The 72,089-nt window shown below is 37.2% G+C and overlaps 4 protein-coding genes and 2 pseudogenes across 4 annotated transcripts; 2 read left to right on the top strand and 4 right to left on the bottom strand.

Moving 5' to 3' along the window:
* Window positions 1-4,424: 4,424 nt before the first annotated feature.
* On the top strand, window positions 4,425-7,947 carry LOC126064086 (olfactory receptor 5L1-like; the record flags this gene model as incomplete). The annotated part of the gene is made up of 2 exons (XM_049862715.1): window positions 4,425-5,343; window positions 7,928-7,947. Coding segments are annotated over exons 1-2 (939 nt in total), but the record flags the coding sequence as incomplete, so codon positions are not given.
* Window positions 7,948-12,323: 4,376 nt separating this feature from the next.
* Window positions 12,324-13,241, top strand: LOC126063718 (olfactory receptor 5I1-like). The gene has a single exon (XM_049862116.1). The coding sequence runs from the start codon at window positions 12,324-12,326 to the stop codon at window positions 13,239-13,241; it is 918 nt and encodes a 305-aa protein (XP_049718073.1).
* A 6,051-nt stretch (window positions 13,242-19,292) lies between these two features.
* LOC126063719 (olfactory receptor 1019-like) lies at window positions 19,293-20,231 on the bottom strand. The gene has a single exon (XM_049862117.1). The coding sequence runs from the start codon at window positions 20,229-20,231 to the stop codon at window positions 19,293-19,295; it is 939 nt and encodes a 312-aa protein (XP_049718074.1).
* A 13,501-nt stretch (window positions 20,232-33,732) lies between these two features.
* Window positions 33,733-34,668, bottom strand: LOC126064091 (olfactory receptor 5W2-like). The gene has a single exon (XM_049862720.1). The coding sequence runs from the start codon at window positions 34,663-34,665 to the stop codon at window positions 33,733-33,735; it is 933 nt and encodes a 310-aa protein (XP_049718677.1). The 5' UTR covers window positions 34,666-34,668.
* A 16,135-nt stretch (window positions 34,669-50,803) lies between these two features.
* LOC126064092 (olfactory receptor 5W2-like) lies at window positions 50,804-51,741 on the bottom strand (annotated as a pseudogene).
* A 16,507-nt stretch (window positions 51,742-68,248) lies between these two features.
* LOC126064084 (olfactory receptor 5W2-like) overlaps window positions 68,249-72,089 on the bottom strand; it is a 7,003-nt pseudogene continuing 3,162 nt past the window's right edge.

The raw sequence follows: 72,089 nt of genomic DNA on the forward strand, positions 1-72,089 counted from the left end.
ATTTGGGACTTCAAACACATGGGCAGTAACAGTTTTCAATAAACCCTGATGTTAAATCTCATATTCTTCCAGTTATCTAACATTAGATTCTAAGGTTATCTTTGGTAGCTTTCATAGCTGCTATGTTGAGGATAATTTATATTGGTGTTATCCATCATAAGTTTGAATTGAAAAAGGTAGACCAGTAATTTCCAGTGCATTCTGTAGCTATCCGGAATCCATTATGATTCATTCAAGACCCATGAATCATCAGATTTTGTACAATTTCTTTTTACTTCTGAACTATTTAAATTTCCCTTACTCTTCAGAACTGTATCCTACTAGCAGACTACTTTGCAACATAAAAGACACTGTATATAAATTGACCTATCGTTTTCTGTGGTAATAAAACTCTATGCGATTTTTGTCTACAATGAATTAGCATAACTGTCATCACTATATTATTATTTGAAAACTTAAGTGTATTTATAAATTTGATAAAATTTTCAAGGAGAAACTATATAATGTCATTGGAAACACATCCCAACGATATTAATGAGGTTGATTTTATTTTTCTTTACTTCAATTAGTAAAACTATCCATGGATGAATATTTATCATCGTTAGAATAATACAGATTCAGCATCTCTAATCTGATAGTAAAACAAAGATAGAAAAGAATTGTTTTATTAAAACAGCAGTGGCACTGAATTTTCTATCATCGACCTCATATGTGAAAGCTTTCATAGTCACTTATTATCAATGATTATTTTAATAATTTATTAAATATTATCAGATTTTTTTTCATTTTTGTTGAAGGAAAATCTGTTAATCTCCTTATCTTCAAATGGAATTGTTATCTAGTCATTAGAGGCATTCTCCATTTCATTATCTGAGAAAATTATTTGAAAAAGCCTTCAGTATGTTATATACTAAATAACAATTTTAAAAGCTTGTTGCAATTTAACTTAGTCAAATATTCTTTAAAACAGTATAATCAGACTCTGGATTCAGTTCAGGAGGTAGAAAACTGAAAACGGATTTGTTTCCATTATTAAAGGACAAACATAGTCTGCAAAATCACAGCCTTTCTGGAACACATTAGATAACTGAGGTCACTGGAAGATCAGCTAACGCAACCATTGAGTAACCTGTACCAGCATTTCACTGCCAGGGGAGGGAGAGTGATCTGGAAAGAGATCCTCTCTGATGCGGAGGTGAAAGGGAAGACCTAACACCTGGGTTGTATTGAACATCATGTCAATGACAAACCAGCAGCCCTCACGCTAAGTGTGAGCTAATACTACAGAAATTTGAAGCTTGTGTTGCACTGAGGTAACCATAAAGAGGTAATCATAGGATCAGCAAAACTGAAGCTCAGCTCTACTACTGACTAGATTGGTTTTAGTTGTGGCTGTGGAAACCCTGGAGGAGTACTGGTTAAGTGCTATGGTTGCTAACCAAAAGGTCAGCAGTTCAAATCCACCAGGTGCTCCTTGAAAACTCTATGGGGAAGTTTTACTCTGTCCTATAGGGTTTCTATGAGTTGGAATCAACTCGAGGGCAACAGGTTTTTTTTTTTTTTGGTAGACACTACGCCATGCAGAATGTTAGCATACTTTGTATTACTGCGACAAAGGAATACTATGTAAAGTATGGGTTAGCGAATGGAATACTATGGTAAAATAGAGGGTCAGTGAAAAAGAGGAAGACCCTTAACGAGGTGGATTGATACAGTGGCTGAAACAATGAGCTCAAACACAGCAGTGATTGTGAGGATGGTACAGTACCAGGCAGTGTCTCATTCTGTTTAACATGGAGTCACGATGAGTTGGAATCAACTGGCCTGCACCCAGTAACAAAAACAGATGGGAAAAGGAAAATTCAGAAAGAACATTTGTGTTATTTCAGAATGTCAGTACTAGCTGCAGCTCATATATACAGTACTGGGTCTTTAGTTTCCCCAAACACACCATGAAATTTCGGAGGAGGTTTGTTTGGTTTTCCAGAATTGGTTCCCAAGTTAGGATATGCAGCATGTTTTATTAATTTTCAATTGGCATGTTGCAGAGATTAACAATCATTTGTGTCTTATATGTAAAGAAAGTTTTATTCTTAATTATTTATTTTTGGTATTCCGTAAAGACTAATAATTGTTTTGGGAATTTAAGGGACCCAGTCCCCAGCAGCTTAAGTTATAGTATAAAGTCTCTAACTCTGTATAATAGCTAGCAGGACATCTTCGGGGCCAGGGAAAAATGCCTGCCAGCCAGGTTTGTTAGCTAGAACCAGACTCTAGTTACTTGAATATTGAAATGAATACATTTTATGAACTAGAAAATATTCTAAAAATATATCTAATCATTTTCATCATGTAGAAGACTTTTTTTTTTTTTTTGGAAGACTTACAAGCTTCCATAATAATATAAGCTCTGTAATAAGTTTCTATAATAGTTATAAGCACTCTTCTGCTCTTCTAATTACAGTGTGTTTACACAGGAACCCTTTTCCTGTGTACTTATTATTTAAGATACTTTCATCTTTAATATTAAGAGATACTTGATGGGAAATTAGAACAATTCCTCTGTAACACCAAACCCTGGGTGACATCCAATAATGTGTGTTAGAATGCACAGTAAACAAAATGGTAAATCTTTTTTCCTCCTTTTCTTTCTCTTTCCTTCTTCTTTTACACAAATTTCCTTCATTAAATCTAGTAAAGATGACCACTGAGATGTTCCGTAATGTCACCCTAATTCTGAGGGTTACATTAATGTGCCCACACAGCTAGTATGAGGACACATGGACTTGTTGGTTATCTTTACTCAGGAAAGGATTTAATTCTTTTCAAATAATGATTGACTTTACCATGACCTAGTTTATACTATCAGCCTAGATTGCAAAGAAACATTTCCAAGTTTATTTTTCTCTTTAATTTAGGGGTTGGCAAAGAGTTGTATGAAAGTATGTATGTATGTATGCAGTTATGATCAGGTAGATGGTCAAACCATGACTTCAGGACAACTATTTGTCCCCATTTCTTTAAAATTAGTCCAAATACCAAGCTGTGTATCACACAATCATGATAGCACATGTATCTATGAATGCAGGAGGGAGGGCAGAGAGTAAAATTCCTCAACTTCTGTATGTTTTTGCTCTGTGCAAAATGTCCGGATTGCAGCTCCCACTTGCATAGACTAGGTAACATAACCACTCCCCCTAGTCTACTCTGTGAGGACTTTGGAAAATTTTTATTTGCCTCTTTTTTAACATGGATAAAATATGTGGTTTTCAGGATTGTAGGCTGATACTAAATTGATTACATGTAACATCTCTCTCCATTCATACCTCTACACCTACATCAACAGCTACATCTGTTCCCAGGTATACTATTAGTTATCCTGTCTTTAATTAACTATGTCTGAAACTTAATTTCAAACACTATCGTGATTTTCCATTATACTCATGCTGTATAGCACTTTTAACAATTTATCTGTTTTTTATACATAATATTTTCTTATTTTTAATATAAACATCACTGAAATGTAGCTTTGAACATGATTTTTCAAAATTTTGTTGATAATCCTGTCTTTGCTCGCTGAATTGTCATAGCACACCTGTCTGACTCTAGGAGGGAGGGCAGAGAGTAAAATTAAACATTTCTTACAATACATGGCTAAGAATAAAATTTCTCTTCCATGAGAAAGATCACTTAACTTTTTTTTTTGTTTTGGATTAATGTTAATGTTTGGGATATTTGCTTTTTAAATGCTTCCTGGAAAAGTTTATACGACAGTTAGTATTGCTAGCATTGACTACTACCCTTGTAATTAACAAAATCACTTGGTTAATTAGATAAAGTAAAAATTCCACAGTCTAATTATCTTCTTTCATTCTGCATAATATCGTATGTAAAAAGGTCTTTATAAGCCACTGATCTCAAGGAAGTTTGTCACATTCCATAGCATTGGATATACACAGTATGTAGCTCTTGTACTGCAAATATGTTACTGATAAACTGAAAGACAAAAAAAAAAAATGTGTTATACAGGATCACAACAGCTGTTGTCCTAACTGGATATAGCTTGTTAAGGTTTTCAGGGAACAGGAGCTAATTTCTATGGAGCTGTAAAGCATAACATTGAATCTATTTCAAAATTCCATCAAGCCACTAAGTCAATAGGTCACCTCAATCTGTATGCAGATAAATTCTGAGAAACATTCAAGGCTTCGGTTGATGACTACTTTTAATTGGTGGGATCAACAGAAGTTATTCACGTTTTGAATGGTTTGACAATTGCATCTTTCTTATATATAGTTTTCTCATAAAAACTATTTTTCATATCAATATTCTGTTTCTGTGAAGCTGATATGAAACTCTTATTCTCTTCTAGGAGAAAGACAAAAGATTTAATTTGTTTTCCCAAACCTGAAACATAGCAGAAAATGGTGGAGGAAAACTGCACCGTGGTGACAGAGTTCATCCTTCAGGGACTATCAGACATCCCGGAGCTGAGAGTCTTCCTCTTCCTGTTTTTCCTTCTAATCTATGGCATCACAGTTGTGGGCAACTTGGGCATGATTGCACTGATTCAGGTCAGCAGTCAGCTTCACACCCCCATGTACTTTTTCCTCAGCCACTTATCCTTTGTGGATTTCTGTTACTCTATCATCATTGTGCCTAAGACGCTGGCCAATATCATAAACAAGGACAAAGCCATTTCTTTCCTGGAATGCATGGTGCAATTCTATTTGTTTTGTGCTTATGGACTCACTGAGGTTAACTTGCTGGCTGTGATGGCCTACGACCGCTTCGTGGCCATCTGCAGCCCACTGCTGTACATGGTCATCATGTCCCAGAAGCTCCGTGTGGAGCTGATGTCTGGCTGCTACCTGTGTGGAACAGTGTGTTCTCTGATGCACTTGTGTTTAGCTCTTGAGATCCCGTCCTATCGATCAAATATGATTAATCACTACTTCTGTGATCTACTCCCTCTCTTATCTCTTGCCTGTTCTGATGTCTCTATGAATGAATTGCTTTTGTACATTGTGACCACTGCCAATGAGATCATCACCATTGTGGTCATCCTCACCTCCTACTTGATTATTCTCATCACCATCCTGAGGATGCGCTCTGCAGAGGGAAGGCGCAGAGCGTTTTCCACCTGTGCTTCCCACTTCACAGCCATCGTTGTCTTTCACGTAACAATTCTTTTCGTTTATTGCAGTCCCAGCTCAGGCAACATTCTGGATACAGACAAGATAGCTGCGGTGTTCTACACTGCAGTGATTCCCATGCTGAACCCCCTGATCTACAGCCTGAGGAACAAGGATGTGAAAGAAGCTCTCAGGAAAGTGATGGGATTTAACTTACTTTCCAAGGGGCCATTTTCTTAGCTGGACTTAAAGTTTCAAAAGGAACCTTTAAAGATGGGTTTGAGTTTTGGTAGAAATGGATGAATGGAAACCGGGGAAGGACATTAGTGAACTAGGGTGCTATGCATGAGTCTTTGTTGTCTACTCACCTTTTAGACTACTCTTAAATTTCCCAGATAAGAGCATTTTTCATATGTATCTGGCATCTTTGCTGTATCCTCCAGTCTCCGAGTGTTTTGATAGGGTTTGTGGGATGGTACTGTTAAGCCTCATTTTTTTGATTTGTGGTTACACAAATGTATTTCCAACAAAGTACATATAATGAGACATGTCTTTACAATGCCCTTAATGCATATAACCATTCTTATTGAATTAAATAATTCCTTTTCTTCAGAGGAATAACTATACATTTGTCTCATATTTATATATATGTAAATATGTATTATATATAAACCTGATGCCATCAAGTCGATTCTGACTCATAGCGACCCTATAGGACAGAGCACAACTGCCCCATAGGGTTCCCAAGGGGAGGCTGGTGGATTCCAACTGCTAACCTTTCGGTTAGCAGCTGAGCTCTTAACCACTGTGGCACCAGGGCTCTGAGCATATAATACATACATAAATAAATATGCATATATATGTTTTTTAACTTGGACTGAGCTTCCCATATGTTTTTGGATATTTGTAGGAATTAATTTTTAGTCATTTTCTCTTTTTCTACTTTTTTCTATTGCAATGTTGGCAGTTTTGCACCTTTTAAAAAAATTCTTATCTGTAAAATGAATGTAATATTATTCTACTTGTCTCATGAGTTCCTGGGTGGTGCAAACAGTTAAGGAACTTGGCTATATACCAAGAGTTTGGAAGCTGAAGTCCACCCAGGTGTGCCTCAGAAGAAAGGCCCAATGGCATGCTTCTGAAAAGGTCAGCTATCAAAAACTGTATGAAACAAAGTTCTACTCTGACATACATGGGGTCGCTGAAATTCGGAGTCAAGTTGAGGACAAATGGTTGGTACTTCTCATAATTTTATCACGGAAATTAAATGAACAATGAATCTCAAATTCTTAGTGTTATATATGGTATAATAAAAATATTTGATTAGTAAATTAGTTGCATTCATTATTATTGTGGTTTTTGCTCTGTGCTGCACCATACTTTATGCTCTGTATTTCACTTTAATTCTTGATTAAACAAGTAGATCATGTATTTGACCCCTTATCTTTTTCAAGTTTCGGTGTCTTTGTTAATGTTGTTTTTGAAATTATTTTAACCATTTTTACATTTGTAAATCTTACCTATAGTATTAATTTCCTGAGGCTCCTGAACAGATTATCACAATGTTGATGACTTGAAAGGACAGAAATTTATTCTCATGTTAGTTCTGGAGATCAAAAATCTGAAATCAGTATCATTGGGCTGAAATCAAGGTTTTGTCAGGGCCAAACTCTCTCTAGGGGCTCATGGGAAGAATTTATTCCTTGTCTCACAGCTTTTGGTGACTTCCAGTTTTGCTTGGCTTGTGGCCCTATCACTCCAACCTTCAATGCCATCATCTTCAAACCTCTCTTCTGTCTTCACAACATCTTTCTCCAGGTGTGTTTATTTACATGCTAAATCATAAAACTGCAAGGACATGGCACACATAGAAAGCACTCTTACTAACATATCCTAAAAAGTTATATTTGGAGCAAAGATCATGTGTTAACTATTTAGAAAATATTCCAGTATCCCTGGCACAGTTACTTATTATTTCAATTAAATAAATGAACACATGTTAGGTGAAAAATATGGAGTTATGCTGTATTTAAAATGAAAATACAGTACTGCCTTGAAATTCAAATGTTTTAAATGAGGTGAGATTTCTTATATTATCTGAGCGATTTTGCATTTTAAGATAAAGGTAAGGGAAATTGTTCACCTTCAACCTCCAACTGGAGCAGTTTATCAACCTTGGTGATCTTGCCATTTTGGGTCAAACAATTCATTGTCATGGAGTTCAGCCCTGGGAACTGTAGGATGTGACAGCCTTTCTGGCCTCTACTTATTAGATGAAAACAGCACCCTTCCTCTCCTCCCTGACCCACCTCTGAGAATTCTGACAAGCAAAGCTATCTGCAGGCATTGTCAAATGTTCCATGAGGAGAAAAATCACCCATTCTTGGAACCACTGAACTAGTGGATCAATATACTTCAGCTCCAGCCTTCTCATAGGAACCTTTCACATTGAACTTCCCTGTGTTTACAAAGCTTGAAGTGAAATTCAAGGCTGTTTTGTCTAAATCAAATATATCTTTCCTGCCATACTTTTCTTCATTAGACAGCACATTCTCTCTAGACCTCATTTTAATTATTTTTTTGTGCTTTAATTGAAAGTTTACAGTTTAAGTCAGTTTCTCATACAAAAATTCATGCATACATTGTTATGTGATCCTAGTTGCTCTTCCTATAATGTGACAGCACACTCCTCATCCCACCCTGGATTTCCCGTGTCCGTTCAACCAGCTCCTGTCCCTTTCTCATCTCGTCTCCAGATAGGAGGTGCCTATTTAGTCTCATGTATGTACTTGCTAAGAAGCACACTCTTCTGGAGTATCATTTTATGTCTTATAGTCCAGTCTAATCTTTGTCTGAAAAACTGGCTTCAGGGATGGTTTTAGTTTTGGCCTAACAGAGCCCATGGGCACCCTGTCTTCCAGGGTTCCTCCAATCTCAGTCAGACAATTAAGTCTGGTCTTTTTAGTAGAATTTAAGTTCTGCACTCCACTTTTCTCCTGCTCTGTCAGGGATTGTCTGTTGTGTTCGTTGTCAGGGTGGTCATTGGTGGTAGCCTGGCATCATCTAGTTCTTCTGGTTTCAGGCTGATTTTAATAATCTACCACTCTGAAGCCAAGACATGTTTCTTTGGACATTTTCAAGATACACAAAAACATATCACTTCATTTTATTTTGTGTTTAACCAACTTTTGATTAAAACTTTTGATCAGAACTGTTTAATTGCTCATATGTCTTTTCCATTTGGGATTTAGATATGAGAGTGTACCTCCCTGAGAACTTATGTCCGATCAGGAAGATGACCTCAAAAGTCACAAAGCAAGCATAAAAAGGCTGTGCATTCTCATAGGAACCAAATCCTTCCTATGGGAGGCAAGAACTGGTTCCAGCAACACAGAAGGTACACCCCTAATGGGTTCAGATAAATGTTGCAACGAACTGAATGTTTTTGTCTCTAAGTGTCATACTTGATTTTCCCACTAGAAAATGAACTGAGATTGACAACAGTGTAGTAAGAAGGTGGGTAATAGAAAGTCATTAATCTGGTAAGTATTCTTAACAGAATCAAACAATTTTATGGCTGAATGGGGTTCTACAAGATCATGTCTTATATTCACTTGTTAACATATTTTAAAGAGTTATGAGAATTAAATGTGAAATTACTTTGGAAATAATGAGATCAAAATATGTTAAGGCGAAGTATGTGACACTTGCTCAGAATTAATCTACCTTAGCTTGTCAGAAACTGTACCAAGGTAGAAAAAGAAACGACCAAAATTGCAGATTTCGTGATCATTGTTGTATGTATACTTTGTCCTGTCTAGTGAAAGAATAACTCTTCTGATAGCTACACTCTGCTTATTTACCCTAAATGTATACAACGTTTTAGTAAAAATATTTAACTTTAGTAAAACCTTTAAGAAATTGGGGAAATGGCATGGAATAACAAATGCTACAAAGGGAAATTTAAGGAGGCATACTTTTATGCATCGGAATACACAAGTACATTTACAAATAGATATAAAACTGTGTTTTTCCACGGGGGGAGGGAAATCAAATCCCTGTTCACTGGACAAAATATACTTTTCCATGAACCAGTATCATTTGCATTGCTAGTGATTGTCTACAAGTTGCAGAGTTGTAAATTAAGGCAAGGGCAATAACAGTGGAAATAGCCCAGATGAATGGATAGATGAGCCCATTTGAATATCTATTACAGTTATTCCCTGTAGAAAGAATAGAAATCATCTTGCATATAATTAAAGCAGATGCCTGAGTTGAAAAATAATAAATTTGTTATTATAAACATTTCTCAAGTTGCATTCCATAGATTGGATATGGATAAAATAAAATAGATGTCTGGATCTACCCAGAGTTTCTTTCTATGTTGCCACTTTGAACAGTAAAGGAACAAGATGGTGAGAATATTGAGATCATTAATGGAAATTTGTTTAACACTTACCATTGTAACTTGATGAGAAAGGTACTCTCATTGTCATATTATAGATGAAGAAACTAAAACTAAGAGATTAATTGTACTGCCCAAGTATTCCCAGCTACTGCGTGACAGGGGAAGAATTCAGCACTTACCTTACTAATTCAGTCTTTGGTCTTTCTATATTATCAGTGGATTTCAAGCTGTTCTAATGGATCCCTTTTTCCTCAGAGTCAAACTACATCTGAAAGTGAGAAATACAGAAATTCTGCTCTTCTATCCAAAAATCTTTACCTGGAACAGTAATGTTTTTATCTGTTGTAGAAATAAATGAAAGCAATCCAACTGGGGACAAATAAAGCCTGTTTATTCAGTTTGCTATATCAAGGTGGTTCATTGCCATCACTTGTATTTGACAGGAACTCAAAGGCAGGCAGAGGAGTGGGAAAGTTTACATGAGAAAAAGGGAAGGCTTAAAGTATGCCCTGATTGGAGATTGTTGAAGTAGGAAAGCTGGAATTGGACTTATTAGAAATGGGGCATTTTATGCAATTGATTGTCTTGGGAGTCTATTTGGCTTTTTCTCTTTTGTCATTAATTAGAAGTGAGAAACTGTTTTAATTCTCTTGCAATCTACATTTCTGTGTTCATGGAGTTCCAGTGACCCACCCATGTCATTCACCCTTAACTGTTCTTTTGAAACTTAAGGCTTTAAGGAGCTGGTTTTCCTGGAGCCAACTTCAGGTCAAACAGCCTCATAAACAGATTAGCAGAGATCATTTTGCCTTAGGCATTGGGTCCCCTAGAGAATGATCTATGTGTACCCAGTTTGGAAAAGCAGGAACTCAATGGTCTGACTGGGAGATGTATGCATGTCCTTAGTGACTTTGTTTCTACAACTGACTGACCCTGAAACCTTGTAAGTGCTTTGATGCTATCTCCTGAGAAATTAACAAGACAGTGACCTTCAGGGGACTGTCTTGCCAGACCCAGGTACTTAGGATCCTTGACAGCTGGCCACCTTGAGGATTCATGCACCTGATCCTTGAAGCCTTGAAGAACAAATGCTGTGGTGCTATATCTAAAGGCCACTCAATGATCTATGTAACCCTTTCACTGTCCCCTCTTCGGACCACCTTTCCGATACTTTCTGGTTGAAGCCCCAATTAGAACTGTATTTACTCACAATAAATATAGTCTGTTATATACATTTCTGATGTTTCTCTGCACATTTAGATTTTTAACAGAAGTCAGACAAAATTCAGGAAAGCAAGCAAGACAACGACAAAATCATAATTTGGTCATAATTCTGGATCAATTACTGAGAACGTTCTGATTTGGCTTCCTGGGTTATTTGATGAAGAGGTTGTGGGTCAGAGTTCTATTGTGATATATGGTCTGGACATTGCCTATTTGTATATTCAATCTGTCACTGTTTATGTATTCAGGATTAAACTTTATTTATTAATCTTTGTTGATTGAGAATCTACTATGGGTCAGGATTATATAAGGCATTGATTCTACAATGATGGATACTAAAAAAAAAATTAAAGACATCATTCATGTTGTCAGAAATCATACAGTCTAGGGAGGGACACGTATAATAAATAGATGAATAATAAAAAAATTACGAATTGTGATAAGTGCTATGAAGGGAATAACTAGGATGGAGAGATGGAGAATAATGGAGGAACTACTTAGAGTTGGTCAGTAGAGACCTTGCTGAAAGTCAGGATTTAAGCTGAGCTCGGAGAATAAAGGATGTTGGAAGAATAATGTTCTGGGTAGAAGAAATTGTATGTGCAAAGGCCCTGAAGCACAGAGCTCATACAGAACTTCACCAAAACACCAGCCTAGGAGAGTGATTGTCAACTCAAATCCTATTGTTCTATGTTTGCTGAGCTGTTCTCCGGCAAAGGGCTGAGACAAACTAAATAATAGTGTACTTTTTCCTTTGCACAAAAATATAGGCCTGGTTGCAATGAGTTAGAATTAGCTTGATAGTAAAGGGTTTAGGTTCGCTTTTGGTAACCAAGCTCTAGGCATATGAGACTACATTATTCCATAGGCGGCAAATTTCTACTAGATCCACCAACACACTGTAGAGACAAGCAGTGGCCCAGCTGAGGGAGGTAAGATTGTAGTGCATTACAGGGAGTTTGCATGACTGGAGGACAGTGAATGAGGGGTGAACAGATTGCATCAGACAAGATTGGAGGTGGAGCAGCTGATGAACTGGCTTGTGCAACAGATAAAGGCAAAGATGAAAGAAGCAGTGATTAATATGGTAGTCCTGACTGAGTGGACTGGACAGAGGTGAGATGTTTAGTTTTGAAATTTTAGATGCACAGAAAGTGGTGGAAGACAGAGTTAGAGAAATTAAGGCTGAATACCAAGTTTAGAGTCAGCAACTAGCTTGAGGGTAGTGCCGTTTAATGTGGGAACAAATAGCTTTAAGTAATACGAAGTGGCTCAGTTGGCAGTTTAGCTAAAATATGTGTGTATATATATACATATATAAGCTTCTGGGTTTTTTTATATAAGCTTCTGCTGCTACAATATTTGAAAACCTATGCATTCTGTTGGATTAACTGTAGGTGTGACTAGGTGCCATAAGGATGACCCAGTAGATTTTAGAATGGCTGTTCTATTTATTCTGGCACTTTCATTTTTTTTAAGTCAATGTCTGGGTTGTTATTCACATTGTCGTCACTGTATCTGTCACTGCTCCTGAATCCACAAAGCACTGCAAAGAGATGGAGAAAGTGAACGGCACAGTGAAGACTGAGTTCTTCCTCCTGGGATTTAGTGACCACCCAGAACTTCAGAGGCTTCTTTTTGCTGTGTTCTTTTCCATCTACGCAGTGATGCTCATGGGGAACCTTGGGATGATTTTTTTAATCACAAGCAGCTCCCACCTGCACACACCTATGTACTTTTTCCTCTGCATATTGTCCCTCATAGATGCATGCTACTTTTCTGTCATTGCTCCCAAATTACTGGTGGACTTGGTTTCTGATAAGAAGACAATTTCTTACAATGGGTGTGCTGCACGGCTCTATTTTTTCATTTCTTTGGTTGATAGAGAATCTTTCCTCTTGGCTGCCATGGCTTATGACCGGTACATAGCAATCTGCAAGCCACTGCTTTATACTGTTATTATGTCCAAGAGAATTTGTTGCCAGCTTGCAATGGGAACATTTTTGGGAGGCACCGTGAGCTCCATTATCCACACCACTAACATCTTCCATCTCACTTTCTGCTCCAAAGACATTAACCATTTCTTTTGTGATGTCTCTCCTCTATTTTCACTGTCCTGCACAGACACCGACATTCATGACATAGTTCTGGTGGTCTTTGCTAGTTTGTTTGAAGCTGTCTGTCTTCTAACAGTTCTTCTCTCATATGTCTTCATCATAGCAGCTCTCCTCAAGATAAGTTCTGCTGAGGGAAGAAAGAAAGGTTTCCTCACTTGTGCTTCCCACCTGATCGTTGTCACTGTCTACCATGGTACCTTGATCTTCATTTATTTGCGCCCTGGTACAGGTCATTCACTGGATATCGACAAAGTGACCTCTGTGTTCTATACATTGATTGTACCTATGTTGAATCCCCTGATTTACAGTCTAAGGAACAAAGATGTCAAAAATGCCTTTAGAAAACTTATCAGTTGAAAATTGCTTTCTTAGGAAAGGATGAAATAAGACTTGAAACCTTTCAGCAATATATGTTTCTTGGCCTATGGTTGGAATGCTGGAGATGAAAGTTTAATATGGATGTTCTCCCAAGTTGCAGGTAATAAATACTCGGCCATAGAATGTGGCCAGGACTTAACATCAGAACTGGCCCTCTCACATGATTTATATATATTATGTCTATCTCTACCATTTTAAAGTTGACTTTTGTAATATTTATTTCTGGATAAGATTTGCCCTTCATTTTATTTCCTATATTCCAAGCTTTCTTTCCATCCTAATCTCACACCATGATTGTTCCCCATATGGGATAAGTCAATGACATACTGTAACTACCTCTTTTGTGAACATAAATGAATACAAATCATTGAGACTCTTTTTCAATTTATTTTTATCCCCATGTAAATAAGTGCACATGGTAGCTTAGCTGTTCAAATCCTACTCACTCTAAAAAGGTCCTGCTCTAATTTAAACCTTACATGATTTTTTTCTGAATCACCCTTCAATTACAGATGATAACTTACTATCTGAATGCCACTCGAATCTTGAGTGTGCTTCTTTTAACACTCTCATCAATTCCTATCTTACCGTGAAGCTACTTGTGACTGTGTTCTATAACTCTATTAGACTTATTCATTAATTCCTTACTCATTATTTGATCCCTTGCCTCTACCATGGTATCTTCCCCAGTGTAATTATTGAATGAATTTTTATGAAAAAGCCCTAATTAATTTTACTGTTGATTGTTTTTCGTATTGAATATATGCCTCTAACTCCCCACCCCCCAAAAAAAACCCAGTGCCGTATTTTCTTTCCAGTATTTTTGTTTTTTCTTCTCTAGAGTGGCAGTATATACACAAATAACTATTAAAGACTGTTTTTCAGTATGGTGGCTTAAAAAAACAAAGTTGGCTAGATTAAAATCTAATTCATAGACTATTTCATCAACAACATATTCAGTCTGGAATCTATATTGGTAAGCACCAAGCTGAACAATCTGAGAGAAGTTGGGCTCTGGCAGACAGAGGTAAGACTTGGAGCCCACTAATGGCAGAACGATAACCTGGTCTGCAACTGGGGCATGACCCATGGAGAAGGCTGTAAAATCTAAAAAAAGTGCTATAGCCAAAGGTAAGATTGAGGCATAGGAAAGAGGATGACCAAGAGAACAATGCCTTCTGACAATGGCAATGTGTGTTGGGTTCTAAATCTAGACCACAGTTTGATTCACTGAGGTGGGATTTATTTTCACAAGAAGGGGTTTGTCCATGTAGATTACTGGTGGGACAGGGCCCTGGACACTGTATGTTTTCAACAGTGAAGAGTTTTGTGCATTGTGATTCAAGGCTGTTGAGAATCAAGTGCTTCTTTCTAAATACTGAGCAGGGAATGCTGTCTGAAAGGCGTGGGAGAATCATAATTAGTAGCTAGCGATCCAAGTGCAGCTATGTGTGCCCATTTGGCCATGGCCCTGGAGATAGGGTCATAAAGGATAATGTAAAATCAAGTACTCTGACATTAAATATCCAAACTCGCTTCTTGGGTATAAGAAGTGTGGGCCTTAGATCAGTAGTATGGTTGCAGGTAGTTGGCGATGGAACATGGGAATGTTGTGACCAAAATTGGTAGCCATGAACAAACCTCTACTAAGCAATAACAAGGAGTAAGGCAGGTTTGAAGAACATGCCTTAAGGTGGCTGGGGAGAAAGCTACACACATGTGAATTTTGAGGTTAGGATCTACAACTGGGGTCTCCCAGACAGGGTGAGCAGGTTCTAAAGAGGGTAGAAAGATGGGGCTTGGAGACTCACTGTTTGAGATAATGCAATGAATAGCATCCCCCGCCCCCAGTGTTCAGTCATATCAAGTTTCAGCCCCTGGCTGGGGAGCTAGTTATTAAGGGCTTTTTTTTTTATCACCTTAGGAATTTTCTTGATCAAACTTAGGTAGTTGTGTGAACTCTCTTTAAAAATAAATATTTGTTTCTGAATTTTCAAACCTTTTAATAATGTCAGGCACACTTATGACAGTGATATACCCAGTGATATATATTGTTTTTAATCCCTGCTTTTTTTTTTTTTAAGCAGGTGAAGAAACTGAGGCCTAGCAGGGTTAAGTAACCTGAGAAAGGTCATACAGCTAACAAGTAAATAGTAGTTTATGAACTTCTAGGTCTGTCTTACTTCAAAGTTCAAGTTCTTATCTTAAACTCTCATCTTGATAATTTTCTTAAAACAAAAATAATCGAACAAAATTTTAAAAATTCTGGTTTTCTACCCATATGTAAATCAGTGCCTTCAATGAAAAGGACAAATAATAATAATAATAAAGGATATATTTTTCCTTATACATACTGCTGAAAGATGGTGGTGAAAACCAATTTTTGATAACATGAGTAGGCCTAATTTCATAGATGAGGATATTGTTAACTAATACATTATTCTAATAGAAAACATTGAGTTTGGAAAGGATTGGACAGTAATTGTGGTGTCCTGATAAATAATATAAATTATTCTATGAGCACCAATTAAAGTATTTGAGATTATAGAGGAAAACACATATTTAAGAGATTATCAAATAATTTTATTTGTTTTCAAAACCTGTCTAATAAGCAACGCGAAACAAATAGCATGTGGAATATCATTTTCAATGAATTATTTCATCTCTATAATTTTTAAAGTAAAAAACACTCAGCTCATTTTATACACTAAAGGAATGTATAAAATTAGGCAAGATCTAAATGAAAGACCTCTTGTAAATTACTGCTCTGTAGTCTCAGATCCAGGAGAGAACGTCTTCATGTTTCCTTCTTAACAAAAACCTAAAATAAAATGTGTACACCTGGGCACCTGAAATTGTGTCATGTTTTTCATAACTGGATTAATTGTTAATTGCTTACAATGAGAACAGCATATGCAATTAACTCAATTAAGTCACTGGAAAAGATGACAGGATTATTCCAAAACAATTCATAATTGTATAATTAAGAAATTCTATGAAGTAAATGATTAACAAATTACAAGAAATATTTTATTTGGAATAAATTGGTTTTAATGAATTTGTAAATATGTCAATTATACAGACTCACATATCTACACATGGTTACATACACACACACACACACACACACGTGTGCATACTCATAAATAATGTCCATACATAAACTGCTATTATAAAACAAGTTTGTTTTTTTTTTTCTCATTCTTAATGCAATACATATGTTTTATGGATTTTTTCAAGTACACTGATATATAAAAGAAAAAAATTATTTTACACGATATCTTCCAATCACTTAGAGATGACCACTGCAATGTGATGGATCACTTCTGTGTGGCCTTTCTAGCCATAGTCTTGTAACTTTCACCTAAGTGATTGGGAAGGACCATGCAGATATGCTAATTGTGGCCCACCAAAGGGATTGGTCAGTTTAGTTATCCAGGTCTGCTTGAAATAAGCCTCCCCAGATGCCGGAAAGAAAGAATACCGCCACCATCAAGGAAGAACAGCTAGAAGCCAGCATGTCCTTTGGACCCAGTATCCCTGGGCTGAGAAGCTCTTGGGAGAAGGAGGCTCAGAGAGACAGTGATCTGTAACCCTGAAGGTGCTGAGAAGCAGTGGCAGGTGACACCCAGCAGAGACCTGGCGGCTGGAAAAGGTGAGGTGGGCTTCCTGGCCCACCAAGAGGAAAAGCTCAGTGCCTTTGTGCAGAGCCCTAGGGCAAGGGGGAGGCACGCCTGTGAGCACAGCTGGGATGAGGCTGTTCTGACGGAAGAACTGTACCCTTGAGTGTTCCTGAGATTGAATTGTCACCTGTACTCCCCTAATGAACCCCATAATTGTGAGTATTGTCTATGAGTTCTGTGTGGCCTTGCAGTGAATTATTGAACCCAGCAGAGAAGCAGACAGTGCTGTGGGAGGGATTGTGGGTGTCAGATTTGGTAAAGATGACAAGAGAGGAGACATGTCAGACCTCCATCTCATAGGAATCAGCCTTGGGCTGTTGATCTCGATTCTCCTTCCCTCTTATGAAGTGAGAAGAGGTCAGACTAAGTCTCCACACTGCTTTTAAAACTACTATTAAAATCTCGACAGCAGTGGGTGGGTATCAAATTTTTGCTCAAAATAGGGTTTCAGTTTATTTCACAGATATGCATAAAGACAATTTAATTATTATAAATGGAATACTAATATAAATACTGTCTTAACCTTTATTTATTTATTTGTATTTTCCCCACTGCACATATTTTCACATTAATAACTCTTCCTTTGCAACTTAAAATGTATAACTGGGTATTTCCGCTGTTTATATTTTAATGCCATGTATAATGCCATGGACACATCAGGGGAGACAGAGTACCTTTTGCAGTGGCCTTTAGAGAAGGTCCAGGCCCTTCACACTTAACTTCCATTCTTGAAGTTCACATACAGTTGTCAATAGTACCACATCACCACATCTAATCCCCAGAGTGAGAGCAAGAAAAAACCTGCAGTTTGATTCTCAGGCTGGAAGGTGCAATATAAACCATGAACCACTGATCCTGAGGACATCTGCTGATACTATTGCTGCAGGTTAAGGAAGAATGGAGGGGTCCCCTGGGGACACAAACAGTGAAGCTCTCAACTACTAACTGAAAGGTTGGCAGTTTGAACCAACTCAGAAGTGCCTTGGAAGACAGGCCTGGCCATTGGCTTCTGAAATGTCATGGCTTTGAAAATTCATGCAGCGGTTCTATTCTGCATACATGGGGTCACCATGAGTCGGAATCAATTCGAAGACAACTAGCAATAGCAACAGCAACAGCAATGAGGAATGAAGGGCCTGAGATGGTTTTTATGTCAAATGAGCCCTGTCCATGATTTCTTATTTTAGACAAGGCCAGATGATAAGAGGTGCAGACATATTTCATGTAAAGTGAATGTGCTAAAACAAAATTAAAGGATAGATGTTCTACTTGTATATAAAAGGACACAATTTGTATCAGTTTTGCCAGGGAAGCACTGATGTATTTATTCAGTAAGTATTTTTGATGGACATTTTGGAGCCTAGTATTGAGAATAAAAAAAAAAGAATAGCTATGCAAAAATAATGGTGAACAAGACAGAAAGATCTTGCCTTTGTGAAACTTTAAATCTATTGCAGCAGATTTACCCATATGGATTATCTACATCTACGTGTTATGATGCAGCATTTCCAGGGACCATGCTAATAGATAGGAAGGTTACAAATAAGGCTACTTTTGATTCATGAAAACTTCCTTCTGGCTGAGCAACTGTATTTATTAACCCAAATCCACTGCCATCAAGTTGATTCTGACTGATGGCGACTCCATACAGTTTCCAAGGCTATAAATCTCTATGGAAGCCAACTGCCACATCTTTCTCCTGCATAACCACTGGTGGTTTCGAACGACTGACCTTTCAATTATCAGTCGATTGCTTTAACCATTGTGTACCAGGGCTCCTTATATTTATTAGACTCATTTTTTTTAAAAATTGACTCCTAATGAGGGTATGTTGAATTGGTGTTAGAAGCTATGCTGCTATAACCCATGATATCTCACTCAGGCATACTCATGGGCACAGAATAGAGGAGCTCCTTCTGCATAATAGCAAAGTTAAACCATTACTACTCTTTCTTACTCTGGAGAGAAGAATAAGACCAATAGTAAAAGCTCCTTACGCGCAGTTGGAGTCCTGGTGATGCAATGGTTAAAGCCATCGACTGCTGGCCCCGAGGTCTGCCTTCCAAAACCACCAGCTGATCCACAAGAAAAAACGTAGCAGTCAGTTTCTGCAGAGACTTACAGCCTTGGAAACCCTGTGGGGTAGCTATGAGTTGGAATCAACTTAATCATGGTTTTTTTGTTTTGTTTTGTTTTTTTAATACTCAGCTTAGGCGCAAAATCACTAACAAAAAAAAAAAAAAACCTGCAAGAGTGTATTGGTGAAACTGCAGGCACTTATGTCAAAGTCCGTCAACTTTAGCTCGGAGAATCTTTACATAAATACTTCTGGGTTGAAAACGCAGTTTCACCCAGAACATAATTTAATGCTTATTGTTTTTTTCAGGGCATCTTTCACATCCTTATTCCTCAGGCTATAGATCAGTGGGTTTAACGCAGGGAGCACGACTGTGTAGAAGACAGAGGCTATTTTGTCAGTGTCCATTGAGTAACTTGAACTTGGTCGGAAATACATGAACAGGAGTGTACCATGGAATATAGCCACAGCAGTTAAGTGGGAGGCACATGTGGAAAAGGCTTTGCGTCTCCCCTCAGTTGAGTTCATTCTAAAGATGGTAGTTATGATGGAGCTATAGGAGAGAAGAACGGTTACGATGCTGCACCCTACAACACAACCAATAAAAGCGAACATCACTATCTCATTGATGGATGTATCTGAGCAGGAGAGGGCTAGCAAAGGTGGGATGTCACAGAAAAAGTGATTGATAACATTGGACTTGCAGAAGGACAGTCGAAATGTGAAGCAAGTGTGGATTGCTGAATCCACCAACCCCACAATGTAAACACCAGCCACTAGTTGGGTATAGACCCTCCTGGACATGGCAATTGTATAAAGAAGTGGATTACAAATGGCTACGTAACGGTCATAGGCCATGGCAGCCAAAATGAGACATTCCACATCAGCAAAGGTCCCAAAAAAATACATCTGAGTGGCACATAAGTTATATGAAATCCTCTTTTGCTCAGATAAGAAATCAGCCAGCATCTTGGGAGAGACAGTGGAGGAGTAGCAGACATCACAGAAAGACAGATTGCTCAGGAAGTAATACATGGGTGTGTGAAGTCTGGAGTCTATCTTGATCAGTAGGATCATCCCTAGATTTGCAATCACGGTTATGCCATAAACCAGGAGAAAGAGTACAAAGAGCCCCTGTTGCACACCCTTTCTGTCAAAAAACCCTAAGAATATGAAGTCAGTAAAGAAAGTGTGGTTCTCAGCAGCCATCACTTAGATTTATGAAACCCCTGAAAGGAGGAAATGGAAGTGAAAGGTTAGCATCATCTTACTGTCTTCACAGTTTAACCTCGGGTCCTTTCTCAGTTTTGGTAGTTAAAAATAAGTAAAGAAAGAATACTGGGATTGCTCCAAGTGAATTGACCTAACTGGAAATATACCCATTGATATACAAATCTACTAAATAATAATGGCAATACTGCCTTTTACATTTTTATAGCTCCGTACGGAATTTGCAAGGTCCTTGGGTGGCATAAAGGGGTAAGTACTGCACTATTAACTTAGGGGTTGGCACCTTGGGAGAAAGGCCTGGCAATCTGCTTCCATAAAGTTTACAGCCAAGAAAACCCTACGGAACACAGTTCTACTCTGCGACACGTGGAGTCACTATGAGTCAGACTGACGCAACAGCAACGGCTTGGTTTGGTTTTATACAGAGTTTGCAGGACACTTTCATTCCAATTAAATCATGTTATTTCCACACACCTACGTAGTATTCATGACATTCTTAATATTTTTATTGTGTGGATTAAGAAATTGATAATTTGAGAATTTAGGGTCATGATTCTTACAATTAATTGGTCCAGCTAATCCACATCATCTGATAAGAAGCTCTTTTTTTCCCCAATTTTGTAGTTGGACTCAGTAACAGGGAAGTATATTTAAGTGAGCAGTTCAGGTATTTAAAATAGTCCTTTATTTTTTCACTCAGATCATCACAGATTGTAGAGCAGATAGAGCTGTAGCAGGTTTTGGATAAAACATTCCCGTTTTTATCCCATTAACCCCTCAGGTCCTATCCAGACTCAACAAACAAAACTGCATCCCATTGTCCATGCGGTGGACATAGTCTGTGAATCAGGACCTGCCAGAGTAGAACAGGTAGTGGTTTCTAGAAAAGGGGGTTGAAAGATCTTCATGAGCAATAAGAAAAAAAAACAAAAACAAAAAACTCTTTGCTGTCAAGTTGATTTCAATTCATAGCAACCCTGTAGGACAGAGTAGAACTGCCCTATAGAGTTTCCAAAGAGAGGCTGGTGGATTCAAACTGCCGACCTTTTGGTTAGCAGCCATAGCTTTTAACCATTGCACTACTGGGGTCCCCATGAGCAATAGGCTGAAGTGAATAGACAGACAAAGATATGCCAGGGCTAACCATGCTCCCTTCAGCAAATTTCTGTTGCTCAAGGGACATATGAAGAGCATTTTGAAACTAATCGTAAGGGTGCTGTTAACACAAGTGGCAGAGAAGCCTGAAAGGGAGTATGGTTTCCTGTGTTGTCCCTCTAAAGTAACCTACAAGAACTAATGGTCTCTATTCACAAACAGATTATATGTGTAAGACCTGTGATAGTAATACATGTTCGATCAACTCTCATAACCTCAAAGTCATGTCTGATTTGTGTTCTCCTTCTCAATTTCCAGAACTTATAATATTGTGTTCTTTCTCTTCGATACCTTTGAAATCCGCTTGCCCTTGGTTAAGAAGATGTTGTGGAACTTGGGAGGACAACTGAATTTTGGGTCCTACTGTTATGTTTTACTGAAATCAATTTTATCATATATTATATCATACATGTACCTCCTGCTCTGTGGGGATTAAAAAAAAAATGGAATGAAGATAGATTTAAAAAAGGGGGATTGTGAAATGGATGACATCTGAATAATGACCTAGTGATCAAAGTACAGAGCTCTAACAAGAGACAGAAAGGGCCACATGAATCAGAGATTACATTAGCCTGAGACCAGAAGTACTAGATGGTGCCCGGCTACAACTGATGTCTGCCCTGACGGGGAACACAACAGAGAATCCCTGATGGAACAGGAAAGCAGTGGGATGCACACCTCAAATTCTCATAAAAAACCAGACTTAATAGTCTGACTGAGACTAGGGGGACCCCAGAGGTCATGGTCACCAGATCTTCTGTTGGCCCAAGACTGGAACCATCCCCAAAACCAACTCTTCAGACAGGGACTGGACTGGACTATGGGATAGAAAATGATGCTGGTAAGGAGTGAGCTTCTTGGCTCATGTGGACACATGAGACTATGTGGGCAGCTTCTGTCTGGAGGGGAGATGAGAAGGCAGAGGGGGGACAGAAGCTGGCTGAAAGGACACGGGGAATACAGGGTGGAGAGAAGGAGTTTGCTGTCTCATTAGTGGAAGAACAACTAGAAGTACATAGCAAGGTAGGTACCAATTTTTGTATGAGAGACTGACTTGGTTTGTAAACTTTCACTTAAAGCACAATAAAAAAACAAAACAAACAAACAAAAACAAAGTGTAGGTCTCCAAAACCTTGACATGAACTCATTTAAATATCCCTGTAGACACATCTTTAGAAATGTTTTCCTTCCCAGGGAAGGAACATTTTTAAAATGCAGAAAATTTAATTAAAAGATTAAAAATAATAGTAATAATAAAAACAATTCTGACCACCACTCCAATTACTTCTTGCATTTTGTTGTATGTTCTGTTATCTAGGGATGTTAACATATTTAATTAAAATAAAAGCTTATGCAAAGATCCATAACCTCCCCTGGTTTTATAAATATAATTTTAGTGGCAAGAGGAAAAAGAAATATAAAAAGTTAATTAAAAAAGAAACGAACAGCAACAACAGTAAATACTAGTACCTGATCTAGAGCTAGTGACTTATCCCTTAGATGCAGCTGCCTCTGTGTGGACCCTCAGTGTTGTCTTTTGGTGACTGAGATTATATAACTACCTTTGTGTCTGGTCTCTGGGTGTTCAAAAGTTTGTCTCATAGGAATATGTGACTGATATAATTACATGATTTATCACCTGTTATTTCATACAGGTTGGGTGGTTAAAAATAAATCCAACTTATTCCCCATTATTGTTTTGTTTCTATCTATTTTGACATCCACTATTATACCTGATAAAATAATACTTAAGCAATCTCTAGTCAACCATCATTCATTATTTCTTGCTCACCACTCCCTATACAAGCATTATGTTTTAATTTCATGATATATACTACAAACTTGCACATACCCACACACCACACACACACACACCCCAACACTTTCCCTTTAAAATAAAATGCACAAAATAAAGAATTGTTTAAAGACAGAAAAAACTAACCAAAATCTTACTACCTGGGGATAACCATGTTTTGTTACAGAATCTACCAGATTAAAAAAAAAAAAAAATTTAAACAAAAATGACTTCAGAATGAACCCACTTTGTGTGTAAATAAGTATTATGAATAATATTGCATTCCTTTTTATTTATATACATTGATTTAAGTAATCTATCCCGTGGCAACGATCATTTGGTATGCAAACAATTCTTCATTAGAAAAAATATTTGAATGGAATTCAAAACATCGAATTAAAGCATCATATACATACAAGATAAAAAGATTTGAGTGGAATTTAAAGCTGTAACTAAACAGTTTCCCTGGTGTCACGAGTACCCTTGACATACTATGTAAGTAACTGTCTACTTATGAACATCAAAGAACAGCTGTCTGGCAGTGAAGTACGGCTGTAATGAGATAAATTCAGAGCAGGATACTGGCCCCAAAGTGACCCAGAGTCATTCAGCCTCCCTGGTGCTGGAAATAAGACTAGCAGAGCTTGTCAGTTTATAAGAACGTTACTGTTCTTATCCAGGTAGCACATTTTTAGTAACATAAAGGATCATTATTTACTGAAATAATCTATGAAAGCTGTACAATTGACTAATTTTACAAACATAATTAAAAAGAAATAAAATTTTTTTTAATGTGAAAACTTACTGTGTGCAAGAAATTGCTAGAGATGTAAAAGGTAATAATGATATTCTGTTGTTTACAACCTCATAATGAATACACTATGTAATACCAACTAAGGTATAATACGCATATAAAAATTCTCAAGTAATAAATTGTACAGAAAATGCATTTTCAGAAACGTCCCTGAAGTGAGAACACAGATCAAAAAACACAAAATTATCCGCTTTTTGGAGACTGTCCATGGGCCCCATAAAAAAATGATATCCAATATAGTAGACTCGTTTAGTATGTTTTTGAACTATTTAGAAGTGAAATCATACAGTGTTTGCACTTTTATTTCTAGTTTATTTCGTTCATCAATATGATTCTGAGATTTCTCCGTATTGTAATTGGCAGTAGTTCATTCATTCTCACTTCTGAGTAATATTTTAATGTACAAACATGTTGTTGTTCTTGTTGTTAGGTGCCGTCGAGTTGGTTCTGACTCATAGCGACCCTATGCACAACAGAACGAAACACTGCCTGGCCCTGCGCCATCCTTACAATCGCTGTTCTCCTTGAGCTCATTTTTGCAGCCACTGTCAATTGACCTTGCTGAGGGTCTTCCTCTTTTCCGCTGACCCTGTACTCTGCCAAGCATTATGTCATTTTCCAGGGACTCATCCCTCCTGACAACATCTCCAAAGTATGTAAGACACAGTCTCGCCATCCTTGCCTCTAAGAGGCATTCTGGCCGCACTTCTTCCAAAACAGGTTTGTTTGTTCTTTTGGCAGTCCATGGTATTATTCAATATTCTTCGTCAGCACCACAATTCAAAGACATCAACTCTTGTTTGGTCTTCCTTATTCATTGTCCAGCTTTCACATGCATATGATGTGATTGAAAATACCATGCCTTGGGTCAGGCGCACCTTAGTCTTCAGGGTGACATCTTTGCTCTTCAGCACTTTGAAGAGTCCCTTTGCAACAGATTTACCCAATGCAATGTGTCTTTTGATTTCTTGATTGCTGCTTCCATGGCTGTTGATTGTGGATCCAAGTAAAATGAAATCCTTGACAACTTCAATCTTTTCTCCGTTTATCATGATGTTGTTCATTGCTCCAGTTGTGAGGATTTTTGTTTTCTTTATGTTGAGGTGTAATCCATACTGAAGGCTATGGTCTTTGATCTTCATTAGTAGGTGCTTCAAGTCCTCTTCACTTTCAGCAAGCAAGGTTGTGTCATCTGCATAACACAGGTTGTTAACGAGTCTTCCTCCCATGCTGACGCCCCGTTCTTCTTCATACAGACCAGCTTCTCATATTCTTTGTTCAGCATACAGATTAAATAGGTATGGTGAAAGAGTACAACCCTGATGCACAGCTTTCCTGACTTTAAACCAATCAGTATCCCCTTGTTCTGTCCGAACAACTGCCTCTTGATCTGTGTAAAGGTTCCTCATGAGCACAATTAAGTGTTCTGGAATTCCCGTTCTTCCCAGTGTTATCCATAGTTTGTTATGATCCACACAGTCGGATGCCTTTGCATAGTCAATAAAACACAGGTAAACATCCTTCTGGTATTCTCTGCTTTCAGCCAGGATCCATCTGACATCAGCAACAGTATCCCTGGTTCCACATCCTCTTCTGAAATTGGCCTGAATTTCTGGCAGTTCCCCGTTGACATACTGCTGCAGCCGTTTTTGAATGGTCTTCAGCAAAATTTTGCTTGTGTGTGATTTTAATGATATTGTTCTATAATTTCCACATTCGGTTGGATCACCTTTCTTGGGAATAGGCATAAATATGGATCTTTTCCAGTCAGTTGGCCAGGAAGCTGTCTTCCATATTTCTTGGCATGGATGAGTGAGCACCTCCAGTGCTGCATCTGTTTGTTGAAACATCTCAATTAATATTCCATCAGTTCCTGGAGCCTTGTTTTTTGCCAATGCCTTCAGAGCAGCTTGAACTTCTTCCTTCAGCACCATTAGTTCCTGATCATATGCCACCTCTTGAAATGGTTGAATACCAACTAATTCTTTTTGGTATAATGACTCTGTGTATTCCTTCTATCTTCTTTTGATGTTTCCTGCATCGTTTAATATTTTCCTCATAGAATCCTTCACTATTGCAACTTGAGGATTGATTTTTTTTCTTCAGTTCTTTCAGCTTGAGAAACACCGAGCGTGTTTTTCCCTTTTGGTTTTCCATTTCCAGCTCTTTGCACATGTCATTATAATACTTTACTTTGTCTTCTCGAGAGTTCCTTTGAAATGTTCTATTCGGTTCTCTTACTTCATCAATTCTTCCTTTTGCTTTAGCTGCTCGATGCTCAAGAGCAAGTTTCAGAGTCTCCTCTGACATCCATCTTGGTCTTTCTTTCCTGTCTTTTCAGTGACCTCTTGCTTTCTTCACGGATGGTGTCCTTGATGTCATTTCACAACTCGTCTGGTCTTTGGTCACTAGTGTTCAATGCATCAAATCTGTTCTTGAGATGGTCTCTAAATTCAGGTGAGATATACTCAAGGTCATATTTTGGCTCTCATGGACTTGCTCTGATTTTCTTCAGTTTCACCTTGAACTAGCATATGAGCAATTGATGGTCTGTTCCATAGTCGGCCCCTGGCCTTGTTCTGACTGATGATATTGAGCTTTCCACAGAGGTAGTCAATTTGATTTCTGTGTGTTCCATCTTGCGAGGTCCATGTGTATAGTCACCGTTTACATTGGTGAAAGAAAGTATTTGCAATGAAGAAGTCATTGGTCTTGCAAAATTCTATCATTCGATCTCCGGCATTGTTTCTATCACCAAGGCCATATTTTCCAATTACTGATCCTTCTTCTTTGTTTCCAACTTTTGCATTCCAATCGCCAGTAATTATCAATGCATCTTGATTGCATATTCGATCAATTTCACACTGCAGCAGCTGATAAAATCTTCTATTTCTTCACCTTTGGCCCTAGTGGTTGGTGCATAAATTTGAATAAAAGTCATATTAATTGGTCTTTCCTTGTAGGTGTATGGATATTATCCTATCACTGACAGCATTGTACTTCAGAATAGATCTTGAAATGTTCTTTCTAATGATGAACGCAACACCATTCCTCTTCAAGTTGTCATTCCCAGCATAGTAGACTATATGATTGTCCAATTCAAAATGGCCAATACCAGTCCATTTCATCACATTAATGCCTAGGATATCGATGTTTATGCGTTGTTTTTCATTTTTCATGATTTCCAATTTTCCTAGATTCATACTTCGTACATTCCAGGTTCTGATTATTAATGGATGTTTGCAGCTGTTTCTTCTCATTTTGAGTCGTGCGACATCAGCAAATGAAGGTCCCGAAAGCTTGACTCCATCCACGTCATTAAGGTCGACTCTACTTTGTGGAGGTAGCTCTTCCCCAGCCATCTTTTGAGTGCCTTCCAACCTGGGGGGGCTCATCTTCCAGCACTATGTCAGACAATGTTCTGCTGCTATTCATAAGGTTTTCACTGGCTAATGTTTTTCAGAAGTAGACTACTGGGCCCTTCTTCCTAGTCTGTCTTAGTCTGGAAGCTTAGCTGAAACCTGTCCTCCATGGGTGACCCTGCTGTTATCTGAATGCTGGTGGCATAGTTTCCAGTATCACAGCAACACACAAGCCCCCACAGTACGACAAACTGACAGACGCTTGGGGGAATGTACAAACATACCATATGTTATTTATCTAATCCAGTTCAAGGGTAAGCAAACTATGACCTATAAGGCTTAATTGATCCCCTCATTCATTTGTGTATCATTGCCTATGGCTGATTTTTATCAATACAAGGGCAGATGTAAATGGCTGTAACACAAAGTTTATGGTCTCCAAAACCTAAAAAAAATTACCTGGCCAACTGACTGGAAAAGAGCCATATTTATGCCCTGTCATGGATTGAATTGTGTGCCCCCAAAATGTGTGTCAACTTGGTCAGACCATGATTCCCAATATTGTGTGGTTGTCCTCCATTTCATGATTTTTGGATCATAATCTCTGCCTGTGGCTAAAGAGGATTAGGGAGGAATGTAACATCCTTACTCAGGTCACATCCCTGATCCAATATAAAGGGAGTTTCCCTGAGGCCTGTACCACCTTTTATCTTTCAAGAGATGAAAGGAAAGCAAGCAGAGAATTGGGGACCTCATAACACCAAGGCAGCAGTGCCGGAAGCAGAGTATATCCTTTGAATTCCGGTCCTTGTGCAGAGAAGCTCCTAGTCCAGGTGAAGATTGATGACAACAACCTTCCTCCAAAGCTGTCAGAGAAAGACTTCCTTGGAGCTAACACCCTGAATTTGGACTTCTAGCCTACTAGATGGTGTGAAAATAAATTTATTTTTTGTTAAAGTCACCCACTTGTGGTATTTCTGTTATATCAGCACTAGATGAACAAAACATATCTATTCCCAAGAAAGGCAATCCCACCAAATACAGAAACTATTGAACAGTATCTTTAATATCACACACAAGTAAAATTTTGCTAAAGATCATTCAAAAGTGGCTGTAGCAGTATAACAACAAGGAACTGCAAGAAATTCAATCCAGATTCAGAAGATGAAGTGGAATGAGGGAGAACATTGCTGATGTCAGATGGACCCTGGCTAAAAGCAGAAAATACCAAAAAGATGCTTACCTGTGTTTTATGGACTATGCAAATACATTTGACTGTGTGGATCGTAATAAATTATGGATAACTTTGTGAAGAATGGGAATTCCAGAACACTTAATTGTGCTCATGAGGAACCTGTACACAGATCAAGAGGCAGTCATTCAAACAGAACAAAAGGATACTGTGTGATTTGAAGTCAGGAAAGGTGTGCATCAGGGTTGTAACCTTTCATCATACCTATTTAATCTGTATGCTGAGCAAATAATCCGAGAACCTGGACTATATGAAGAAGAATGGGGCATCAGAGTTGGAGGAGTCATTAATAACCTTTGATATGCAGATGACACAACCTTGCTTGCCCAAAGTGAAGAGGACTTGAAGCACTTACTGATGAAGATCAAAAACCACAGCCGGCAGTACGGATTACACCTCAACATAAAGAAAACCAAACTCTTCACAACTGGACCAATGAGCAATATCATGATAAATGGAGAAAAGTTTGAAGTTGTCAGGAATTCATATTACTTGGTTCAACAATCAGCATCCATGGAAACAACAGTCAAGAAATCAAAAGAGGCATTGCATTGGGAAAATACGCTGCAGAAGACCTCTTTAAAGTGTTGAAAAACAATGACGTCACCTGGAAGACTAAGGTGTGCCTGACCCAAGCCATGGTGTTTTCAATCACCTCATATGCATGTGAAAGCTGGACAAAGAGTGAACAATACTAAAGAAGAATTGACACCTTTGAATTGTGGAGTTGGCAAAAAATGTTATATATACCATGGACTGCCAAAAGAAAGAATAAACCTGTCTTGGAAGAAGTACTACCAGAATGCTCCTTAGAAGGAAGGGTGGAGACACTACATCTCACATACACTGGACATGTTGTCAGGAGAAATCAGTCCCTGGAGAAAGACACATGCTTGGCAAAGCAGAGGGTCTGTGAAAGAGAGGAAGACCCTCAACAAGATAGATTGACACAGTGGTTACAACAATAGGGTAAGCACAATGATTTTGAGAATAGTGCAGGACCGGGCAGTGTTTTGTTAGGTTGTACATGGGGTGGCTATGAGCCAGAACCAACTCAATGGCACCTAACAACAACAAAGCCCAACATATCCTGATTCTAATGCATCCACTGCCACTCTGTCAATGTCAACTCGCAGTGACCCTATAGAGTTTCCAAGGCTGTAAAACTACGGAAGCAAACTACCATGTCTTTCTCTGGCAGAACTGTTGGTGGTTTCGAACTGCCAATCTATTGGTTAGGAGTGCTTTAACCACTGTGTCATTGACTTGAAGACAATGTTAATCAGTTTCTGATTGAATGTTTTGATAGAAATTTGAGTTCTTAGTTTTATGCTATTGCAAATAATGTGACTTTTAATATTTTTGTACTTGTTGCAAATGGTGGATATTCACTTATTTCTCTTGGGTATAAAGCTAGGAATATGATTTTTGAGCCATTCGGCATGTGTATGCCCAGCTATATTAGGTACTGTCATACAGTTTTCCAATGTGGGATGCCAATGTCCACTTCTACTATCAATGTATGAGAGCTATGATTTTTCTGCCTTCTCACCAATACTGGATATTGTCCATTATTTTTGTTTTTGCCATTCTGTAGCTGAGGTATTGCACTCTATTGAAATTTACTTTTTTTTTATCTGAGCACAAATAAAGTTGTATAACCTTTTTTCAAAATATAAAATGCATATTAAATTGTCAATGCAGACTAGGAGGCCAGTCAAAGGAGCAATTTTTAAAGGCATTTGGCTTTCTGTAATTAACATTATTAGCTGACTTCATTGTCACAGGCATTTCAGATCAAACAGACTAGAGGTGCAATGTAGTCCTTTTATAGGAAGATTAAGTCATTAATCTTTTTTTTTGTTTGTTTGTTTTAATGTGTTCAGTAGTGGGGATGGGATTACACAACAGTAGAATCTTATATTGGTCCCTGGGAGGTGCTAACAGATTATGCTCAACTACCAGCCTAGAGGTTGGAGGCTTTTAACCCACCCCACAGCACCAAGGAAGAAAGGCCTGGGTATGTGCTTCTATAACAATTACAGTCAAGGAAACCTTGTAGAGAAGTTCTACTCCTCAATACATGGGGTCACCATGAGTTAAAATCAACTTGGCAATATTTTTTTGTTTGTTTGTTTCAGTTTGGGTTTAGAATCCTAGATACAGAGTCAGAATTTGTCAGCTGGAACTGATTGGAGAGATAAGCTATTCTGACCTCGTGTTTAACATAGGGAAAACTGGGTTTTGTGAGGAAGGGCGACTTATGAAATGGTACAATGATTAGAGTGGCACTGCATGCCTGGCTCCTAGCATGTTTTTGTGGAAGATTTACTAGGAAGGTTAAAATTTGCTGCCTCTGTCTTTAAAAGAGCACTCTCCCTTACTAAGTCCTAGACCATTATTACTGCTCTTTTCCTACAAATGTGGTTAAATAGCCACTATCAACAGTATAATCTGTTTGCTGTGTTTTACATATAACCAAATCACTAGCCACTCTCATGTTTAGGGATTTCATCATTAAGCCTGAAGAAAGGTGTCAAGATATAGGAATTCACCTATAATATTAGCCCACTGGAGCTTTGGTGGTGCAGTGGTTAAGAGCTTAGCTGCTAACCGAGAGATTTTTAGTTCAAATCAACCAGATACTCTTCACAAACCCTATGGGATAGTTCTATTCTGTCCTATAGGGTCGCTATGAGCCGGAATCAACTCAACTACAACAGGTTTGGTTTGGTTTTATTAACCCACTATCCTCAGGCTTTGGTAGTATAGTATTTGGATAATAATATTTACCACCAGTCATTAGTGAATGCATGAGAAGGGTGTGATGTAAAGAGAGAAAGAATGGAAGATAGCAGTGAGGATTATAGATGGCTTAGGATAGATTAAAGCCTTTGATATTATGTTTTTTCCATTTCTGTTGTATTCCAAGGAGAAATGGAGAAGGATTAGTTTAAGCCATCTGACAAAGTTCCTGTGTGAAACATAATATCCCTAAAAAAGATTCCCATGAAGGAGTTTTTCAACTTGTCTTTGCATAAATTCAGGGAGATGCCTGAAATTAATCAAATTGTTTAATCCATTTCAGATATCCATTTATTGAGCTTAGAATGAATTATTTATGAGGCTTAAAATTTACTTTTCTTCAGCTCAAAGCCATTTGATGTAATTAAAGAGGCCATTTTGCCACCAAATCACTCTTTGATGGTGTCAAATATAACTGTGATATGGAAGGAAGCTGGGTTAATTAGAGTCCACGAATATATAATCTGAATTAGAGAAAATCTACTGAAGCTGGTACCCCCCAAAACGTTGTTTGGGCATTAATATACGTGAAGCACACTTTTATGCCATTCTGCCGTATGTAAGTATCAATTCCAAAAGAGTGTGGATTAATTGAGAAAATATTGTGGAAGGGGGATTTAAAGCAATCCATTCCCATACACTTTTTTCCACCATCTTACCTTTCACAAACATGTCACAGTGTCCAAAACAGAAATGCCATTTGGAAAAGCAGAGGAGCTCTTGGGATTTACTGGAATTCTGAAATGTTTTCATAAAATGACATTTTGCAGTGGCAGCTATATTGCCTATGACATTCAGTGGCTTTTTAACTTCTATGTTTGTTAGGAATAATTAGCAGTGTCCTTGAGTGTTGCATCAAAAAATAAAAGAAACAAAAAACCCTTTGCCATCAAGTTGATTCAGACTCTAGCAACCCTGTAGGACAGAGTGGAACTGCCCTATAGGGTTTCCAAGGGCCAGCTGGTGGGTTAGAACTGTCGACCTTTTAGTTAGCAGCCCTAGCACTTAACCATTTGTGTAGTCCTTTGGATATAGGATTATATTCATGTTTTCTGAAAAAGCCACTTGCTTTCTTTTGACTACCAAAAAACAAGACCAGAGCCCGATGAAGTAAGCACACCTCAAGAAAGTACCCAAATGCATATTCTTTAATTCTCAAGTAATTAATATGCATATCTTTATAGATGCATTACCTCTAATAACCACAACCATAATATGAACATTTTTACAAGGTGTAAACAAATATGTTCAAGGTGTATACTATTCTCTCAGTTAATTTTGTTTTGTCTGCCATGTGAACATCCCTCAAAAAATGTTATCAAGTATGTTGGTATTATCGTGTATGTGTTTTCCCATTCTATGTCATGGACACAATGCAGGTGCTTGCTATAACAGGGATGGACCACTCATCATCACAGAATGCTCATAATCTCAGCTTATACACAATGATTTAACAAACCAAGTGACAAATAAAGTGATACCCTGAGGAGAGGGTGGTTTATGCCCAAGACTAGGGGAATTTGTCCAGGCCTGAGATAGGCTGGGGGGAGGGAATGAAAGGAAGTCTTCCTAGAGGAAGGGAGGGGAGAGTTAAGAATTACCGCACAAGGATGGGCTTCACCAAGGTTCCTTCTTTTTGTTCTTCTATAGCTAATAATTTGAGGCTTCATTTTCTCTAAAAAATTGTAGGAATACCCACCTCTTGACCACTAATTACCAATCCTTCTGCCTCGAATACTTTCCTCTCCCCCACTTTGTGTATCCATTCATCATTTAGATCAGAAAATACATGAGTCCATTTCAAATAAGTTTTTCTTCTTTTTACAGTAGATTGAGACATTTTACTTTGGATTAAGAGCACCTTAGCTTATCATTTCATGATATTATAAATTGTTTGGATTATTAGTTAATTAAAGTTTATCATTTACACTGAATTATAGAGTTCATTAGTATAGAAACCACTGGATTGACCATAAAATACAAAACCCTTAGAAGTGTAGTAGGTGTTAAATAAATAATCAATAACTCCTGTAATAATTCAGTTAATGCATAGAGGAAACATTGAACAAATAAAATTTTGAAACACTAATAAGGAGACCAGAAAGTTTTCTAAAATTAGATAGTACTATATTTAAACTGAAGACACTTAAGAAAGTATAGCATATTTAAGAAAGTACTTAATAATTGGTATAGTAGATAATTTGTAAAAATACTGACTGTATTGAGTTTGAGACCACATTATAATGTACTATATGATTTGAAGAAAATTGCAACTCCTTAAGTGTGTGTTTAACTATTTAAAACCACATTTTATTTTTGAGTTTTTCCAGAGCTTCTTTCACATCTTTATTCCTTAGGCTGTATACCAGGGGGTTTAACATGGGAATAACAAGGGTATAAAACAATGAGGTCATCTTGTCTTGATCTAGAGAGTAGGAAGAACTTGGCCGGAAATACGTAAAGAGCATAGTTCCCTGGAAAATTGCAACAGCAGTTAAGTGTGAGGTGCAGGTAGAGAAAGCTTTGAACTTTCCCTCAGCAGAGTGGATCTTTAAGACTGAGAGGATGATGTAACAGTAAGAGACAAGAACTCCTGAAATGGTACTCAGTTCAATGAAGCCAAAAATGGTGAATATCACTAATTCATTGACCTGCGTGTCTGAACAAGATAGCAGCAGAAGAGGAGGGACATCACAGAAGAAATGATTAATTTCACTTGACCCACAGAAACATAAGCGGAAAGTTAATGTCGTATGTATCAAAGCGTCCACCATGCCCACCAGGTAAACCCCAGCCATGAGCACGGAGCACACTCTGCTGGACATGCTGACTGTATAGAGCAAGGGGTTGCTAATGGCCTTGTACCGATCAAAAGCCATCACTGCCAGCAGAAGACACTCAGAATCTGCAAAGATACAGAAAATGAAGAACTGCAGAGCACAGCCATAGAAGGAAATTGATTTGTCTTTGGCTAAAAGGTCTACCAGCATCTTGGGCCCAATTGCTGTGGAATAGCAGAGGTCACAGAAGGAGAGGTGGCTGAGGAAAAAGTACATTGGTGTTTGGAGCTGGGAGTCCATTCTAATTAAAATGATCATTCCAAGATTTGCCACAAGAATAATGAGATAAACCACCAGAAACAAGGTGAATGCAGTCACTTTGGTCTCAAGCTTATTAGTAATTCCCACGAGGTGGAATCCAGTCAAGGAGGAGCAATTTTCTCCAGCCATTCTTCTTTGTTCTTATTCTAAATGGTTATAAAAATGATCAAGACAATGACAGATCAGGGTTTAACTCTGCTGGACAGCCACAAAATATTATCACAAGGCAGAACACTTTCTTTTTCTAAATTGTCTTCTTTATCCTAGGAAATTAGCCCAGATGAATGTCACTAACAAAGTGGCATTGTTGTTATTAAAAAAATCCAAAATGTCTTGACTAGTGAGGAGCTTTGATACGTCCCTCTTGGTATTCGACATTTGTGTCTTGTCTGAGGCGGTAGGTCTGGATAAATCTAAGGCTTATTCCAGATTTTAAACGATAAACCCCCGCTATTCAGGGAGGCGCAGCCGGAAGACACAGGCCTAAAGGTCTGACGCGCAAAGAGCACTACCTAGCTGCGCCACAGAAGTGATCACAGTTTTTGTATTCATACAGAAATATAATTGATTTATTCAGAAACTATAAATGCTACAGCATATAAGTTAATAAATGAAAGTTCTTATGGTGCTTTGGTGTATGATGTCTTTAGTGTTATCTGAATAACCAAAGGTGAATACAATCTGTTTTATCCAACTTTTCCATCACCCTTCATCTCCTCTTTGCTGACCACGTGTTGTCCGGTTACATGACTGACCAGATCCCAAGGGATATGCCCACTGACAAACTAAAGAGAAATCATACAAGGTGGGAAATATAGGATTTAACATACACATCTGTATGTCTTTGGATTTTTAAATTGAATTTTCCATAAAAATTGAAAATAGAAAGAAGAATAATAAATGTTTCAAGAAATATTAAGGGTTCATTTCCTTGTGTGACTCTGTGTGTGTGTGTGTGTGTGTGTCTGTTAGTGTGTGGATCTCTCTGTTAGTACATAAAGATTGAAATGGGAATGGTGCTCTGATTTTTATTTCTTTCTGTACTTGTATATTATAGTGTGTGTTCCATATGAACTAGAATTTATACATATTGGTATTTTTAATGTGCTACCTCAACTATGGAAACCCTGGTGGTGTAGTGGTTAAGTGCTATGGCTGCTGACCAAAGGGTCGGCAGTTCGAATCCACCAGGCGCTCCTTGGAAACTCTATGGGGCAGTTCTACTCCTTCCTATAGGGTCCCGATGAGTCGGAATCGACTCAAGGGCACTGTTTTTTTTTTTTTTTTTTTAACCTCAGCTATGGTTGGAATAGCACTAGAACAAATCTTAAATTCACATATGTAGTGAAATCACTTAAACACTAATAAAAAGTAATGATTTGCTTATGAATTTTAGTTAAAATATAAATTAATAACATATTTACTCATACAAATGACGTCAGGCAAATTCACACAGCTTTAACAAGATACGGATTGGCCGTTAGATTGCAGAGCTTATTCAGGCACATACCCAGCATAAGTAGGTATAAAATGATCCATTTACAAGGTCCTCAATATTTGACTCCCTGCTTTTCCAAAAAAAAAAAATTTTTTTCCCGTACGGTCTCTTAATTTGTCAATTCAGAATCCTACCTGAGATAAGCATGTCTTTCTCTTCTGATTTTGGGTAGGTGAACACTAGACAGGTCACATTTTATTTTTACTTAGTGACATTTGGGACTTAGGTCTCTAAAGCCTGTGTCCTCATTTTTCTGTGTTGCGTAAACACGGGATTAATTAGATTCCTTGTTCTGTATTTTTCCCCTGTGAATGTTGCAACAACTTTAACAAAGACTGAAGTTTTTATACAAACTGATCAATGTCCAATAACAATTGAGTTTAATGCTATGCTTTATGACCACCTTGAATCTACAATATCCTTCAGTCACATCACACGTCTAATGAAGCTCAAATCCTCTCTACTAAGTGATTTTCATATCTTTTCCATTGTTCATCCTGTTTCCTCCCCCCCCCATTTCTGAAGAAACTTCTTTACTACCTTATTTAGATATATGACAATCCTATAATGGTTTTATTTCATTAGTCACTGTGTGATTCTCTTCCCCCACCCACGTGTCACCCACCCCAATCCAATGATTTTATGAGTATATAACATCCATTACACATAATCCAATCTGTCTTGAATTTTTTTTTTCTGTTTATATTTATTTCTCTCAAAATTCTTAGTCTCTAGAATAAGAATTTCCAAAAGTAATGGGTCATTCTCCTTTTGCTCTTAAGTATTTTCTGGTTCTTTGGTGGATAAAGAAAGAACAGTAGAAATAAATAGACTTTAAGGGCTCTTTCTACTCTTATAGTTGATAGGTGCAATGATGAATCTTTTTAAAAGGAAACATATGTGTTAGGATGATACTTTCAAGAAAACATAAAATTAGTTCTCTTTTTTCTCTCTTTCTTTCTCTGTCTATGTTGTTGTTAGGTGCCTCCAGTCAGGTCCAACTCCTAGCGACCCTATGTACAACAGAATGAAACACTGCCCTGTTCTGCGCCATACTCACAATCTGTGTTATGCTTGAGTCCATTATTGCAGCCACTGTGTCAATACATCTTGTTGAGAGTCTTTCTCCTTTTCGCTAACGCTGTTCTTCACGGAGCCTGAGGTCTTTCTGCAGGGACTGATCTTTCCACATAACATGTCCAAAGTGTGTGACTCTTAGTTGCTGCCATCCTTGCTTCTAAGGATTGAATTCTGGTTGTGCTTCTTCCAAGACAGATTTGGTCATTCTTCTGGCAGTCCATGGAATATTCGATATTTTTAACCAACATCATAATTCAAAGGTGTCAGTTCTTTGGTCTTCCTTATTCATTGGCTAGCTTTTGCATGCATATGAGGTGATTCAAAACACCATGGCTTGGGCCAGGCACACCTGAGTCTTCAAGATGACATCTTTACTCTTCAACACTTTAAAGAGGTCTTTTGCAGCAGATTTGCCCAATGAAAAGTGTCTTTTGACTTCTTGACTGCTGTTTCCATGGGTTTTGATTGTGAATACAAGAAAAATGAAATCCTTGACAACTTCAATCTTTTCTCCGTTCATCATGATGTTGCTCATTGGTCCAGTTGTGAGGATTTTTGTTTTCTTCATGTTAAAGTATAATCCATACTGAATATTGTGGCCTTTGATCTTCACAAGTAAGAGTTTCAAGTCCTTCTTACTTTCAGCAATCAAAGTTGTGCCATTTCCATAAGGCAGGTTGTTAATGAGTCTTTCTCCAATCCTGCTGTTTCATTCTTCTTCATGTAGTCAATCTACTCAGATTATTTGCACAGCATACAGATTGAATAAACCAAATTCAAACCCATTGCCATTCAGTTGATTTGGACTTGTAGCAACCCCATAGGACAGAGTAGAACTAACCCAAAGGGTTTCCAAGGAGCGGGGATGGATTCAAACTGTTGACCTTTTGGTTAGCAGCCAAATAACCACTGCACCACGAGGGTTCTACTGATTAAATAGGTATTTTGAAAGGGTACAACCCTGACACCCAGCTTTTCTGATTTTAAACCATGAAGTATCCCTTGTTCTGTTTGTTGAAACATCTCAATTGGTATTCCGTCAATTCCCTGACCCTTGTTTTTTGCCAATGCCTTCAGTGTAGCTTGGACTTCTTCCTTTAGTACCATCGATTCCTGATCATATGCTACCTCCTGAAATGGTTGAACGCTGACCAATTCTTTTCGGTATAATGACTCTGTGTATTCCTTCCATCTTCTTTTGATGCTTGCTGCGTCATTTAATATTTTCCCTGTAGAATCCTTCAATATTGCAACTCAAGACTTGAATTTTTTCTTCAGTTCTTTCAGCTTGAGCAATGCTGAAAGTGATCTTCCCTTTCAGCAGAGAAGAACAGGTCTCTGCACATGTCATTATAATACTTTACTTTGTCTTCTCAAGTCACCCTTTGAAATCTTCTCTTCAGTTCTTTTATTTCATCATTTCTTCCTTTTGCTTTAGCTACTTGATGTTCAAGAGCAAGTTTCAGGGTATTTTCTGACATCCATCTTGGTCTTTTCTTTCTTTCTTGTCTTTTCAATGATCTCCTGCTTTCTTCATGTATGATGTCCTTCCACAACTCATCTGGTCTACAATCATTTGTGTCCAATGTGTCAAATATATTCTTTAGATGGTCTCTAAATTCAGATAAGGTATACTCAAGGTCGTACTTTAGTTCTCAGGCACTTGTTCCAATTTTTGTCAGTTTCAACTTGGGCTTACATATTAGCATTTGAACATACATATGAACTATGTGTATATATGTTTCCATATATAAAAATCCATTGGTGTAGTGTCGATTCTGACTCATAGCAAGCATAAATCACAGAGTAGAACTGCCCCATAGAGTTTCCAAGGAGCTCCTGGAAGATTCAAACTACTGACCTTTTTGTTAGGAGCTGTAGCACCTAACCACTATGCCACCAGGGTTTCATATATATCTATATATAGATATGTATGTATGTATGTATATATATATATATATCAAAATAAAAATTTTTTGAAATCAACCATAAAATACTTTTTTTGTATTATTCTTCATTAAGCACATGGATAATTGGGAGCTACTAGAAACATGATTTTGTACCTACTCACTCTTCCCCCTATCTCCATAGCTATCAATGTATTTTGCCACACTCCCTGAATGTTAGTCCACCATTTCAGTCACCTTGGCCTTGACAGGACTTCTTCATCAGGGCCCAGAGCTCAATCATGTCTTCATCTTGTTCTAAATCATAAAAATATCTATCCCCCCTTCCTTCTATAAATGTGTACTTTAAGTACCTTTTCATTCAACGATGAACTTTCAGAGGCAGAAGTATGATTTTAAATATAGTCCATTGTAGTGTTCTTACTAATGACAGGTGTTTTCATATATTAACTTTTCACAATACATTATGTATTTCTTGTATTATCTTATGCATCTGAAGTTATCTCTAACAATCTCATTATATAAATGTGGGAAGTGAGACCAGAGCTAGTAAATAAACATCTGGAGGATCACTGGCATTAAGTTTATCTGACTCCAAAGCATTTGCTCACAACCGATGCCTGACTATGGTGTAATAAAACAGATTGCTCTTTAAAAAATAACTTCCTTTGCTACTCTTAGGGCTTTATAGTGCTTTTATGTTAAAACCAAGGTTGCAAATATACAAAAATAGCAATCCAAATATTTTCAGAGATCTAAGAGAACATAAAGGTCATCAAAGTCCCACCAAATCAGGATTCTAACAATGATTAAGGTTAGAGGAGAGCAAATAGAAAATGTCACCAGATTTGAAACATAATCTATTTTATTTATCTTAGCTGAACACTTCAATGTTATTAACTTTGGTGTGAAATGGGGTACTGTATTGCACAATTCCAGGGAAGGCATAAATAATAAGAAAGATGGTATCACCTGAAGTTGTACAAGACGGCAGCCCTGTGAAAGTTGACTGTATTGGCCACATTCTGAGTCATATTTGATAATTGTGAATTGTTTCAGGACACTGGCAAGCTCACATTTCTACGTTTATTAAGCATCTACTGTCAGTTGATATTTTTAGATAATGCATAATAATTGTATTCAACCATGGTACCTTGTATCTTAAAGCAGTTCACTTATTTCTTTACAACAAAAGAAATTATTGTGAAATTTGCATATACAGGGGGAAAAAAAAAAGAACTGGTAGACATAAGCCAGTGAATCTACTCAACATTCCAGATAATTTCTTGTTTATTCTGAACCCTCACTGGGAGTAGACAGAAATAGCCTTTTTCATTTTTCTTATAAAGTCTGATCACTCCTTAAGCTGCACTCATTAAAATAAAGCATTCCTGATATTGAGCAAAGTGCTGTTACTTGATACATTTCAATGATTTTTCATATCTCTTTGTAATTTTTTATATTATGATTCCAATACTACAGTACCCAATGTACTCCTATGCTAGACATTATTGAGACAAAGATCCAACAACCTCACTAATTGTTAGTAATTGTCCACCAAGTAATCTCATGAAGTTGATGCCTTTATGTTACTCAAGAGCTTTGTTACAATAACCTACTTTTCTGGTGCACATTTGGAAGAGGCAAAGTCATTCTTGATCTTATTCTTCTAATTTCTTTCCAAACTAATTTTCCCCTCAAGCATTTTCCTGTCTCCTGGGTTGCCAAATTCACTCTAGCTACACTCTAATTAGGCAAGACCCATACTTTTCCTACCAAAACATGACTGTCCCTCCAGACTATCTAGTCTAACTTCCTTTCCACCCTTCTCATTAAAACTGAACCATGGTGGCTATATTCTCATTAAAAATTGGATAAGCTATTTAACCTCCCAAAGGTATTTACATTTAATTGAAGATGAATTCCTTAGATCGTGGGGAAAAAATTATTTAAGGCAGAATTTAAGACATCAGAAGGAAGCAAGTTAGGAAAAAAATAAAAATGGTACCTAAACAAATTCCCTAATGTCACTGGTGCCACTAACGCAATGCAAATGTTTACTTATAAGCACAATTCCTTCAGAAAATAGTTGTCTTGCCCTAGGGCATGGGCTTTTTGAAATAGATTAAGTGTATATACTGATATCAGTGTACATTAAGTTTCATTGCAAGACAGCAAGTTTTAATTATAAAAAGAATAATTATTCACTGAAATATCTGATGAAAATTTCACCTTTAATTTTCCAAAAAATATGTTGAAATTTATTGTACACAAGGCATTGCTAAAAATCAAAATTTTTACTTAAGAAACTGAAATTTCTTACAATCAAATGGTGAATAGGCTGTGCTTAGAAAAGTCTTTTGGTGTGTAAGGAACACATAAAAAGTACTCAAGTAATAGACGCACAGTTACGGGAATTTTTACAAAACAAAAATACCTTGAAACTTGCGTAATTGCATACAGACCAAGAAACAAAATATGGCCTTTCTACATCTTCCTTCTTAAGTCATAAGCCCATTATCTGCAGGGTTAACTACTTTCCTAACTTTCATTATGATAGATTGTTTTCTGACTCATACATGAGTGTACACTTAGAGTATGTGCTGTTTTCAACATGGTGTTTGTAAGAGCCTTCCTTGTTGTTGCATGCAGTTGTAGGAAATTCATTTTCGTTGTTGTATGGTGGATATTCCATTGTATAAATATGTCATCATTTATTTATCTATTCTAATGTTGATAGGCAGTTGAATTGTTTTCCTTTTTTCTATTACCAATAATATCGCTGTGAACATTCTTATGCATGTCTTTTGGTGGAGATGTACACATTTCTCTTTGGTGTTAAACTAGGAGTTGGAATATGCTATATACACTCAGATTTAGTAGGCACTGCCAAACTATTTTCCTAAGAAGGAGACACTTCACCAATGTATGAAACATCTGGTTGGTCCACACAATCACCAATCCTTAATATGACTGTTATTTCAAGTTTGGCCATTAGGTAGAACATGTTATTTTATTCATGACTAAGACGGTTGGATATCCACTTTTATGAAGTGTCCATTAAAATAAAAGTGTGGAGTACGAGACAGGTTAAATGTGTCTGTCTTAGTGATACTGGGAATCCTGCATCACATGCTATTTTACTGTTATCATTGTCACTGCCATTTCAGGTAAAACTGGCCTAGAGATGCAACACAGTCCTTTGGATAAATATCATACCACCCAGCTGTTTTATTTATGTATTTAATCTCTCCTAAATAAATTAAAGCAGTCATAGCGTAATGTATATATAGATACAGAATATGCCATTTGGAAAGCACAATAAAGATTATCTAGTTAACACCTCTCTTTTCACAGAGAAGGAACTAAGGCCCAAAGAAAACAGGATTTGCTAAAGGTCACACTTACTGTAAATTTAGACAGAGACTCAGACCCATTTTTCCCTCTATTACTTTCCTAGTTCATAATATGTTTCTAGAGAGGATATCAAACTACCTTAGAATTACTGCACTTAATAGTGAAAAACACATTGGATTATTGAACATTATTACCTTTTCAATTTATCAAATTTTTTCTAGCTAGGTTATCACGAATATGTAGCTAGTGGTTAGTATTATACCTATATCACTATGAGTCAGAACCGACTTAATGGTACCTAACAACAACAACAACATACTCTAATCTGTGATGGCTGTGTTATGCTTGTGTTTAGGTATACTGGTGCTGTGCAGAAGGAAGCAGCTAAGATTTAAAAAAAAAAAAAAAGGCCAAAAATATTAAGTCATTATAAACAGGGATGGCTAATGCCTTATTTCTTATTAATGTCTAAAATATTATTAAATAATATTTAGATGGTGGGAAGATGAGAAGCATAAGAGTTGGAAAGACAGAGTGAAGGAAAAGGGTAGGTTTGAATTAGAGTAGGATAGATTAAAATATTTGAATATTAGCTTTCCCTATAGAAGACCAAGATAGAAAGGTCTTAAAAGTCATCTGCCCAAACCCCTAGTTGAATCATGAATTCCCCAAACAATGTGTCTAATGAGGGATTATTCATCCTCTACTTGTACAAATTTAGGCACAGGGATCTTATAAATTTTACAAATCAGCTTATTCCATTTAGGCACTCTTTTATTGAGCTTAAAACACTTTATTGAATGAAATTAAAGTATCCTGTTTAGAATGAGAATGCATCATCATAACTCTACGAGTTTATAGGGGTCAAATGCAGTTAAAATTTGACTTTAAACACATCACAATCATAGGGGAGAGCTATGTGTTAGCTAGATGGTAGCTTTTTAACTTCTGATATAGAGGAAACCCATTAGACCCTTCTTTGCTTGGAATTTAATATGATTTGAAAGACTGCCTGCATGCTGCTATTCAAGACAGCAACTAGTTCATAGGTAACATTTCCAAAAGAGCAAGGATTAATTGAGAAGTCATTAGGTCCAAAAGAAGCATCACCCATTGTCTTAGGCTCGGTTCTCTAGAGAAGCAAAACTAGTAAAACACATAAGTATATACAGAGATTTATACCAAGGATATGGCTCACACGATTGTAGAGGCTGAAAGGTCCCAAGTCCCTGGGTCAGGATAGGTGCTTCCCCTGGTTCACATAGCCACAGGGGCTAGTGAACCCAAGATCAACAGGTTAGAGAAGTGGGCTTTTGCTCACAGATTGTGAAGATCCATGAATCCCAACATTGGCAGGCAAGACTGCAGGTAAGCTGCTAGCTCAAGTCCCGAGAACCAGAGATCAGACAAACAGGATCCAGAAGGAGCAAAAGCCCTCCAAGTCCTGCCAGAATGTCCACATTTACTTGATGTAGGCTATACACCCAAGGAACCTCTCTTCAACTGATGGGCTACTCAACAAAGTTCCCATCATAGAGGTGGTAACATTATATCAAATCTCCTTATGGAAGGAATAACTACATCATACGACTGTCAAACCACTGAGAATCAAGGCCCAGGCAAGATGACACACAACCTTAACCATCACGCCCATCCTTTTTATTTTTTTTTCCTACCTTAGTTCTCATCCTACCATGTGAAAATAAATTTTTCTTTGTTAAAGCCATCCACCTGTGGTATTTCTATTATAACAGCACTAGATAACTAAGACATAATTTGGTACTAAAAGTAGAGTGCTGCTCTAACAACAAAAAACAAAATAACAGGTACCTAAAATGTGGAAGCAGTTTTGAAACTGTGAATGGATAGAAGACTTGGAAGGAAGTGAAGAAAACTATTAACACCAGAGAAGGCATAGATGACGAGAAACATCAGCAGAGGCCCGGCAGCAACAGCGAACTGGCAGCAGCTGAACCAGGAGACTAGCTCCAGATATGCCGGAGTCGACCCATGGAGCCAGACAGCTGAGTTCCTGTGGGAAGGAGGCTTCCTGGCAGAGCGGGGCACCTCCAGGCACTTATCTGTGGAGCTACCGAGCTTTGGAACACTTGCCCCAACAGGTAGAAGAGGTCATGAAACCTGAGGGCTGAGAGGCCAACTGCCTCAGTCTCAAAAGGTATGGTAGAGACCTCTGGGGTTTCAAAGAGTGGAGCCATTGCCTCTGGTGTTTCTAGTAGTGGAGTCACCACTCGGAGGGACTAGGAGAATGGTGTACCTAAAGCCGAGGGAGCAGAATTGTCATTCCAAGTGGGCCTCGAAGGCAATGCTGAACCACAGGGCCAAGGGACCTCCACTTACAATCTGGAGAGTGTGGCTAATATGTAGAGCCTGGAAGACAGAGCTATTGTGTAAATGGTAATACAGAACAAAGGATTATTTGTGAAGCCTTGAGGGCTAAAGTAATGTGTTCTGCTGACTTGCTTGCTACCTGTTAGGCCTTCTTTCTCTCCAATTTCTCCCATTTGTAATGGAAATGTCTACTCTAAGTAACCTATAAGTTTTTTTTTTTTTTTTTGACTTGGTGTTTTTTACGCTCTCACTTTCAATGTCCTTTTTTATTACTAGCTGCTGCACTGGTCTCTTTCCAAAAATGTACAGGGCCTTCTTGGCAGCCTTGGTCTCCCTCTTCTTCTTTGTTCTCTTGGGAGATGGCTTTCAGCCTACAAGGTGGTAGCTAGGAAGGCTGCCTGGCACTTTTGGCCTGTAACTTTCTTCTTACTGCTTATCTCAGTCAGAGTACATGTGGCAAGCCAGTTCCACTAGCCGAGAGATTTTTATATAAGTTATTTTGCCTGTTACAAAAAAAAAAAAAAAGATTAGAGTCCAGATGTCTGGCATGCATATCTTTAGTTTAATAAAGAGTTTCTCGCAGTTGTTTTGTGATGTGTACACATTCAACCATGTGTGGGCTGTATGCTTGAAGATGCTATGTAATCCTTGCAAAAATGATATATAAGCTCTGATGCAGAAATTGCTTTTTGGAACTCCGTAAAGACAGCCTGTGTTGTTGCTGGACTTTCCTTTGGTGTCAACTCCTAATAAACTTTCTCTCTCTTTCTGACCTGGAATAAGTTTCATTGGCTTAACTGCTCCAGGGCACGGACTGAAATTGGGTAACATGGACCATCTTAGACATGGAAATTGTATAAAGAAGTAGATTGTAAATGGCTACATAACAGTCATAGACCATGACAGCAGACATGAGACATTCCACATTGGCAAAGGCCCTCAAAAAGTACATCTGGATGATACATAAATTATATGGAATCCTCTTCTGCACAGATAAGTAAACAGTCAACATTTTGGCAGAGACAGCGGAGGATTAGGAGACATTACAGAAAGACAGGTTGCTCAAATATGAGTGTATGAAGTTTAGAATCCATCTTGATCAGTAGGAGCATCCCTAGATTTGCAATCACTGTTATAACACAAAGCAGGAGAAAGAGCACAAAGAGCCCCCCTGCTGCACATCCTTTCTGTCAGAAAACCCTGAGAATATGAAGTCAGTAAAGAAAGAGTGGTTCTCGGTGGCCATCACTTAGATCTATGAAATCCCTGAAAGAAGGAAGTGGAAGTGAAAGGTTAGCATCCTTTTACTGTCTTCATATTTTAACCCCAGGTCCTTTGTCTCTTTTTGTAATTAAAAATAATTGAAGGAAAAATTCTAGAAATTGTTTGAAGTGAACCCACTCAACTGGAAATATTTCTTTTGTGATGCAAATCTATTAAATAATAATAACAACAATATCTTTTATGTTTTCATAGTTCTGTGCAGATTTTGTAAGGTCCTTAGGTGACAAAAAGGATTTAACACTCACTAATTAAAGTTGGCAGCATGGGAGAAAGGCCTGGTAATCTGCTTCCATAAAGTTTACAGTCAAGAAACTATGGAACAGAGTTCTACTCCACAGCACTTGGGATCACCATGAGTCAGATCGACTCAATCGCAGTGAGTTAGGTTTGCTTTTGCAAAGACGCTACAGTACACTTTCATCTAAATTACACCATGTTATTTCCACATAGGCTAGCATAGATTAAAGCCTTTGATATTTTCACCATTTCTGTAGAATTCCAAGAAGAAACAGAGAAAGATTTGTTCAGGCCATCTGACCAAGTTCCTATTTGAAGCATAAGATCCCTAAAAAGAATTCCTGGAAAGGAGCTATTCAACCTGTCCTTGCACAAACTCAGGGAGATGATGTCTGCAATTAATCACATTGTTTAATCCATTTAAGATATCCATGTATTCAGCTTAAAATGAATCTTTTATTTGGCTTAAAATTTCCTTTTCTTCAGTTCAAACTCACTAGATGTGATTAAAGATGCCCATATGCAAATTAAATCAGTCTTTTGATGGTGTAATATATAACTGTGATATGGAAGATAGATGCAGTGAATGTACCTTCTGAATTAGAGAAAGTCCACTGGACCTGGTACCCACCAAACATTGTTTGAACATTAATATATATAAGAGGTCATTGAAAAGGCAGGAAAGAAAGAAAAGACCAAGATGGGTGTCAGAGGATACTCTGCAACTTTCTCATGAACATCAAGTAGCTAAGTCAAAAGGAAGAAATGATGAAGTAAAAGAACTGAAAAGAAGTTTTGAAGGACGGCTTGAGAAGACAAAGTAAAGTATTATAATGACATCTGCAAAGAGCTGGAGATAGAAAATCAGAAGGGAAGAACATGCTCTGTGTTTCCCAAGCGGAAAGAACGGAAGAAAATATTCAAGCCTCGAGTTGCAATAGTGAAGGATTCTATGGGGAAAATATTAAATGACGCAGGAAGCATCAAAAGAAGATGGAAGCAATACACAGAGTCATTATACCAAAAAGAATTAGTCGATGTCCAACCATTTCAAGAGGTAGCATATGATCAGGAACTTATGGTACTGAAGGAAGAAGTCCAAACTGCTCTGAAAGCATTGGTGAAAAACAAGGCTCCAGGAATTGACAGAATATCAATTGAGATGTTTCAACAAATGGATGCAGCACTGGAGGTGCTCACTCTTCTATCCCAAGAAATATGGAAGACAGTTTCCTCGCCAAATGACAGGAAGAGACCCATATTTATGCCTATTTCCAAGAAAAGCAATCCAACCAAATGATGAAATTATAGAACAATATCATTAATATCACATGCAAACAAAATTTTGCTGAAGATTGTTCAAAAACTGCTGCAACAGTATATTGACAGGGAACTGCCAGAAATTCAGGCTGGTTACAGAAGAGGACATGGAACCAGGGATATCGTTGTTGACGTCAGGTAGATCCTGGCTGAAAGCAGAGAATACCAGAAGGATGTTTACCTGTGTTTTATTGACTATGCAAAGGCATTCGACTGTGCGGATCAAAACAAATTATGGACAATATTGTGAAGAATGGGAATTCCAGAACACTTAATTGTGCTCATGAAGAACCTTTACATAGATCAAGAGGTAGTCGTTCAGACAGAACAAGGGGATACAGATCGGTTTAAAGTCAGAAAAGGTGTGCATCAGGGTTGTATCCTTTCACCGTACCTATTCAATCTGTGGAAACCCTGGTGGCGTAGTGTTTAAGTGCTATGGCTGCTAACCAAGGGATCGGCAGTTCGAATCTGTCAGGCACTCCTTGGAAACTCTATGGGGCAGTTCTACTCTGGCCTATAGGGTCACTATGAGTCGGAATCGACTAGACAGCACTTTTTTTTTTTTTTGGTATTCAATCTGTATGCTGAGCAAATAATCTGAGCAGCTGGACTATATGAAGAAGAATGGGGCATCAAGTTTGGAGGAAGACTCATTAACAACCTGTGTTATGCAGATGACACAACCTTGTTTGCTGAAAGTGAAAAGGGCTTGAAGCACTTACTAATGAAAATCAAAGACCACAGCCTTCAGTATCGATTACACCTCAACATGAAGAAAACAAAAATCCTCACAACTGGACCAATGAGCAACATCATGATGAACGGAGAAAAGATTGAAGTTGTCAAGGATTTCATTTTACTTGGATCCGCAATCAACACCCATGAAAGCACGATTAGGTGACACATTGCACTGGGTAAATCTGCTGCAAAGGACCTCTTGAATCTGTTGAAAAGCAAAGATCACTTTGAAGACTAAGGTGGGCCTGACCCAAGCCATGGTATTTTCAACTGCCTCATATGCATGTGACAGCTGGACAATGAATAAGGAAGACCAAAGAAGAATTGATGCCTTTGAATTGTGGTGTTGATGAAGAATATTGAATATACCATGGACTGCCAAAAGAACGAACATAACTGTCTAGGAAGAAGTACAACCAGAGTGCTGCTTAGAAGCAAGGATGGCAAGACTGTTTCTTACATACTTTGGACATGTTGTCAGAAGGGATCAGTCCATGAAGAAGGACATCATGCTTGGGTAAGTACAGGATCAGCGGAAAAGAGAAAGCCCCTCAACAAGGTGGATTGACACAGTGGCTGCAAAATTTAGCTCAAGCATTAAGATTGTAAGGATGACGCAGGACCGGACAGTGCTTCCTTTTGTTGTGTATAGGGTTTCTATGAGTCAGAATGGACACAATAGCACCAAACAAGAACAACAAATTATGTAAACACATTTGCTTGCCATTCTTCTTTTCATAGGTAACAATTTTAAAATACTGTGGATTAATAGAAAAAATATTGTGGAAAAGGAAACCCTACAAACTTTTTCAAAACAATCTCTTTCCATATACTTTTTTCTACCATCTTACCTTTACCAAATATAGCACAGTGTACCACATAAGAAATGCTACTTGGAAAAGTAGAGGAACTCTTGGGATTTACTGAAATCTGAAATGTTTTCATAAAGTGATGTTTTACAATGGCAGCTTTATTGCCTATGACATTGAGTGGCTTTTAGCTTCTTCATTTGTAATGAGTAATTAGAGTGTCCTTGAGTCTTGTATAACCCTTTGCCATCCAGTTGATTCCAACTCATAGCGACCCTTTAGGACAGAGTAGAGCTGACCTATACAGTTTCCAAGGAGCACTTGGTGGATTAGAACTGCTGACCTTTTGATTAGCATCCATAGCTCTTAACTACTATGTCACCATGGTTTCCTGAGTCTTATATAGTCCTTTAAATATAAGGCTATATCCATGTTTCTGAACCAGCCTCCTTGTTTGGTCTTGGCTATCAAAAAACTAGAACAGAGCCCAGTGAAGTAGGTACACATCAAGAAAGTACCCAAATGCATGCTTTTTAATTCTCAAGTAATTAGTATGTATATCTTTATAGATCCATTACCTCTAATAACCACAACTATATTATGAACTTTGTTACAAGGCATAAAAAATTATATTCAAGGCATATACTATTCTCTCAGTTAATTCTGTTTTGACAGCCATGTAAACATAACTCAAAAACTGTTATCGAGTATGTTGATTTTATCATATATCTGTTTTCCCATTCTATGTCATGGACATAATGCAGGTGCTTGTTATTACAAGCATGAAACAGTTCTGATCACAGAATGCTCTTAATCTCAGTTTATATGCAATGATTTAACAAACCAAGTGACAGATAAAATGAAGCCCTGAGGAGACGGTAGCTTATGAACCAAGACTAGGGGAATTTGTCCAGGCCTGAGATGGTGTGGGGAGGGGTAATGAAAGAAAGGAAGGGGTGAGTTAAGAATTATAGCACAGGATAGGCTTAACCAAGGTCCTTCTCTTTGTTCTTCAATATCTAATAATTTAGGGCTTCATTTTCTCCAAAAAGACATAGTCACATCCACCTCAGGACCACCAATTGCTGATCCTCCTGCCTAGAATAAGTTCCTCTCCCCTACTTTGCAGCTCCTTTCATTATTTAGATCAGAAACTACATGTGCCCATTTCAAAGAAGTTTTTCTTCTTTTCACAGTAGATTGAGACATTTTACATTGAATTAAGAGCACCTTGCTTTTTTCATTTCATGATGTTTTATACTTTTTATGAATTATTTGAATTATTAGCTAATTCAAGTTCACCATTTACACTGGATTATAGAATCCATTACTATAGAAACCACTGGATTGATCATAAAATACAAAACGTCAACAAGTATAGTAGATGTTAAATAGGCTATCAATACTCCTAGAATAATTCAGTTAATGCATAAAAAACAAAAATAATTGAACAAATAAAATTTTTATACACTAATAAGGAGACTGGGACATTTTCTAAAGTTAGTACTGTATTTAAAGTGAAGACACATAAGAAAGTATAGCATATATAGGAACCCACTCCGAAAAAGTACCTAATAATTGGTATAGAGAATTAGTATAAATATTCATTGTATTAAAGAATCTGAGACCACATTATCCTGTACCATATGATTTGAAGAAAACTGTTTATGTGCGTGTATAACTATTTAAAACAGTTTTTTATTTTCCAGTTTTTCCAGAGCCTCTTTCACATCCTTGTTCCGTAGACTATAAATCAGAGGGTTTAACATGGGGATGACAAGGGTGTAAAACAACGAGATCATTTTGTCTTGATCTAGAGAGTAGGCAGAACTTGGTCGGAAATATGTAAAGAGCATAGTCCCCTGGAAAATTGCAACAGCAGTTAAGTGGGAGTTGCAGGTGGAAAAAGCTTTGAACCTTCCCTCGGCAGAGCGGATCTTTAAGACTGAGAGGATGATGTAACAGTAAGAGACGAGAACCCATGAAATGGTACTCAGTTCAATGAAGCCAAAAACAGTGAATATCACTAACTCATTGACCCGTGTATCTGAACATGATAGTAACAGAAGTGGAGGAAGATCACAGAAGAAATGATTAATTTAATTTGATCCACAGAAACATAAGCGGAAAGTTAACGTGGTGTGTATCAAAGCGTCCACTATGCCCACCAGATAAATACCAACCATAAACATGCAGCACACCCTACTGGACATGTTGACTGTATAGAGCAAGGGGTTGCTAATGCCCTTGTACCTGTCAAAGGCCATCACTGCCAGCAGGAGACACTCAGAATCTGTAAAGATACAGAGGATGAAGAACTGCAGAGCACAGCCACAAAAGGAAATTGATTTGTCTTTGGTTAAAAGGTCCACCAGCATCCTGGGTCCAACTCCTGTGGAATAGCAGAGGTCACAGAAAGAGAGGTGGCCGAGGAAACAGTACATTGGTGTTTGAAGCTGGGGGTCCATTCTAATTAAAATGATCATTCCAAGATTTGCCGCAAGAATAATGAGATAAACAACCAGAAACAAGGTGAATATGGTCACTTTATCATCTCAGGGTTATTAGTAATTCCCAAGAGTTGGAATTCAGTCAAGGAGGAGCAATTTTCTTCATCCATTCTTCTTTGTTCTTATTCTAAATGGTTATAAAAATGATCAAGACAATGATCAGGGTTTAATTCTGGTAGACATCCACAAAACATTCTCTGCAAGGCAGAACACTTTCTGTAAATTGTCTTCTTTATCCTAGGAAACTAGTTCAGGTAAATGTCACTGAAAAAGAGGCATTTTTATGTTATTGAAAAAATTCAAAATGTCATGAATAGAAAGTTCAAAAATTTTGATTCCAAATCCATATGTCACCCTTGATATATGACAATTATATCTTATCTGAGGCAGTAGGTTTGAATAAAACTAAAGCTCATTCCAGATTCAAAATGATATTTGAAAACAAAACAGTAGAAGACTAAGCCAGAAGATACAGGCCTAAACATCGGACGTGTAAAAATAAATACCTGGTTGCACCAAAAAAGTGATCACATTTTTTTGTATTCATCTAGAAACATAATTGATTTTAAAGATTCAGCAACAGTGAATGGTCCTGCATATAAGTTAATAAAGGCAAGTTACAATGTGACTGTTTTGGTGTGTGATTTCTTTACATTTTCCTGAATAGTGAAACATGACTACAACACGTTTATTTGACTTTTCTATCACATTTCATCTCCTCTTTGCCGACCATTTATAGTCCAGTTATATGACTGACCAGATCCCAAAGGAGGTTTATTGACAAACTAAAGAGAAGAGAAAAAAAAATTGGAAATACAGAATTTTACACACACATTTGCTTCTTTTTGGATTTTTAAATTGTATTTTCAATAAAAATAGAAATAGGAAGAGGAATAATAAATGTTCCAGAAATATTAAGAGTTCATTTCCTTGTGTGAGTGTGTGTGTGTGTGTGTGTGTGAATCTCTCTGTTGGTATATGAAAATTGAATGGTGGTCTGATTTTTCTTTCTGTACATGGGTATAATATTGTGTGGTCCATATGAACTAGAATATATACATATTGGTATTTTTAATGTGATTCTTCAGTTATGGTTAGAATAGCACTAGGACAAATCTTAAATTCACATACGTAGTGAAATCACTTAAACAGTAATAAAAAGTAATGTTTTGCTTATGAATTTTAGTTACAATATAAATTAATAAAATATCTCCTTTACTCATACAAATAAGGTCAGTCAAATTCACACAGCTTCAACCATAAGATATTAAAGTTTGGCTGTTAGATTGCAGTTATTTAGGTGAATAAGTAGGCATAAAATGATTCATTTACAAATTCCTCAATATTTGATTCCTTATCCCCCCCCATTTTTTTTTTCCTACAGTCTTTTAATTTGTTAATTCAGAATCCTACCTGACATGAGCATGTCTTTCTCTTCTGATTTTGGGAAGGTGAGCACTAGGCAGGTGACATTTTATTTTTACTTAGTGACATTTGGGACTTAAATCTCTAAAGCCTCTGCCTTCATTTTTCTGTGCTATCTAAACATGAGACTAATTAGATATCTTCTTCTGTATTTTTCCTCTGTGAATTCTACAAAAACTTTAGCAAAGACCAAAGTTTCCATACAAAGTGATCAATGTCCAGTTACAACAATTGAGTTTAATGCTATGCTTTATGGCAACGTTGAATCTACACCATCCTGCAGTCAAATCACACATCTAATGAAGCTCAGATTCTCTCTACTAAATGATTTTCATATCTTTTCCATTGTTCATCCTGTTTGTCTCCACTTCTGAAATAAACTTCTTGATTGCTCCATTTAGATATATGACATTCCTATAATGGTTAGCCTTTATTTTCATTAATCACTGTCTGATTCCCTCCCCACAACCACATGTCACCAGACTCCCAATTCAACAATTTTGTGATTGTATAACATTCATTACACATAGCCTACTCTGTCTTGAATTATTTATTCTTTTTTTTTTTTTCTGTTTGTTTCCCTGAAACTTCTCACAGCCTCTGAAATAAGAATTTCCAAAAGTAATGGGTCATTAAATGTTTGCTCTTAAATATTTTCTGGTTGTTTGGTTGATAAAGAACAAATAGTAGAAATAAACAGACTTTAGACTTCTTTCTACTCATATAGTTGATAGGTGTAAGGATGAAACTTTTTAAGAAAACATATGTGTTGTGATGGTGATTTCAAGAAAATATAAACTTTGTTCTTTCTTTCTCTCTCTCTCTAACTACCTATCTATGTTGTTGTTCTTGTTGTTCTTGTTAGGTGCCGTTGAATGGCTTCCAATTCACAGTGAACCTATGTACAACAGAAAAAAAACACTGTCTGGTCCTGAGCCATTCTCACAATCCTTGTTATGCTTGAGTCCATTCTTGCAGCAACCGCTGCGTCAATCCATCTCCTCGACAGTCTTCTTTTTTGATGACACTGTACTTTACCAAGCGTGGTGTCCTTCTCCAGAGACTGGTTACTCCTGAGAGCATGTCCAAATTATGTAAGACTTAGTCACACCGTATTTGCTCCTAAGGAGCATTCTGGTTGTACTTCTTCCAAGACACATTTGTTCATTCTTTTGGCAGTCTGTGGTATATGCAACATTTTTTGCAAACAGTATTATTCTAAGGCTTCAATTCTTCTTCATTCTTCCTTATTTATCATTCAACTTTTGCATGTATATGAGGCAATTGAAAACACCATGGCTTGGGTCAGGCCCAGCTTAGTCTTCAAGGTGACCTTTTTCTTTTTCAACACTTTAAAGACAGCCTTTCAGCAGATTTGCCCAGTGTAACATGTCTTTTGATTTCTTGACTGCTGCTTCCATGGGTGCTGATTATGGATACAAGATAAAGGAAATGCTGACAACTTCATTCTTTTCTCTGTTTATCATGATGTTGCTTATTGGTACAGTTGTGAGGATGTTTGTTTTCTTCATATTGAGGTGTAATTCATATTGAAGGTCGTGGTCTTTGATCCTCATCAGTAAGTGCTTCAAGTCCTCTTCACTTCTGCAAGCAAGGTTGTGTCATCTGCATAATGCTGGCTATTAATGAGCCTTTCTCCAATCCTGATGCCCCATTCTTCTTCATATAGTCCATCTTCTCGCTTGGTTTTCTCAACACATGGATTGAATAAACCCAAACCAAAAGCATTGCCGTCAAGTCAATTCTGACTTCTAGAGACCCTGTAGGAGAGAGTACAGCTGCTCCAAAGAGTTTCCCAAGAGCAGGTGGTTGATTCAAACTACTGGCTTTTTGGTTAGCACCAAAGGCTTAACCAATGCACCACCAGGGTTCCAAAGCTTGAGTACGCATGGTGAAAGGACACAAACCTGATGTTCACCTTTTCTGACTTTAATCTTGTTCGAATGACTGCTTCTTGATCTATATACAGGTTCCTCATAAGCACAATTTTTTCTGGAATTCCCATTCTTTCCAATGTTATCGATAATTGGTTATGATTCACACAGTCGAATATCTTTGTATAATCAATAAAACACAGGTAAACATCTTTCTGGTATTCTCTGCTTTTGACCAGGATACATCTGGCATCATCCATGATATCCCTCATTCCATGTCTTTTTCTGAATCCACGTTTAATTTCTGGCTGTTCTCTGTCAATGTACTGCTACAACTGCTTTCGCATCATCTTCAGCAAAATTTTACTTGCCTGTGATAGTAATGATAATGTTTGATAATTTTTGTATTTGGATGGATCACCTTTCTTTGGAATAGGTATAAATATGAATCTCTTCCTGTCGCTTAGCCAGGTAGCTGTCTTCCAAATTTCTTGGCTTAGAGGAGTGAGTACTTCTGGTGCAGCATCCATTTGTCGAAACATCTCAATTGTTATTTTGTCAATTCCTGGAGCCTTGTTTTTCGCCAATGTCTTCAGTGTAGCTTGGAATTCTTCCTTCAGTACCATCAGTTCCTGATCATAGGCTGCCTCCTGAAATAGTTTACATTGACCAATTATTTTTGGTATAGTGACTCTGTGTATTCTTCCATCCTCTTTTGTTGCTTGCTGTGTCACTTAATATTTTCCACATAGAACCGTTCAATATTGCAACTCGAGGCTTGAATTTTTTCTTCAGATCTTTCAGTTTCAGAAATGCTGAACATGCTCTTCACTTTTGGTTTTCTATCTCCGGGTTTTTGCACATGTCAATATACTACTTTACTTTTTCTTCTCAAGCCACCGTTGGAAATCTTCTGTTCACTCTCTTACTTCCTTATTTATTCCTTTTGCTTTAGCTACTTGATGTACAAGAGCAAGTTTCAGAGTATTTTCTAGCCTCCGTTTTTATCTTTTCTTTCTTTCCCGTCTTTTTAATGACCTCTTGCTTCTTTCATGTATGATGTCTTTGAAGTCATCCCGCAACTGCTCTGGTTTGATCATTAGTGTTCAACATATCAAATCTATTCTTCAGATGCTCTCTACATTCAGGTAGGATATACTCAAGGTCACTCTTTAGATCTTGTGGACTTGATCTAATTTTTCTCAGTTTCAACTTGGACATGCATATGAACATTTGAACTTGCATGTGAGGCATATGTATATATATATATTTGTAATAATGAAATTATACATAAGAAAAAATGTACAAAGTCAACAATTTCTACATGTACAGTTCAGTGAAATTAATTACATTCTTCATGTTTTGTAACCATTCTCACTATCCTTTTTCAAATGATTCCATCAAAACTAAGATTAAACTCAATGTCTCCTTAGCAAAAATTCCTTCTTCCTCCTTCCCTCTCACCTCTAATAACCACTAATAATCTTTTTTCTGTATGTTTGGTTTTGTCATACAAATGAGATCATACAACATTTGTTCATTTGAGATTGACTTATTTTGCTCAACATGATGTTTTCAAGGTTCATTTGTGTCATGGCATGCATCGCATAATTCAGAATTTCATTTCTCTTTATAGATGAATAGTCTTCTATTGGGTGTATATACCACACTTTGTTTACCCATTAATTTGTTGATGAACATTTCAGTTGTTTTCTCCTTTCAATTATTATAAAAAGAGCTGTAATGAACATGGCAAGGGGAGTGCTGTATATTTTTAAAAATTACCTTTTGGCAATACATAGTGGTGATGGTTGTACAACATATTTAGTGCAATTGGTATCATTGAATTGTACATGAAAACATGATTCATTGGCATGTGTTTCTATATATATATATATACCAAAATTAAATTTTTTGAATCACCCATAAAAATAATTTTGTGCATTATTATTCATGATAGCACATTGAAAATTTGGAGGTACTAAAAACATGATTTTGTTCTCTCTCAGTCTTCCCCCTACATCCATAGTTATCAATGTACTACACCAAACTCCCTGAATGTTAGTCTACCATATTGGTCACGTTTGCCACCTTGAGAGGACTTCCTCATCAGAGCACAGAGCTAAATCATATCTTCGTCTTGTTCTAAATCATAAAAATATCTACCCTTTCGTCCTTCTATGAATGTTTGTTTCAAGTACCTTTTCATTCACCATTGGACTTTCAGGGGCACAAATATGATTTTAAATATAGTCCATTGTAGCATTCTTACTAATGATAGGTATTTTTCATATATTAACTTATCACAATACATTATTTATTTCTTGCATTAGCTTGTGCATCCTTCAGTGCCTCTAACAACTTCATTATATAAATGTGGAAAGTGAGATCCAGAGGTAGTAAATAGACATCTGGAGAATCAAGTACATTAGGTTTATTTTACTCCAAAGCATTTGTTCACAGCTGATGCCTGACTAATGTAGTGTGTAATAATGACACTTTACATTAGTATACACTAATGACTGTGTAATAAAACAAATTTCTCTTCAAAGGATAACATTCTTGAATGCGGGGCCAAGATGGCAGAGTAGTCAGATGCTTCCGGTGACAGCTCTTACAACAAAAACCTGAAAAAACAGGTGAAATAATTATATATATAATAAACCAGGAGCCTCGAACATCAAAGGAAAAGTTAGGAAATCTGACTGAGTGGCGGGGGAGGGAGAGATGGTTCAGAAGTGGGAAAGAATTGCCAGACATGACTCAGCAGGAACTGGCGCCCTTCAGGCACTATCTCCTGGAGCAACCGTGGCTGGGCAGGTGGTAGCATTTGGGATTTCGTTTCCGCGAGAGAGACAGTGAGCTGCACAATCTACTCACACCTCCGGAACCAGTGAAGAGCGGCACTCTCAGCAAAAGCTGAGTGCTTGTGTTTATTTTACTGTGTCCCCAGCCTCCAAGCTGGCTTCTGTGGCTGTCAATTTCCCTGGGCCTGAGATAGGTCTGCTGTATGCCCTGAGCTGTTATCCCAGTCTTGGAGAAGGAATAAATTAATAATTGGGCAAAAAGTTAACCTGCCAGCTCCACTGAGCTGGGGATCTCAGGACAGGAGCAGCTCCTGCCCAGGCACAAATGGTCCACGGACACTGAATAACTTTCACTCCTGCACGGCCCTGTGTGGGTCCATTTAAGGAGATTAGGCCCTTGTTGGCAAACTGCAATGATGTATGTGCTTGAGATCTGACTTCAGCTGTTTCATCTGTGTGATGGAGAGGTGGGTTTTTGATGTTTGACATCACTTTGCCTATTAAACAGGCTCCTCACCTATCTATATCAGGGGCCTGATGACTGGTGGCTCCACCCTTTTCACCTAGCCACCCACAACAGGGGTCTGAGGATAAGTAGTGCCTCCCAGGCCTTATTACCAAAAGCTTTGGGTGTCCGTGGTCCAGTTGCAGAAGCCTCCCAAATATGCTTTCTAGGGAGAAGGGACATGCTTTCCTCATGGACACTCAGGGGACAGTAGCCATCCTCCTGCCTTGTTCAGAGCATGATCCCCTGTTGCAACCACATACCTGTACCTACAACAATCACTCCTGCCCCTCTAATACTGTAGGACAGAGCCTGTACCACACACTTGATGACCAACTACCTGAACACCTGAGCTGAATCCATACAAGAAAAGTGAATGGACTTCTAGGCTCATATACCTGGTAACAGCTCTAGCCATCTGGTGATGAGATGTTAGAGCTTCAAAGGGGGAAAATAATCAAGCTAGTTCACTCAAGCAGCCTATTTGGGCATATCAAAACAAAATAAAGCAAGAAGCTAGAACACAGTAAGCAAACATAAAATAAATTAATACAATAACTTATAGATGGCTAGGAGATAACAGTCAATATCAAATTTCATAAAGAAGCAGACCATGATTGCTTCAACAAGCTCTTGAAACAAAGAATCAAGGAATCTTCTGGATGAAGATACCTTCCTGGAAATACCAGGTGTAGAATACAAAAGATTAATATATAGAACTCTTCAAGAGATCAGGAAGGAGATCAGGCAAAACACAAAACAAGCCAAGGAACACACACATAAACCAGCTGAAGAAATTAAAAAGGTTATTCAAGAACATAATGAAAAATTTAATAGGTTGCAAGAATCCACAGAAAAACAGCAATCTGAAATTCAGAAAATTAACAGTAAATTTATAGAATTAGAATTAAAATTATAAAAATCAGAGGAGCAGAATTGAGGAAATGGAATACACAATAGCGAGACTGAAGATAAAAACTTGGCACCTATAAATTCAAAGAAAAATCAGATAAAAGATATTAAAAAAAAATGAAGAAACCCTAAGAACTGTGTGGGACTCTATCAAGAGAAATAACCTACGAGTGATTGGAGTACCAGAACAGGTAAGAATAACGGAAAATACAGAGAGAATTGTTGGAGATTTGTTGGCAGAAAACTTCCCTGATATCATGAAAATGAGAAGATATCTATCCAAGATGCTCATTGAGCCCCACATAAGGTAGATCTCACAGGAAAATCACCAAGACACATTATAATCAAAATTGCCAAAACCAAAGATAAAGACAGAATTTTAAGAGCAGCTGTGGAGAGGCAAAAAGGCACCTACGAAGGTGAGTCAATAGAAATAATCTCAGACTACTTGACAGAAACCACGCAGGCAAGAAGGCAATAGAATGACTTATATAAAGCATTGAAGGAAAAAAACACCAGCCAGGAATCATACATCCAGCAAAACTGTCTCTGAAATATGAAGATGTAATTAAGACACTTCCAGATAAAAGGAAGTTTAAGGAATTTGTGAAAACCAAACCAAAACTACAAGAAATACTAAAGGGAAATCTCTGGTAGAAAATCAATAATATCAGCTATCAGTGTGAGACTAGAACACAGGAAAGAGCAACCAGATATCAACCCAGATAGAGAAATCACAAAACTAAGTCAAGATAAAAAAGTGCTCAAAATGGGGAAACAGCGATGTCATTACGTAAAAGATGACAACATTAAAACAACAAAGAGGGACTAAAAAATGTAGTCATAGATCTTTCATATGGTGAGGAAGTCCAGGCAATATAAAGAAATAAAAGTTAGTTTTAAACTTTTTTTTTTTAAACTTAGAAAAATAGGGGTCAATATTAAGGTAACCACAAAAGAGACTAACAATGCTACACATCAAAATACATAAAGACTCAGCAAAACCAAAATCAACAACAATAAAAAGGAGGAAAAGACAATATAAACTACTCAGTACAAAAAATTTAGTGGAAAAAAGAAACTGTCAAGAACACACAAAAAAAGACATCAAAATGACAGCACTAAAGTCATATCTTTCCATAATTACACTAAATGTAAATGGACTAAACACATCAATAAAGAGACAGAGAGTGGCAGAATGGATTAAAAAAAAAAAAAAAAGAACACAATCCCTATATATGCTGCTATAAGAGACACGCCTTAGGCTTAAAGGCATAAAATTCAAAGAATGGAAAAATGTATATATATCAAGCAAACAACAATCAAAAAAGAGCAGGAGTTGCAACACTAATTTCTGACAAAATAGACTTTAAATTTAAATCTACCACAAAGGATAAGGAAGGACACTACATAATAATTAAAGGGACAATATACCAAGAGGATATAACCATATTAAATATTGATGCCCCCAAAGACATGGCTCCAAAATACATAAAAGAAAGTCTAGTATCACTGAAAGGTGAGATACGGATCCACGATTATAATAGAAGACTTCAACACACCACTTTTGGTGAAAGACAGAACATCCAGTAAGAAGTTCAATAAAGACACGGAAGATTTAAATGCCACAATTAACTAACTTGACCCCATAAACGTATACAGAACACTCCACCCAACAGCAGCCAAGTATACTTTCTTTTCCAACACACATGGAACATTCTCTGGAATAGACCACATATTAGGTCATAAAGCAAGCCTTAACAGACTCCAAAACATCAAAATATTACAAACCATCTTCTCTGACCATAAAGCTATAAAGCTAGAAGTCAATAACAGAAAAAGCAGGGAAAAGAAATCAAACACTTGGAAACTGAACAACACCCTGCTCAATGACTGTGTTAAAGAAAAAATTAAAGATGGAATAAAGAAATTCATAGAATTCAATGAGAATGAAAACACTTCCAATCAGAACCTTTGGGACGCAGCTAAAACAGTGCTCAGAAGTTAATTTATAGCAATAAATGCACACATCCAAAAAGAAGAAAGAGCCAAAATCAAATAATTATCCCTACAACTTGAAAAAATAGAAAGAAACAAAAGAAAACCTTAGGCACCAGAGGAAAGCAAATAATAAAAATTAGAGCAGAACTAAATGGAATAGAAAACAGGAAAACAATTGAAAGAGTTAACAAGACCAAAAGGTAGTTCTCTGAAAAAATTAACAAAATTGATAAACCATTGGCCAAACTGATAAAACAGAAGAGAAAGAAAATAACCCGAATAAGAAATGAGATGAGGGATCTCACAACAGACCCAACTGAAACCGAAAGAATCATATCAGATTACTGTGAAAAACTGTACTTTAATAAATTTGAAAACCTAGAAGAAATGGATGAATTTCTTACCTAAACAACTTAACTAAACTAACACTAACAGAGGAAGAACAGCTAAAGAAACCTATAACAAAAGAAGAGATTGAAAAGGAAATTAAAAAACTCCCAACAACAACAACAAAGCCCTGACCCTGATGGCTTCATTGAAGAGTTCTGCCAAAGCTTCAGTGAAGAGTTAACACCGCTACCACTGAAGGTATTTCAGAGCAGAGCAAAGGACGAAATACTCCCAAACTCATTTTATGAAGCCAAAATATCCCTGATATCAAAACCAGGTAAGGAAACTACAAAAAAAGAAAATTACAGACCTATATCCCTCATGAACTTAGATGCAAAAATCCTCAACAAAATTCTAGTTAATAGAATTCAACAACGTATCAAAAATATCATTCACCACAACAAAGTTAGATGCAGGGATGGTTCAACATTAGAAAAACAAACAATGTAATCCGTCATATAAATAAAACCAAAGACAAGAACCACATGGTCTGATCAATTGATTCAGAAAAGCCATTTGACAAAGTCCAACACCCATTCGTGATAAAAAAATTTTTTTTTTTTTTTTTTATATCAAACCCATTCGTGATACTCTCAGCAAAATAGGCAACAGCCAACACCATCCTGAATGGAGAGAGTCTGAAAGCACTCCCCTTGAGAATGGGAACCAGACAAGGATGCCTGTTATCACCACTCTTATTCAACATTGGCTGGAGGTCCTAGCCAGAGCAATTAGGCTAGATAAAGAAATTAAGGCCATCCAGATTCCTAAACACAAAACAAAAGCCCAAAGGAAGAAGTAAAAGCAACTCTATTTGAAGATGAAATGATCTTGTACACAGAAAACCCTAAAGAATCATCAGGAAAACTACTGCGATTTTGTAGTCAGACCCTGTAATAGAGAAGCTTATTTAAGTAAACAGTTCAAGTGTCCAACTTATTTCCTATTATTCTTATCTTCCTATCTACTTCGATGTCCCTATCTACTTCGATGTCCAAGATTAGACATGATTAAAAAAAAAAAAAAAACCTTAAATGATTTCTAGTCAAACATGATTCATTATTTCTGGCTCACTACTCCTTATATAAGCATTATCTTTTAATTTCATAATGTAGGCTACAAATATGCATATACCTACACACTACACAGGCACTGACACACACACACACACACACACACACACACACTCTCCCTTTAACCACATGCACAAAATAAAGAATTGTTTTGAGAGAAAAACTAACCAAAATCTCACTACATAGGAATAACCATGTTTTGCTGTATCATTTACCAGATGAAAAAAAAAATTAAAGTAAAATAAGTTCAGAAAAATCATACTTTATATCTAAATAAGTATTATGAATACTGTTGTATTCTTTTATTTATGTACATTGATTTATTTAATCTGTGATATTGAAAATTTGGTATATAAACAATTCTTCATTAAAAAAAAAAAAAGATTTGACTGGAATTTAAAACTGTATCTAAACAGCTTCCCTGGTGTCACCAGTGTCCTTAACATAATACTATGTAAGCAACTCTCTACCTGTAAACTTCTTACTTCAGAAAATAGTTGCCTGGTGCTGAAGTATGGGTATTATGATGGAAATTCAGTGCACGATACTGGCCCCAAAGAGAACCAGAGCCACTCAGGCTCCACGGTGCTGCAAACAAGACTAACAGAGAGAGACTGTGAGTTTATAGGAACATCACTGTTCTTATCAAGGCAGCATGTTTTTAATAACATAAAAGATAATTATTTAGTGAAATAATCTATGAAAGCTGTGTGATTAATTTTACAAATATCTTGTGAAACCTTACTGTGTACAATAAATTGCTGGAGATTTAAAAAATCACAGATGCTCTGCTGCTTACTATCTCATAGTGAGTAGACTGTTTATGAAATACTTTCTGAGGTACAATATGAAAATAGAAAATTCTCAAGTAATAAATTGTACAGCAAATTTAAATTTCAGAAATGCAAACATCCCTGCAGCCAGAACACAGACCAAAAACCAGAGCATTATCAGCTTTTTGGAGACTGTCCACAGGCCCTACAAAAAATTGTTATGCAATGCAATAGATTAGTTTCATATGTTTTTGAACTATTCAGGAGTGAAATCATAGTTTTACACTGTTATTTCTGGTTTCTTCCACTTAGCAATGTTTGTGAGATTTCTCCATGTCGTTGCAGTTGGCAGTAGATCATTCACTCTCATTTCTGAGTAGTATTTAAAAAAAAAAAATTTTTTTTTATTTTATTTTAATGTACACACATACCATACGTTATTTATCTAATTTTTTATGCAGGGGTAGGCAAACTATGACTCATAAAGTTTAATTGAAACACAATCCCGTGATGCCCTTATGTATTATTACATATGGCTGTTTTGTCAAATAAGGAAGGGCAGTTATGAGAGGCTGTGTCAGAAACCATATGGTCCCCAAAGTCTAAAATATTCTATCTGACTCAAATAAAATGTTAATCAACTCCTGATTTAATGTTTTGATAGAAAATTGAGCTGTTGGTTTTATATTACTGCTAATAACGTGGCTGTTAATGTTACTGTATGTGTTTTATGGGGGATACTCACTTATTTCACTTGGGTATAAAACTAGGAATGTGATTTTTTTTTTTCAGTCAAGGGGCATGTATATGTCCAGTTATAGTAGGTACTGCCTCTCGGTTTTCCAAAGCAGGATGCCAATTCCCACTCCCACTATCAATGTGTGAGAGCTATGGTTGTTCCACACCCTCACCAATACTGGATGTTGTCCGTCATTTTTGTTTTAGCCATTCTGTAGTTGAGTTATAGTACTGCATTAAGGTTTACTTTTCATTTATCTGAGCACAAATAAATTTACGTAACTCATTTTTTTTTGTTTTTTAATGAAGTGCATATTAAAATGTGAATGACATCTAGGAAGTTTATCAAAGGAGCAATTTTTTTAAAGCATTTGGTCTTCTGTGCCTAACATTATTTGGTGATATCATTGTGACTGCCATTTCAGATCAACCAGCCAAGAGGTGCAATGTAGTCTTTCTGTATGAAGATTAAGTCATTAATTTTGGCTTTTGTTTTTAATCTCTTCAATAGTGGGGATGGGTTTATAACAGTAGAATCTTATATAGGTTCCTGGATGGCACCAACTGTTTGTACTCAACTGCTAGCCTAAAGGTTGGGGGCTTGAACCCACCCCACAGCACCAAGGAAGAAAGGCCTGGTAATCTGCTTCTGTGAAGATCACAGTCAAGAAAACTTTATAGAGCAGTTCTACTCAGTAACACTTGGTTGGAAATGACTTGGCACTGTTTTTGCTCTTTTTTTTTGGTTTAGAATCATAGATGCAAAGAGACAGAATTTGCCAGCTGGAAAGGACTACAGAGACAATCTAATCTGACCCTGTCTTTTATATGGGGAAAAATGAGGTGCGGTGAGGAACAGTGACTTATTAAATAGCTCAATGATTTAGAATGGCATTGCATCCCTGGCTCCTAGCAACGTTTCTGGGGAGGATTTACTAGGAGTGTTAAAAACTGCTGCCTCTGTCTTTGAAAGAGCACCTCCCACTTACTGAGTCATTGAGCATTATTACTCCTCTGTTCTTACAGATGTCTTTAAACAGCGCTTATCAGGAGTATGGAAACCCTGGTGGCGTAGTGGTTAAGTGCTGCGGCTGCTAACCTAAATGGTCAGCAGCTCAAATCCACCAGGCACTCCCTGGAAACTGTATGGGGCAGTTTCACTTTGTCCTATAGGGTTGCTGTGAATAAGAATCGACTGGACTACACTGGGTTTGGTTTTTTTTGGTTTGATCAGCAGTATGTATCAATTTGTTTGCTGTTTTATAAACCAAAAAAAGCCAAACCCACTGCCGTCGAGTCGATTCTGACCCATAGCGACTCTATAGGACAGAGTAGAACTGCCCCATAGAGTTTCCAAGGAGTGCCTGCCGGATTCGGACTATACATATACACAAATCTATCGTCACTCTGCCCCTTTTATGTTTAGGGTTCCGGTGTTGTGTTGAAATTTACTTTTTATTTAGCTGAGCACAAATGAAGTTGGATAACTACTTTTTTTTTTTTTTAAAAGTGTATATCAAAATATGAACGACAATTTCCTGAAGAAAGAAGTCAAGATATAGGAATTCCACTATAATATTAATCCTTATAGGTCAGGCTTTGGTAGTCTCATATCTGGGCAATAATATTTGCCATCGGTCATTATCGGATGACTGAGTAGGTTGTGTTGTAAGGAGAGAGAGAATGGAAGTTAGCAGTAAAGACTGTAGACAAGCTAGCATAGATTAAAGACTTTGATATTATGTTTTCTCCATTTCTGTAGATGCCCAAGAAGAAATGTAGAAGGAGTAGTTCAGGCCTACTGACCAAGTCTGTATGTGAAACATTAAGATCCCTAAAAAAAAAAAAAAATTACTGGAAAGGAGCTATTCAACCTATCCTTACACAAATTCAGGGAGATGATACCTGCAATTATCAAATTGTTTAATCCATTTCAGACATCCTTTTATTCAGCATAAAATGAATCATTTATTTGGCTAAAAATTTCCTTTTTTTCAGTTCAAATCCACTAGATGTGATTAAAGAGGCCCATATGCAAATTAAATCAGTCTTTTGATGCTGTAATATGTAACTGTGGTATGGAAGGAAGATGAGTTAATCAGATGCCACGAATGTATCTTCTGACTAGAGAAAATCTACTGAACCTGTTACCTGCCAAACATTGTTTGGACATTAATAATTGTACACGCTTTTATGCCATTCTGCTTTTCATAAGAAACAATTTGAAAAGAGTGTGGGTTGATTGAGAAAATACTGTGGAAGAGGAAACCCTAAAAACGTTTTCAAAACAATCCCTACTTATCTACTCCTTCCACCATCTTACCCTTCCCAAACATATCACAGTGTACCACATAGGAAATGCCCCTTGGAAAAGCAGAGGAGCTCTTGGGATGTACTGAAATGTTGAAATGTTTTCATAAAATGACTTTGCAATGGCAGCTATATTGCCTATGACATTCAGTGGCTTTTAGCTTCTACATGTGTAATGAGGAAACCCTAGTAGGGTAGTGGTTAAGTGCTACAGCTGCTAACCAAGAGGTCAGCAGTTCGAAACCACCAGGTGCTCCTTGGAAACTCTATGGGGCAGTTCTACTCTGTCCTATAGGCTCGCTATGAGTTAGAAATGACTCGACGGCAGTGGGTTTGGGTTTTTTTATGTGAAGTGAGTAATTAACAGTATCCTTGAGTTGTGTATAACCCGTTGCATTTGAGTTGATTCCAACTCATAGTGACCCTATAGGACAGAGTAGAACTGACCCACAGAGTTTCCAAGGAGTGCTTGGTGGATTAGAACTGCTGACTAGCAGCCATAGCTCTTAATCACAAGCCACCAGGGTTTCCTGAGTCTTGTATAGTCCTTTAAATATAAGGCTGTAACCATGTTTCTAAACCAGCCTCTAGCTTTATTTTAGCTATTAAAAAACTAAAACAGAGCCCGATGAAGTAGGTACACATCAAGAAAGTGCCCAAATTCATGTTCTTTAACTCTTAAGTAATTAATATATGTATCTTTATAGATCCATTATTAAGTTTCTTACAAGGTGTGAAAAATATATTCAAGGTGTATACTATTATCTCAATTAATTGTGTTTTGACTGCCATGTGACCATCACTCAAAAAATGTTAATGTATATTGATTTTGTCATGTGTCTGTTTTCCCATCCTATGTCATGGACACAATATAGGTGCTTGTTATAACAGGGATGAAACACTCACCATCACAGAGTGCTCTTAATCTCAGCGTATACGCAATGATTTAACAAAGCAAGTCACGGATAAAATGATGCCCTGAGGAGAGGGTGGTTTACGAACCAAGGCTAGGGGAATTTGCCCAGGCCTGAGATGGGGTGGGGAGGAGGGATGAAAGGAAGGAAGGGGCAAGTTAAGAATTATAGCGCAAGGGTGGGCTTCACCAAGGTCCTTCTTTTTGATCTTTTGTATCTAATAATTTGGGTCTTTATTTCCTCTAAAAAGACATAGTCACAGCTACCTCACGACCACTAATTGCCAATTCTCCTGTCTACAATACTTTCCTCTCCCCCCACTTTGCATCTCCTTTCATCGTTTAGATCAGAAACTACATGTGCCTGTTTCAACCAAGTTTTGCTCCTTGTCTTAGCAGATTAAGACATTTTACTTTGGATTAAGAGCACCTTGCTTTTTTGTTTCAGGAAGTTTTATAGTTCATTATGAATTATTTGAAATATGAGCTAATTAAAGTTCACCGTTTACAGTGGATTATAGAATTCATTAGTATAGTAACCACTGGATTGATCTTAAAATACAGAAAGTCAAGGGTATAGTAGATGTTAAATAAACAATCAGTAACTCCTAAAATAATTCAGTTAATGCATAAAAAATAAATTAGAACAAATAAAATTTTTATACACTAATAAAGAGACTGGAAACATTTGTAAAATTAGTGAGTGTTATATCTAAATTGAAGACACTTAACAAAGTATAGCATATTTAGGAAAGTACCTAATAAAGGGTACAGAAGAGGATTTGTACAAATACTGATTGTATTAAAGAATTAGAGACCACATTATACTCTACTTATAAGATTTGAAGAAAACTCCAACTTCTTACATGTGTAACTATTTAAAACAACATTTTGTTTTTTAGTTTTTCCAGAGCTTCTTTCACATCTTTATTTCTTAGGTTGTATACCAGGGGGTTTAACATGGGAATAACAAGGGTATAAAACAACGAGGTCATTTTGTCTTGATCTAGAGAGTAGGCAGAGCTTGGGTGGAAATACATAAAGAGCATAGTTCCCTGAAACATTGCAACAGCAGTTAAGTGAGAGGTGCAGGTGGAGAAAGCTTTGAACTTTCCCCCAGCAGAGCGGATCTTTAAGACTGAGAGGATGATGTAACGGTAAGAGACTAAAACCCCTGAAAGGGTACTCAGTTCAATGAAGCCAAAAACAGTGACTATCACTAACTCATTGACCTGTGTATCTGAACAAGATAGCAACAGTAGCGGAGGAACATCACAGAAGAAATGGTTAACTTCATTTGACCCACAGAAACATAAGTGGAAAGTTAACACGGTGTGTATCAAAGCATCCACCATGCCCACCAGGTAAATCCCATCCATGAGCACGGAGCACACCCTGCTGGACATGTCCACTGTATAGAGCAAGGGGTTGCTAATGGCCTTGTACCTGTCAAAGGCCATCACAGCCAGCAGGAGACACTCAGAATCTGTAAAGATACAAAATATGAAGAACTGCAGAGCACAGCCATAAAAATAAATTGATTTGTCTTTGGTTAAGAGGTCCACCAGCATCTTGGGCCCAACTGCTGTGGAATAGCAGAGGTCACAGAAGGAGAGGTGGCTGAGGAAAAAGTCATTGGTGTTTGAAGCTGGGAGTCCATTCTAATTAAAATGATCATCCCAAGATTTGCCACAAGAATAATGAGATAAACAACCAGAAAGAAGGTGAATATGGTCGCTTCGATCTCAGGGTTATTAGTAGTTCCCATGAGGCAGAATTCAGTCACGGAGGAGCAGTTTTCTCCATCCATTCTTCTTTGTTCTTATTTTAAATGGCTATAAAAGTGCTGAAGAAAATGATAGATCAGGGTTTAACTGTGGTAGACATCCACAAAATATTCTCTGTAATAAAGAGTACAGAAGACGATTTGTATAAATACTCATTGTATTAAAGAATTAGGGAACACTTTGTTTCTGTAAATTGTCTTCCTTGTTCTAGGAAACTAGTTCAGATAAACAACCCTGAAAAAGAGGCATTGTCATGTTATTGATAAAAATACAAAAAGTCTTGAATAGAAAGTTTAGAAACTTTGATTCCAAATCCATATGTCACTCTTGATATATGACAATTATATCTTATCTGAGGCAGTAGGTTTGAAAAAACCGAAAGCTCATTCCAGAATCCAAATGATATCAGAAACACACGACAGTCAGAGAGACACGGCCAGAAGATGCTGACCTAAACATTTGACATGGAAAAATAAATACTTGATTGCACAAAAAAAGTTTTTTGTACTCATCCAGAAACATAATTGATTTTAAGCTTCAGCAACTATGAATTGTCCTGCATATAATAAATGGAAATTAAAATGTCACTGTTTTGCTGCATGATGTCTTTAGTTTTACCCGAATAGCTGAACGTGAACAAAACATGTTTTATTTGACTTCTCTATCGCACTCCATCTCTTTGCCGACCATTTATAGTCCAGTTATATGACTGACCGGATCCCAAGGGATATGTGTGTTAATAAGATAGAGAAATGAAAAAAACATGGGAAATACAGAATTCAAAACACACATTTGCATCTCTTTGGATTTTTAAATTGAATTTTCAATAAAGATTGAAAATAGGAAGAGGAATAATAAATGTCTCATAAATATTAAGGGTTCATTTCCTTGTGTGAGTGTATGTGTGTCTGTGTTTGTGTCTGTGAATGTGTGTGAATCTCTCTGTTGGTATATAAAAATCGAATGTTGGTCTGATTTTTATATCTTTCTGTACTTAAGTATTACAGTGTGTGGTCCACATGATCTAGAATTTATACATATTGGTATGTTTAATGTGATTACTCAATTATAGTTAGAATAGTGCTAGAACAAATCTTAAATTCACATATATATTGATATCACTATCTAACAGGGGAAAATAAGAATTAATGTTTTATATATGAATTTTAGTTACAATATAAAGTAATGAAATATCTCCTTTACTTATACAAATGAAGTCAGGCAAATTCACACATCTTCCACCATAAGATATTATGGTTTGTCTGTTAGATTGCAGAGTTTATTTACGTAAATTAGTAGTTATAAAATGATTCATATACAAATTCCTCAAGATTTGGTTCCTCATTCCCCCCCCCCCCAATTTTTTTTCTATAGCCTTTTAATTTGCTGATTCAGAGTCCTACCTGAGATAAGCATGTCCTTCTCTTCTGATTTTGGGCAGGTGAACAATAGGCAGGTCACATTTTATTTTCACTTAGTGGCATTTGGGACTTAAACCTCTAAAGCCTCTGCCCTCATTTTTCTGTGTTGTATAAACATGTGATTAATTAGATTCCTTGTTCTGTATTTTTCCCCTGCGAATGCTACAAAAACTTTAGCAAAGACCCAAGCTTTCATACAAAGTGATCAATGTCCATTAACAGCCATTAAGTTTAATGCTGTGCCTTATGGTAATGTTGAATCTACACCATCCTCCAGTCAAATCACACAGGTAATGAAGCTCAGATCCTCTCTACTACATGATTTTCACATCTATCCCATTGTTCATCCTGTTTGTCTCCATTTCTGAAACAAACTTCCTCACTGCCCCATTTTGATATATGACACTCTTATAATGGTTATCCTTTATTTCCATTAATTAGTGTCTGATTCCTTTCCCCCAGCCACATGTCAACTGACCCCCAATCCAATGATTTTGTGATTGTATAACATTCATTACACGTAGTCCACTCTGTCTTGAATTATTATTATTATTTTCTATTTGTTTCTCTGGAAATTCTCACAGTCTCTGGAATAAGAATTTCCAAAAGTAATGGATCATTAAGTGTTTGCTCTTAAATATTTTCTGGTTGTTTTGTGGGTGAAGAACAAACAGTAGAAATAGACTCCAAGGGCTCTTTCTACTCTTATTGTTGAAAGGTATAAGTATGAAACTTTTTAAGAAAACATACATGTTTTGATGATGCTTTCCAGAAAATAAAAAAACTTAGTTTTGCTTATTTACTTCTCTCTTTCTCTCTAGCTATCTATCTACGTTGTTGTTGTTAGGTGCCCTTGAGCGGATTCTGACTTATAGCAAACCTATGAACAACAGAACGAAACACTGCCTGGTGTTATCCTCACAATCCTTGTTATGCTTGAGCCCATTCTTGCAGTCACTGTATCAATCCATCTGTCCTCAAAAGTCTTCCTCTTTTTTTATGATGCTGTACTTTACCAAGCATGATGCCTTTTCCAGGGACTGATTATTCCTGACAGCTGGAGCAAAGTATGTGAGACATAAGGTCAAACACACCTTAGTCTTCAAGGTGACATCTTTGTTTTTCAAAACTTTAGAGAGGTCCTTTGCAGCAGATTTGCCCAGTGCAACATGTCTTTTAATTTCTTGACTGCTGCTTCCATGGGTGTTGACTGTGAATGCAAGTTAAGGGAAATGCTTGACAACTTCAATCTTTTCTCCTTTTATCATAATTTTGCTTATTGATACAGTTGTGAGGATCTTTGTATTCTTCATGTTGAAGTGCAATCCATACTGAAGGTGATGATGGTCTTTGATATTCATTAGTAAGTGCTTCAAGTCCTCTTCACTTTCAGCCAGCAAGGTTGTGTCATCTGCATAATGCTGGTTATTAAGGAGCCTTTCTCCAATCCTGATGTCCCATTCTTCTTCTTACAGCTCATTTTCTCAGATGACTTCCTTAGCATACAGACT

The sequence above is a fragment of the Elephas maximus genome, chromosome 20 (assembly GCF_024166365.1).
Source record: "Elephas maximus indicus isolate mEleMax1 chromosome 20, mEleMax1 primary haplotype, whole genome shotgun sequence".
Lineage (NCBI taxonomy): Eukaryota > Metazoa > Chordata > Mammalia > Proboscidea > Elephantidae > Elephas > Elephas maximus.

Excerpts from the sequence above, each read along its gene's own strand:
- LOC126063718 (XM_049862116.1), top strand. The coding sequence starts at position 12,324 with ATGGAGAAAGTGAACGGCACAGTGAAGACTGAGTTCTTCCTCCTGGGA.
- LOC126063719 (XM_049862117.1), bottom strand. The coding sequence starts at position 20,231 with ATGGCTGCTGAGAACCACACTTTCTTTACTGACTTCATATTCTTAGGG.
- LOC126064091 (XM_049862720.1), bottom strand. The coding sequence starts at position 34,665 with ATGGCTGGAGAAAATTGCTCCTCCTTGACTGGATTCCACCTCGTGGGA.